General features: G+C 40.8%; 2 protein-coding genes and 2 long non-coding RNA genes across 12 annotated transcripts in view; 2 read left to right on the top strand and 2 right to left on the bottom strand.

Annotated features, from left to right (window-relative positions):
- The window catches only part of LOC116531529, a 15,758-nt gene extending 8,846 nt beyond the window's left edge, over positions 1-6,912 (bottom strand). Inside the window, exon 1 of the long non-coding RNA XR_004260471.1 lies at positions 6,848-6,912. This is a non-coding gene — a long non-coding RNA (uncharacterized LOC116531529). The remainder of the gene's footprint in view (positions 1-6,847) is intronic.
- A 257-nt stretch (positions 6,913-7,169) lies between these two features.
- SMIM32 (small integral membrane protein 32) lies at positions 7,170-8,808 on the top strand. The gene is made up of 2 exons (XM_032250354.1): positions 7,170-8,150; positions 8,343-8,808. Exon 1 carries the CDS (start codon positions 7,772-7,774, stop codon positions 8,081-8,083), a length of 312 nt encoding a protein of 103 aa, XP_032106245.1. The 5' UTR covers positions 7,170-7,771; the 3' UTR covers positions 8,084-8,150; positions 8,343-8,808.
- An 8,383-nt stretch (positions 8,809-17,191) lies between these two features.
- SMAD5 (SMAD family member 5) lies at positions 17,192-58,413 on the bottom strand. 9 transcript variants are annotated; one of them, XM_032250346.1, is made up of 8 exons: positions 58,301-58,413; positions 52,526-52,592; positions 39,743-40,314; positions 34,993-35,244; positions 32,766-32,885; positions 26,603-26,824; positions 24,652-24,908; positions 21,740-22,525 (listed from the first exon to the last, which is right to left on the bottom strand). In XM_032250346.1, exons 3-8 carry the CDS (start codon positions 40,143-40,145, stop codon positions 22,382-22,384), a joined length of 1,398 nt encoding a protein of 465 aa, XP_032106237.1. In that variant the 5' UTR covers positions 40,146-40,314; positions 52,526-52,592; positions 58,301-58,413; the 3' UTR covers positions 21,740-22,381. The 9 variants fall into 9 exon arrangements, with proteins under 9 accessions (XP_032106235.1, XP_032106244.1, XP_032106238.1 ...); XM_032250348.1 differs by lacking the exon at positions 58,301-58,413 and adding an exon at positions 52,683-52,893; XM_032250344.1 differs by lacking the exon at positions 52,526-52,592 and having other exon boundaries at positions 17,192-22,525.
- Positions 58,414-62,542: 4,129 nt separating this feature from the next.
- Positions 62,543-64,981, top strand: LOC116531526. Its single transcript, XR_004260470.1, has 2 exons — positions 62,543-62,783; positions 64,647-64,981. It is a non-coding gene; the product is annotated as an uncharacterized LOC116531526 (long non-coding RNA).
- Positions 64,982-72,089: the final 7,108 nt, after the last annotated feature.

Raw genomic sequence — 72,089 nt, 5'->3', positions numbered from 1 at the left:
AGTAGGAAGCAGGTGCCTGTCCTTGCAGGGCCAGGAATAATCCCGAGAGGGAAGTCAGGCTCCTAGCTGCCCGCCGAAGCCCCCAGCTCAGGAGAGTGCAAGCCTGTACCTCCTGCTGCCGGCTCTCCCAGCCCCAGCCCCCCACAGCTGGCCCAGACCACTGACTCCTGAGGATGCAGAGAAAAGGCAGGTCCCCAGTCCTAGAGCTTCTTGCTGACTCAGACCAAATCTTTCTAGCTGGTCCTGCCTCCAGCTATGGGTGGGGTTACAAGTCAACGGGACCATTCCCTGGCCTCCCAGCCTCCCAGCCAGCCTGTCCCTGAACCCTAAAAAGGTGGAGACTGATGTCCCTTCCCAGTCCTTCCTTTGTGGCCAAAAGCCAATCTGGATAGTTTTGTTTCTATTTTGAAGCTTTGTCAGATTTTTTACATTTTCATTTCATTTTGATTCCATATCTCATTCTAAATAAATATTCACTTTAAAATCTAATTATTTGCTCTTATTCTCAGAGAGGGCCCCTAAGATGTTCAAGCTGCAGATTCCAAAAAACCTAGAACTGCCCCTAAGGATGGACCACAGGGTGAGTGAAAGACAAGAGGCAGCTATAATCTCAGTCTCTGGCAATGGGTCTCTGGGCCTGGGCAGTAACCAGCCCTGTGGAAATATTGATGGCAAGAAGAAGGAGAAGGTTGAGCAGAGATGACGGCTCAGGACACACGTGGGCCTGACACCGCTGACCACAGACATGAAGCTCTAGCCACACAGGTGTCTGCTTGATACCCTGGGCTCCAACTTCAGTCCAGACTCAGAGGCCCAACCCTAGAAGAACATCACTCTTGCCCTAAGAAGACTCTGAATGTGAGGCACACAGTCAAGACCAACAGTCATCAGGTGGGGATTGCCTGGGTCCATCCCCTAAAGAGAAGGTAGAAAGGAAGGGTTAGTTGGGGTCAAAGGCTGGGAGAGAAGGCTTCCTAGAGGTCTGAGTCTTGCTGGAACTTCAACACTGGTACCTGCCTCTTCCTCTAGGACCTGACAGCCTTTTGCAAAGGGTCACCAGCCCCAGCCTCAGCAGAGGAAAGATGACTCCATGCTTGGCTACCAAGGGCAACAGTGCCACCAGCTTTATACATCCTGCCTGGCAGGGGGGCTCCTAACAGTTGGGGTTTGCTTAAGAACTCCTTACGGCCGGGCGCGGTGGCTCAAGCCTGTAATCCCAGCACTGTGGGAGGCCGAGGCGGGTGGATCACGAGGTCAAGAGATCGAGACCATCCTGGTCAACATGGTGAAACCCCGTCTCTACTAATAATACAAAAAATTAGCTGGGCATGGTGGCGCGTGCCTGTAGTCCCAGCTACTCAGGAAGCTGAGGCAGGAGAATTGCCTGAACCCGGGAGGCGGAGGTTGCGATGAGCCGAGATCGCGCCATTGCACTCCAGCCTGGGTAACAAGAGCGAAACTCCGTCTCAAAAAAAAAAAAAAGAACTCCTTACGGCCAGGCCGAGACACTTTGAGCTTAAGGCTCTTCTTACCAAGTCCTTCCTTCCTCTCCTTCTCAGGGGTCAGAACAATACTGTGACCTGAGGCTCTCCCTGCTGCCCCTTATTCTTGCCCCCTTTTTATCCATCGCAGCTGTTTCCCCTAATACATCTCCTGCATGTGCTTCTTGGAGGACCTGAGATGACACTGAGCCAGACTGAATTTTTCTTCTTAGAGTAATCAGAATAATTAAACAAGATTAAAATACAGAAATTTGTCATTCTATGATTCATGATGTTTAATGCTGTACCCATCCACTACTTAAAGTAACACAGCATCCCACTTGAAGTATTCATGCCAAATTTTAGAAAATGCAACCCTAGACAAAAAAAAACTTTTCCTGAAGGAGCTCTTTTGCCCTGGCCTCACTACCAAGTTCCAGACCTTCCCATGAAGCAGTTCTGCATCAGTGCCACAGATGAGTCAGGGCCTCTAAAGTAACTCCACACACCTGCTCCCAGCCTTGCTACCTGTCTCATTTCTGGGTCTAAGGCACTCCTTCTGGCCCCCAGTCTCTCCATAAGTGTAACCACAAAAGCCCAGTCCCCTATCCTGGAAGTCCAGGGACAGGGACCTGAGGATGCCAGCTAGACTACCAGGTGCCCCGAGCCTGGCAACTGATCCCAAACAACAGTCCTGTTCCCAGTCTTTGGCCATATACTGGCTCTATCCCAGCTTTAGGCTCCTTTTCAGTTCTTGGCCAGAGTGTTGGCACATCCCTTAATATGCAATGACCCCACCCATGACCCCACCCAACACCCCTAGTTGAACTCAGACAGCAGGAGGAATGCACTTTCACCACTATGCAAACCTCTGCCCTTGCCAGAGAAGGTGAGGTGATTGGGCCCAGGGGTTGACAATCAGTCTATCAGTCTCAGGATTCTGCAAGCCTTGGGTCACTGTAACCGACCTGGTTTGAGGTTATACTGCTAAGGGGACGCAGAGAGGCAGATGAGGGCACATGTCATTGGGATCCTGGAGAAAGATGTTGAGGTATTAACTAATGAGTGGTGAGACCTGATTCAAAAATAAATGGCACACCATTCACCAAGCTAGTGAATCTCAAAACTGACTCTCTCCATCCATCATCTGATCTGGCGAAAAACCGGCAGGCTGGCAGGACCAAAGGACAGAACCAGAGGCACTCTTTCTGGGATAGGAGACAAAGCCAGCTCAGGAGCTCTCTCCTTGCAGAATCCTTTCTCCCTCACGCCCCATACGCTCTCCAGTTACCCCACTCCACTAACCAAACTGCAGCCACTTTGAAAGCTCTGGCAAGACCATTCTCCAAGACTCCTATAGACTATTCTCATTAGGAAAGCTGCTTCCTTCCTTTTAGGCTTGTGCTACTTGCCATTTAGTTCTTTGATTTTTGAGACGGAGCCTGACTCTGTTGCCCAGGCTGGAGTGCAGAGGCACAATCTCAGCTCACTGCAACCTCCAGGTTGAGGCGATTCTCCTGCCTCAGCCTCCTTAGTAGCTGGGATTACGGGCATGCACCACCATGCCTGGAAAATTTTTGTATTTTTAGTAGAGACAGGGTTTCATCAACTTGGTCAGGCTGGTCTCGAACTCTCCTGACTTTGTGATCTGCCTGCCTTGGCCTCCCAAAGTGCTAGGATTACAGGCATGAACCATTGGGCCTGGCACCACTTAGTTCTTAAAATGGTCATTCTAGGCTTGGTGCAGTGGCTCACACCTGTAATCCTAACACTTACAGAGGCCGAGGCAGGCGGATTACCTAAAGTCAGGAGTTAGAGCCCAGCCTGACCAACATGGTAAAACCCCATCTTCACTAAAAATATATATATATATATATAAAAAAAAATAGCCAGGTGTGGTGGGGGGTGCCTGTAATCCCATCTACTCAGGAGATTGAGGCAGGAGAATCACTTGAACCCAGGCGGCAGAGGTTGCAGTGAGCCAAGACCATGCCACTGCACTCCAGCCTGGACGACAGAGCAGGACTCTATCTCCAAAAAAAAAAAGTCATTCTAAAATGTAACCTTAAAGTCACCAAAAACTATGGTTGCCAAAGCCATCTAAAACAAACAAACAGAAAGCCATTTCCAGGGATGATGATTTGAAAAACAAACAAAACAGTTCTGCAAGCAAGGGCATCATCAGCATTCTCAGAGGAAGTGGCCATTCCGTTTTCTAGCAGACTACACCCACACAGGGAAAACCCATGCCAGCAGCAACAAACTCCAACCTTCAGACAGCAACTTTTCACCTTTGATCTTCACCCCCAGCTTCTGCGTGACGCTGAGTAGTTTAATAATGATTCCCTTGGCGTGCGGAAGAAACAGAAATAGCTCCACCAGGCACCGCAGGCCTGCACAGCACAGTTTATGATATCCTGGGGCTCTAATGCTTCCAGGCTCCCAAGTTTCCATTAAACAGCTGCCAAATGGCTCTCGCTGGCAGGAAAGGCACCCTTGCCTTGCCTCCCTCGGTTTCTCCGCAGACAGGTCGGCAGGGAAGGAACATGTGTCACTCAACAACTACATAATGGGAAAGAGGTTGCCCTGAGGTCCCAGCCCTGTGACCTCTGCCTGTCAAAGCCAACCTCTAAGCGCCTTTTCATAATCTTTTCCAAAGACTTAAATGTATGGGTACACAAAGCTCCCTTAATGGAAGGTCGCTCTGGCTTGTATAAAGAGCTGTGTAAACTTCATCTCTGCATTTACTCAGTACCAGCCTTGTTTAATTTCCTGCCCAGGGATGTGCAGGGAACGTGACTGCCCTCTCAGGGCCCGGAACATCTTTCAGAAAAGAAACCATACCCTTCCCACTTCAGGGTCCCCCAAAAAGGCAAAATATCTCCTCCAACTGTACTAAAAGGGAAGGCAGTTTGACCACATGCTCTTCGTTGAGTTTCTCTTTAGAAAACGTGGCGTCAGACTGAGTGGAAAGGCACAGACCACAGTTGGAGGGTCCCCTGCACCATGACCAGCTGTGTGATCTTGGCAAGTGACACTGGGTTCTGGCTTTCTCCTTGAGAAAATGAGGGTGACAGCAGTGCCTATCACAGGCTGCTGTGGGGAGAAAGATGAATGCTAAGCTCCCACCCCCAAGAGCTCAGCTTGTGGTAAGAGAGTCGGGAACGGTATCTACTAGAATCATTCTGCCATGGCAGCTGGCTCATTACAGTGGCTAAAGGCATGGACTCTGGAGCCCCTCTCCCCACATCTGAGCCCCAGCTTCTTCATTCACAGGCGGGAGACCTTGCATGTGTCATTTCTATAAAATGCAGCATGGGAACAGCAGCAGCTGTGGGGAAGGAATGAGCAGTGTTGGGGACACCAGGTTCAAAGATTTCCCTGCCCTACACCACCACCACCATCCCTGTCTTGTCACCATGAGCAGTGGAGATGCAGGGACCTTCCATCCACACCAAACCCTTTGCAGACACCCTGCTCCACACCATTTCCTGGATAATCACAGCATGTTTCCAGAGGAGGACCAGAAAAACACTTATTTACCATCACCCCACATTTTACAGCTCAAAGGGCTGAGGCTTGCCCCAGATTCCACTTAGAGCCTCCCAACTGAGCTGCCTGGCATTAGGAAGCCCCCCTCCTGGGTTCATACCTGGGGTCATCATGGAGCTGAGAGAAAGTTGGGAAGGCAGGCCATGCCACTTCCCATATAGACCCCAGAAGGAAATTCAAGGCCAAACCCCAAACTGAGCTACCCAAGTCCTGCATTCTTGCCTTCCCAGGACCCAAGAAGTTACTGACAGCAGGAACATCTCCTCCATCCAAACCCCCTCCATCCAACACACCACCTGAGTCTCCCCATGCCTGACAGTGCTGGTGAGAAAGCCTGTTCTGGTTTTACATAATGTTCTCTATCCTGCTGGCTGAGAAAAATGCTGTCTGAAATAGGTTAAGTCTTCAGAGAAAGGGACTCCCTCATCTCCTGAGCGGCCCACTGCCACTGCTGCTGCTACATCACTGATACATGGTGGCTGTCCTGTGCTAACACAGATAAGCCCTGGCCCCTCTCAGAGCCAACTTTGCTATCTGGAAAATGAGGCACTGTGGCAGCAGCCAAGTGGAGGGGCCTAAAATCCTGTGCCCTGGAAGCAGACTAGGCAGCTCCCCAGGACCAAGGGGGATCCCATCTGGGATGGTGATTGGGTAGATGGGCAGTGTTGAATCCTGCCAGGCCCTGTTGAAACCCCCACAGGCCCATCTGTGGGACTAAGTGAAAAACACCGAAGAGGGCATTTGTATACCTCTTTGACAAACACTTTAGAGTCAGGACTTGGAACCGCAGTTTCAACTTAGACAAAGAGCTCACGGAGGTGATTCTGCCAGGCTGAGCAGGGATTTGTGAGGATGAGCTATGGCCCAGGTCTGCCTTGCACACCCTGGTTGTTCTTGTTATGCTGGTGGCCAGGCATGAGGTGCAGTGGGAAGAGAGAATAACGAACTCATCTACTCATCTTTCTACTGGCTCACTCAGCCAGTGTCACCAAGCTCTCCCCAGTACCGCACCCCTTGATGGGGGAAGAGGAAAAGAGGAAAAAGACACAGATGTGAACTTCGCTGACCCTTTGAGAGTCTCTGACAAGTGACCAGACAACAGGGCTGGGTCTAGGGTGAGCGGGGAGGCATCTGGGGCGGTCTCAACCCTACACTTGCAGACTCTGAGAGCAAGTGTCTCATTCGGTATTGTGCCCTAGGCTTTTCACCCACCTCCCCCTAATTCTGGCCCTGAAAGAAAATGACAGACCAGGGGTAAGAGGTAGGTGCTTGTTGAGAAGAGCAGGGGCTGTGGTGGTCCAGGGCAGTGGTTCCCACTGTATTGTGGGGGGCCTGGAAGACTTCTCAGAGGAAGTGAGCAGTTTGGACTCCTGAGAAAAGAGACACCTCCCTACTCAATCCAACTGACTGCCCGCCTCTGTCCTGGCCACCTCGCCTTTCCAGGGCTGCCAAGGGTGGGGGGGGGGTGGGAGGCCACTGCCAGTACCATGCCCTCCTCTTGCCCCTCTGCGCCCAGGCAGGACAGGCAAAGGGGAGCTGAACATTCGTGCACACGGTGCAGGAAGCACACAGACCGGCAGGACGCAGCCGGAGAGGGCACGAGGCCCATGGAAGCAGTCCCGGCTTGAATACTCTTGTCTGGGGGCGCATCTACACACCCTTGGAGGTCGTGTGCCTGGCCTGAGCTACCCAGCAGCCAGTGAGCACTTGAAGCAAACCAGGCCATGCCTGGAGGGAGCCTGTCAAGGAGGGGAACGAACGCAGGGCAAGTGTGCACGCTCGGCTGAGCCTTGTCTCTGAGTTGGTTTCCTTACCTCAACGGTTTGTCCCTGTTTGGCTTGCGGCTCTGTTCAGAGGTCTGTAACTGTGTCTTTGCCCGTCAGTCCTCCTGTGACCCTGTGCTTCTCTCTCTCTCTCTCTCCCTCTCTCTTTTTCTCTCCCCGTGTCTCTTTCCCTCTCCGTGAGTGATGTGAAGCCGGGCAGGGGGCAGTCGCAGCCGCGTCCTCTCTTGCACTCATTGGTTCGAGCCATTTCCCCGGGCAGTCGCCGCCAGTCCCGCCCCTCCCCCGCACCCCCGCCTGGGACCCGACCGCGCTCAGAGCCGCCGGAAAGCTCAGTCTCCTGCTCGAGACAGGAGCACAGCAGCCAGAGCGAGTGGGGACAAGCTAGCTGCACACCGGGCATCTCGACAAGGACCCGAGGCTGCAGGACTGCTCCGAGACGCTGCGGTGGCGGCGGCGCCGGAGGACGCGGAGGACTCGCGGGCCACCCGCCCTCCGTGCGCTCTGTCACCGGGCACTGAGCAGAGACCCCGGGCTGCGGCTGCACTCCCCGAGTAGCTCTCACCCCTGCCACAGCCTCGAGGCGCCCGGCATCTGGAGCTCACTGGAGCTGGGGGTCCGAGCTGAGAGAGCTGCTTGCTGTAAAGCCGCAAGACGACTCAGTGATTGGGACTGGGACATCCGTCCTGCTGGAGACGGCGAGAAGAGGCGCAGGCACAGAACTGTCCAGCTCCGAGCGCTGGGGTCCGCCGGCCGGCGGGGAAGGCAGCTGAGCGCGGAGGCGAGTGAGCGGACACATCCCGGGGTCTCTGCAACCCCTGCTGGCCCCAAGGCACCGACTCTTGGTCAGTTCTGCGCGGCGGGGTGGGAAGGGCGCGCCATGGATGCGCCGGGTCGCGCCAGTCTGCTGGAGGCGAAGTGAGGCGATCCGGCTGGGGTCGGTGGGACCCGCGGGCCATGTACGGCGACCTATTCAACACCACGGGTGGCCCCGAGGCGGCGGTAGGCAGCGCGCTGGCGCCGGGAGCCACGGTCAAGGCAGAAGGCGCTTTGCCGCTGGAGCTGGCCACTGCGCGCGGTATGCGGGACGGCGCCGCCACAAAGCCCGACCTGCCCACCTACCTGCTGCTCTTCTTCCTGCTGCTGCTCTCGGTGGCGCTTGTCGTCCTCTTCATCGGTTGCCAGCTGCGCCATTCGGCCTTCGCCGCGCTGCCCCACGACCGCTCGCTGCGCGACGCCCGCGCGCCCTGGAAGACGCGGCCGGTGTAGTGTGGGACTGAGCCGCCGCTGCCGGGAGGCCGGTCCTGACCACGCCAAGACAGCCGGCTTGAGCCGGGTAGGGAGGGCATGACTCCCGGGGTCGCTGGCCCGTGGGAACACCGCGCCCTGACCCAAAGACCGTTCCTGAACTAGAGTGGCAACCCGGGGGAAAGGGAGACCGAGGGGGCGGGAGGCTGCGTAGGGTCTCAATTCCAGTACCTGTAGGTACCGTCGTTCTTATCCCCTGGCCTAATTCCCTTCCCGGCAGAGGGTCCAGTCGGAAAACCTTCCTGAAAGACTGCGTGCCAGCCCCGGCGCAGGAGGCTTGCCCACTGCCTGCTGACTTCTTTACTTGGCACGCGGAAGAGACAGGAACCATGAGCGTGCAACTAGCCTGGAGGTACCTGTCAGGACTCGCAAGCCCTGTGGCTGTCTCCCCACACCTGCTACCGCCTCTCTTCCTCCTTGACACCGAGAAGGACCCCACTAGGATCCGAGTGGGAGCTCACCTGAACTTTGGGAGGTTGGCAGTCGGGGGCCGCGTCCCCCAGGGGAAATGACAGGACCAGGGGTTTCAGTGGATCCTGCCCAGGTGTAAGGACCCAGTTCCTTATTTGCACACGGGCAGTGGGAGGTCGGTGGAGAGGCGCAGGGTCCCACCTCAGTCGGGGATACACGTCTCACATCTTCATGGGCCGCATTTCTATAATAAAAACTCACCCAATTAGACCAAGTGCTGAGAACGTGCTGGTAATTGTTTGCGCCGCTTTGGAAAAAGGGATAAGGGGAGATCAGTCCCGAGCAGGAGACCCAAACAAGGAGGGTGAATGTCCTGCCCAGGACATTTTGATAATACTTCCTCCTCTTCAGCTTTTCCCCAGGTCAGTTACTTCCTCGGGGAAGTTTTTTAAGGGTGGTCCTCAGGGAAAATTGCTGCCAGAGCTGCTGAATAAATTCCCATTCACAGAGCGCCTGAGGACCCTTTCTGCAGGGCATTTCCTTCCACCTGGCATCTTCCCTTTTGCTCTGAGCTTCCCTCGGCCTGAAACCCCTGAGGAGCCATGTCTGGACCAGAACCATCTGGTGAAGGAATACCCTGAAGGTCAGGTGGTAGAGCAGCTGCCCAGCACTTCCTCCCAAAGGAGTGGGGACCTGCCCTGGAGAACCTGGCAGGAGGGGAATGGATGCATAAACCCAGCAGAGGAAAAACAACTTCAAAAAACTTGAGAGGAACTAAAAAGGCTTGTAGATAACCTTGTGAAAACCTTAACCAAAGTTAATCCTATTCTAAGTAGTCTTTTGGGGGGCTTTAAAATAATTTCAGGAGTCACCTGGCTCAATGGGGCACTAGAACTTAGAGCAGGTTTGACTGAAAAAGAATCTGACAGACTGTCTAATCCAGTCATTCTAACCCATGCCAGGGTCACTCAGGCTTTGGCAATCTGAAGAAAATCAAGGACTCTTGCCACTGGCCAAATGCATATAGGCACGAAATTCTGCAACAATTCTAAGGGTTGTGACACAGAAACTGGCTCCCGAGGCCAGACTGAGGCCCAGGCCAGCACAGCCCAGCACAGCCCACCACTTCTCCTCAGTCAGTGCCCAAGATTCCCTCCTGGTTCCTATCCCAGGAAGCACTGGAGAGGAGGCATAGAAACCAGGAAAGTCTCCCTGGGCTTGATTCTCCATGTCTTCCAGAACTAATACCCGCCAGGTCCTACCGGTGCCAATTCTATGATCACCTCATATGGCATTTTAGCTTAGTCTTAGGAAAGGTAGCCAAACCTCTCCAGCCTACAATAAAGGTAACCTAAGCTAACCTGCATGAACCTTGGTGGCAGAGAGGACTAAATGGAAATAAATGTAAGAAATATGAGGGCCCCTGGCTGGCATACAAAATCACATGCTGCTGAAATGGAGGACCCTTCAGCCTTGGTCTAAATGGAACCAAGTTACTCAGGTTCACCCTGCTGGCGGGTTCACAGTGCTGGTCAGTTCACTAACTGACCCTGGGTGCTTTCTAGATTCTGGTCTATGCAGGCTCAATTACCTAGAAATTTACTCCCAAAGTGTCTATTCATTTGAAGTGCTTGTGAAGGGGGAGGGGACTAATGTAGAGGCAGAGTATTCCTCCACCGCATGTCCTGATAGCCAGATCTGAAGGTAGTATGCAGAGTGATCAAACGTACAAGCTCTGGAGTTCAAATGCCTGGCTTTAAATCGCAGCTCCACCTCTCACTAGCTGTATGGCCTCATGCAAATAACCTGTCTGAGCCTATTTCCTCATCTGCAAAATGGGTGTTGTATCACCTAGCTCTATAAGGTTGAATAACAAACAGTATAACCAAAGTTATTATAACCAATAATAACATGCTAGCATAATGCTCGTACAAAGTGAGTGTGCAAATGACAGCTATTTCTATAACTGAGCTATAGGCTTGAAGCTGCACTGCTGCTGGAAGAAGCAGACCCCACCAGCAGGATGTGCTCTCAGTAGGGCCCATTGTCTTCTGTGACCACAAACAAATGCAAAGACTGGTTCCTTCATGGGAGAACATGAGAAGATGACTGGCTTAGGATTCACCTGTAGTTCCTGGGCCCTCCAGGAGGCTTTTGGGATGCCTTAAAAAGATATTGGCATAAGGCATCAAGGGGTTAAAGCCAAAAAGTACTAAGATAAACGCAACTTGGAAAGCATCTCTCTGATGTCTCTACAGTGTTGCAGTGTTCTCAGCCACCTAAGCCAAAGGCTTGGCCACTTCAAATGAACAGACACTTTGGGAATAAATTTCTGGGAAATTAAGCCTGCGTAGACCTGGAATCTAGAAAGCACACAGGGTCAGTAAGTGAACTGACCAGCACTGTGAACCTGAGTAACTTGGTTCCCTTTTCTAGGATAGTATTGCACTGGCTGGGGGGTAATGGGTTCTTTCTCATGTTGAACCCAGCCCTAGATTCTCTCCCCGGCAGCAGGGATGTGGCTGAATTCACATCTGCCCTCTACGGATGTTTAGAATAAGTGGACTACAATGTGGTGATAGGACATTTAGATGGTGTTAAAATTGAATGCATATGTCTTCCCTAAATTCATATGTTGAAGCCCTAATCCCCAGAGTGGCTGTATTTAGAGTAAGAAAGTAAAGTTATATGAAACCATAAGGGTGGATCCCTGTTCTGGTAAGATTAGTGTCCTTATGGGACTGCATACAGCTCTCAACTCTGGCCAGGTGCAGGCGCTGAGAAAAGGCCATGTGAGGACATAGTGAAAAGATGGTTATCTGCAAGCTAGGAAGAGGGCCCTCACTAGAAACTGACTCAGCCGGAACTTTAATCTTGGAGGACTTGTAGCTTACAGAGCTGTGAGAAAATAAATTTCTGTTTAAGCCACCCAGTCTATGGTATTTTGTTGAAGCAGCCCAAGCTAAGACAGATGACTGCCTGGGAGTAGACATCTGTGCATACACATCCTCCTGCCCTTTGCTCTCCCACCAGTTCCAAGATGCCTTGAAACTACCTTTGGAGAGCAGGGCATGGCAGGCTAAAGATAGGAAGATGGCCCATGTCACAGGTATTTGGGTTCCTCTGCTATAACCAGCCACCATGAGCAGCCAAGAGGGTGGAGAAAAAGACATTATTTATGGTGGGGGTTGGGGGAGAGGCTAGAGATCACAGTGGGGAGATAGTTGCAGATGGTAGGAGCCAAGGAAAGGTAGCACAGTGGTGACCAACAGCTTGAGTCCTGGTGCCAATGACCTGAGCTTGATCATCCACTCTATGCCTTCACATTTCTGAATTTCTGAGAGTCCGTTTTTTCATCTGTAAAATAGAGATAACAATACCTGCTTCACAGGATATTCAACATGGAGTGAAGCATTATTGGTAAAGTGATTAGTTCATATTTGATATGTAATAAATGCCCTGAATGTGAGCTATCATTATTAACCATGGTGGCCATTTCAGAAGTGCTTGCAGTGGTACAAGCAACTGCTGTCAGTGACCTTGTCCTTTGTCAGGCATATGCTATCAGGAAACAGTAAAGAGGTCTGTACTTCCCAACAGGTATGCCCAGAGTTAGAGGACAGCTATTCTGGGTCTCTCCTCACTTTGCACTTTCCCCTTAAACTATCTGATCCACTCTCATGGCTGTAGTTGCTTCTCGGATGACTCTCTCCACAGGATCCCTGAGCCCACTCAACACCTCCGTTTGGGTATCTCATAGGAAACGTCAAACTCAACAGGCCTAAAACTCATCATCTTTCTGTCTAAATTAGATCCTCCAATAAGTAATCCCTCACCCCCTAGGCACCACTCTACTCCCTCTCTCCCCTCCATGTCCACCAACACAACCCTAACTCAAAGCCCTACATCCACTTTTGTCTCTCTTCACTCAATAAACACATCTGCCTCCAGTCCCAGCGTACACACCAAGGGCTTCTCTTCGCTCTCAGGATTAAACACAAAAGCCTAATAAGGCCCAGAATCATCTGGCCCCACCAGCCTCATCTCACGCTCCTCTTGTATTCCAGTGGCCTTTTAGTCCCTAAGGCCCTTCTGCCTAAGCTGTTTGTCTCTCCTTCCTCTGGCTGATGCCTTCTCATTCTTCAGGTCTCCACTTACATGTTTCTTCCTCAAAAAGGACTTTCCTAAATCCTCAGATAAGATTATATTCTCCCATCGCCCCAGACTGCCTCCCCAATCACAGCCACTAAATAACTGCAATAATTAGTAGCCTAATGCTTCTTCCTGCTAGTAACATGTAAGTTGTATGAACAGACAACAGGGACAGCATCTGTCCTGTTCACTGTTTTCCCAATGCCTAGCCTAGTTTTAAACAGAAAATAGGCAATAAATATTTACTGAATGAAATATAATGGGAAAACAGAGCTAGAGGTTAAATTTAAAGGTATATTTACATCTGAGCACATCTCTTTTGCTTTTCCACTTTAACTTTGTATCAGGTGAAATATTGAGTTGAACACTCCTTTATTGATTGGTCCTCCAAGTGGCTAGTTTCCTGGGGGTGGTAATGCACAAAGTTGTTAGCAACTAACATTTCCTGTCTCCACCTATGTAACACTTCAGTTATTATTGTATCTCCTGCAGACTAAAAAACAAGCAATTTAACAGTTCGTTTAGCTATTTCTGCTTGAATTATTCCCTTTCCTGCAGAAAAGCACAGATCATTGCAGTAACATTCATATGCCTTCTGAATTGCCTTGAGTAAGAATTGGTTAAATCATTGCTTCACATACAACTTCCTCACATCTTCCTGGACTTTATTCAAAGATTATTTACTCAGCGAAACCTTCCCTGGCTACTATATCTAAAACTTTGTTCCCCAACCCCGATATCTTCCTTTCTTGACTGTTTTTCTTTTTGGAACTTACTAGTGTTTGGTGTTTTCATTGACCACAATGAAGATTCTCAAGGGGAAGAATTTTTGCTTTAACCACTGTATTCCTCAGCCTGACGTCTAACAAGCCCTCAAATATTAGTCAAATGAATGAACAAGCTCATATGACTCAGGGTCAGAAAAAATTATTCAGGAACACAGGTGTAGAGTCTATAGTTTAAAATTTCCCTAATTTGTGGGTCCTCCTTCTCCACCCTCCAAAACTGATTAACCTAATGAAGTAGAAACTACTCTGTTACAGCTTCACTTATTGTGAGGACAAGAACTGATTCCAGCTCTACTGCCTAGCATAAAGCTTGACCTGTAGTAATCACTAAATGAGCAAGTTAGTATTAATTAGGTCCAAGCTGCTATAACAAAGCCATCCACCGCTCAAGTTTCTTTCTCACAGTACTCTTTCAGGGGTAGCACAACCGTCATCCTCATCCCTCAGCTCCCATGTCCACTTCAAGGTGTCTACTCTAGATCCTGCCATCCTATCTGCATTCCAGCCACTAAGAAGGGGAAAAGAGCAAGGGGTGCATTCCTCTTCCAGATACAATGCAGAAGTAGTGCCTATCACTTCTGCTAATATCCTACTGGCCAAGCTTAGTCACATGACCATACCTACCTGAAAAGAAAGCTAAGAAATGTGGTATCCAGCTGGACACAGGTGTTCTGCAATGAAACGGGCAAATGGGCATTGGTAAGCTTCCAGCAGTTTATTAAACAGACAATAAAAGGAAAGGACCTTCATATGAACATCATCTCTGCAGTCTTACTATTTTCACATGACTAGTTTGTGCCTGTATTCATCTTCACCTTCGCTGAATTCACTAACTTGGTCTAAACAATTCTAAGTTAATGAAAACTACATATCACAGAATTTATGTAAACAGAAGACAATTAGGGAATATTTACTGTTAATTACACTTCTGAACTAATGTTGGCAAAACTATAAAGTGGGCAAAATCTAAAAAGCCCTCCAGACCCTTTTTTTCTTCTTCCTGAATTTCTACATCACTCACATACTCTGCAGCAAAATCGCTTATCTGAAGTACAAATATGGTTCATATATTTGTTCTGTCAAACGTTCTCTTTCTCAAAGGTATTCCTAGTTCCCACTCCCACCTGAGTGCAATGAAAGTTTGCCCTTTATGTATAACAATTAAGGAATGCTATTATGGGGTCTAAACCGGGGAACTAAAATTCCATTACAAAATTCTTAACACCCAGTTTCTGTAAGCTCTGAAATTAAAAGTATACTTTTTTATTTTCTCTTGAAAATAGAAAGTGTATCAAGGAAAGTATGCATCAGGGAAACTATGCCCTTTCTACTATCTTTGGGAAAATATTAAATGTCAACAGGTTAAAGGTCCAACTTGACTATTAATTTTGCAGGTTCCACAGGCAACAATTCCAAGAATTTGATAATTTTGGAGCAAAAATCCAAAAGTTCAGAGAAAGGACATAAGTGCTCTAATTTCTTAGATGAGTTTCCCCCTTTCTTCTCATGCATAAAGAGATCTAATAAAACATTGAGCTAGAATCAATTCAACTAAGAAGTATATTATTACATTATTTAAAAGTTATATTCTAAGGATTAAAAAATTCACATCTTGCTTCAGTGAATGTGCTCTCATTCATTCAACAAATATTGGCATGCTTACAGACAACATACCAAGAGCTGCTCTAGCAGTGGCAACACAGGTCTGTCCTCACAAATCTTACATTCCCATGAGGTAAGACAGTCAAACAGGGTAAAGAAATATTTAGTATGTTGGATAGTGACAAATACTATGCAGAAGAAAAGCTATCTTAGGTACACAGAACTCATGAAACACTTTGGAACCAAACCAATTTCTGAGAACCCTTTTTAAAAAAAGGAGCTAGAGCTTCATCCATAATCAGCAAAGTTACCTGTTAAAGAGAGCCAAAGATCAATGTATAGTGACTACAGAACAGGTTAGAAGGGCATACTCATAAACCTTTGCTATTGATTTGGGGGTTTCAGTATTTACTTTTCTCTACTGTTAAAATTTTCAGCATTTATCTCAAGATGAGAATACTATTTAAAAGGAAATAATGGGAGAGGTTTATTGGATGGTGAAGGAGTAAGTGATTAAAGACAAAGTATAAGGATTTTTTCAAAATCCATCTCTAAACATCAATAAACTGCCTCAGAAAATGTCTCTCCTAGGAATTAGACACACCCACTTGAAACACGGACAATCAAAGTCTCACCAATCAGTCTAAATCTGTCTTCCCACCTCCCATCCAACATACTTTAACATGGAGATGGTTAAGCAAGCTGCCCATAGCTCTTCTTTGAATTTTCCCTATAGCCCCACTCCTGTTTCTTTAAAAATAGAAAAACTGATTTAGACAGAAAGAACAAGTTTTTTGTTTTAGCAAAAAGTTTATTATAGACTTGCAAATTCAACAACACAGAGTAATATTTAAAATGTTAAATGGAAGGGGTGTTTCAAAAATGTTTCCTTCTTTCAAGCATAAATACTACAGAGTTCTAAATAAGTACTTCCTTAAAAGCATTGCTGCAGCCTACTGGTAACCTGCTTAAAAATGTTTATAAAACATCTGCATCAAAACTGCTGTAATTCTAAATAGTATTAGCCACTATCCCACCCCCTCATCATCTGAACTGTTTTGGCTACAGCAACCTGAAAACTAATTATCTTAAACCCAAGAGAAGCCAACATCCTCTTAGTGCTCACTGAAATCTTTTGCCAAGACAAGTGTGCTTTTTAAAAAATACACTTCTAAAACAACCAGTGATGTTGCTACAAAATACCTTACAAAATGCCTTTTAAGTAAAAAGACATAGAGGAAGGAACTGATTCTCAGAAATTGGTAGGAGTGTCCAATCTTTCGGCTTCCCTAGGCCACAATGGAAGAATAATTGTCTTGGGCCACACATAAAACACATCATTAACGATAGCCAATGAGCTATAAAAAATAAAAATAAAAAAACTTGCAAAACAATCTCATAACGTTTTAAGAAAGTTTGCCAATTTGGGTTGGGCCGTATTCAAAGCTGTCTTGGACCACATGCAGCCCACGGGCACGGGTTGGACAAGCTTGAATAGAGGAAGTCTTTTTTTCCTTAAAAAACAAACAAACAAACAAAAGACAAATGCTTTTACATTTATCCTTTAGGATTAAAATATTTAGTTCATTTTCTTTTAGTTTTCTGGCTAGGGCACATGATTTTTTAACCATTCCTTTCTAATTAGAATGAGTTTGCACATCTTGTACATGTAATTCAGAGGTTGGTAAAAGTGTGTACCACAGTGAGAATGATACAAAGTCAGTCTGTGATTTAAAATTTTTTCAAAAAAGGAGAAGGCTGAAGAAAATAAAAAATAATGGTAAAACACAAAGTGGATAATCAAAGGTTGATATACCAAGGTCAAGCAAGCAACATCAGAAATAATTATTCTGAATCAAAGAACTAGTAGAAATATAAAAGGCAGTAACAATTTTAAAATATGAGTTCTTATGTTCTAAGTACTGTTCTAAATACTTTATTTGTATTACACTTAATTAATCTTCCCTCAAATCCTTCCTATGAAGTAGACTTTTGCTTATAGTTCAGGAAAGTGGGGCATAGAGTGGTTAAGCAACTTGTCTAAGCTATGAGACCCACGACAACACAGCAGGCCAACTCCATAGCCAAAACAGGGAAAAACAAAACAAAAGACACATTAAGCAGTTTTTGAGGTTTATTAAAATAAAGAATTAGCAAACAATATGCAAAAACAAAGTTTTTAAGAGTTATGGCTTTGAAAAGCACAATATAGTAAAACCTAATACATAAGTATCAAAATAACCGAATTGAAGTATGTTGCTAGAATTTCAACTTCTACAACATAAACAAAACAAATACAAATAAGCAGCAGACCTACAGTGCAGCCATTGGCTTGGTCTTCATTATTTGCATATGAAATATTTTTTTAAGAAAATGTAGGCAGGTAGATAAACATTCAATTTCCATGATTAAAATCCTCAATTTTAAAATAAGTGAATTTCAAAGTACAACTTAAGCCAACCATGTTAAAAAGAAAATCACTTGCCTAACCATTATCTTCTAGAGTTCCTATAGTTAAAGTACGTTATGAATAAATCAACGCAATATCATCTCCAATGATTCTTAGAAGGGAAAATCTGACCCTAAAAGATTTTTTTTTTAAAACAAAGAACTTGGGATTCTTTGGCCTTACTGGAGTTTTGTTATAGCTAACACCAGCTTGTATTAAGAAGGCACTATTAATGAGGGGTAAAAAAATCTACCTGTACACAAAATTCTGTACTTTAAGAGCATCTTCAAATAAACCTTTAAAGGATAATGGCTTATGATTTTAAGAACTGAGTTATTTGGACAAGAACCACACAAACGTTTTTCATTCTGTCATGAATGATCAAAGAATCCTGCTCTAGGACTGGTTCTTTTCAGAGAAATAACTCATCACTTGTTTTATAGCAATTGCTGCTAACAATTATTATATAGCATGTGCTCTTACTTCAAAACAAAAATAAAAATTGATGTGTGAAATCCCTTTCATTGGTATTGGTAAACCATCCAATTTTAGGGTGTCATTTCAATTATAATACAGTTATATTTTAGGAGATAAGATAATCCAACATACAAAGGCTTGAAAAATATTGTCACTCTGTAATCAGGACAAACTGTAATTCAATGAATTACAAAGAACTGTCCAGGTTTCTGTCCTGCAGGTAGAATTCTTTGTTTATGCAGAAGAAATGCCTTCATTTCTCACATTCGATTCATGCATCTTGCGTGGTAAGAAAAGCTCCCAAGAATCTTACAATGAGAAAAATGCTGCTCCTCTAGGGACCTGAGATTACTCCCCAAAAAGCTGCCCTAATAATATCTGATACCACCTATAAACCACCACTTAGGAAAACTCCCTCCATAAAAATCACCAAACACTTCTAAAACCACCAGGCTATCTACTACCCTAAGATACTTGCTCATCTAGCTGAACAATATAATGATGACACACATTTATATTCATACCCAAGAAATTAAGTGAGGATTTAACTAGTAAGACAAGGAAGGGATCTGACACTCTTGAAAGTTAAAATATAGGTCCAAAATATAAGTCATCACAAAAGGCTGAACTCAGTAATTATCAAAAAATTCTTCCTTCCTCACAAAGTAAAAAGGATATTTATATATTTTAAGTGGCAAAGGTGATAATGATCCAAAGTACTATTAAGTAAATGACTAGAAAAATTATAAAGAAAGAGATCTAAATTGGTACATCAGATGTTCTCTACAGAAGTACAGCACTTTGATAGGTATATCAAACTTTTTACTTTCTCTGCTGTTGGTAGGATTTCATTTTTCGTATAAACTTTCTCTTCCACAAAATACTACCACAGGGGAAGGAACTGTTTCCCACAGGTACCCTCAGGTAATATGGAAGGTTTTTTAACATGAACCCCAGTTCTAATCTTGACAATAGATTTCAAATATGAGTACTTAATGATCACTTGACATCCTAAAGGATGTCTTACTCTCAAATGTTATGAAAGGTATAAAATAGCTACATCCTCTATCTGTGCTATTAGATGGGGCTTGTTGAACTGTCTATCTAGTAATATTACTCTGGATTTCACCTCAGAAACCCAGCCAATTCTATTTTTTTTTTATATAGCAACAATAAAATGTGAAAAATGATTTATATTCTAAAACACATATTTGACATTTTGTATTGATGTCTTCCTTAAATTTCCTCCTAAAAAAAGATTAGTTTCAGTAGATCAATAACATGCCTACTAGTTTACATTTCATGTTAGCCAGGCAATACTGACCAGACCATAAATACTATGTAGAGATGTTAAGCAAATGTACCTCATGCATCTTGCTTTTTGCCAATCAGTATACTTTTGTTGCTTTAATTCATTACTGAGATTTCATTCTATTCTGCTTTTTTTGCATTATCAAACTGGTTGCAATTTTATTATTCCCAGATTCTGTTGTTTCAGCCAGTAAATTATGTTGTACATGTCATGTGATTCTAGTGGTGCTGTTTTAATAAATTTTACTATAAAACATTCTGTAGATTAAATTAAAATGTATAACTGTAACTTGCTAAAATGGTTTCTTTCAGAGGTACTTTCCTTTCACTAGCCAGAATTTTACTTAAGTTTCTAAAAATCTTACTAGCAAATTTTATTTCCTATACATAGATATATGAAAATCCTTAGGGACTGTAAAAATAGCTGGATTAAATAAAGTTTTCATTTCTAGTTCAAGAGTGTGGAGTTGACAACTTTTGGGAAATACAACAGGCTTATGGTTCTCTGTCAAACTCTTGTTAATTGCTTTAGTACTGTCATTCATGAGAACTAATTCCTAAGAGAAAACAAAGAAAAGGCCAATCATATAAGATCTTGTTAACTCAAGACCGTGACATAATGACCCCAAATAAAAACCATTTTTAATTAACTCAGTAGAAAACACCAATAAAACAATTCTATAATTTCCACTAGTTTACTGCAGCCCAATGAAGTTGAATACATACATCTGTCATTCAACTGGAGTAATTGTTTCTACAAATTTGTTACAGAGATCGTGCCATAAGCCTGCTAAGTAAAAGAATGATGAAAATGCCAAAGTTCTACCAGTAAGCAAATATTCTCTTTCATGTGGCCGACAGAACTCTGGAAGAAACAGAATGTATGTCATGTAATACTTACATTTAATGCTCAGGTGACTGTCAGAAAGTACTTCTTTTACCTAGCAAAGAACTGTGAACTGAAACACAAAGGCACTTCATCTGAAAGAACCAAAACCATCCATTGGCTGCACATTGAAAAAGCAATAAATAAGACACAGAAAACAAAAGGAATTGCATAATTCTTTCCTCAAAAAATGCTTTTTTTTTTCTTCACAAGAGCAGAAAGACAAATTGGAAAATCAAACCAAACTAACATTTTAAACAGAAGAATGACATGGCTCCACATATTTTTAAAAGGCACCAGAAAATAAAGCTTTCGCTGATAGGTGAATTAGGTCATTTTTTTCCCAAAATAATTTCTTCATTCTCATGTCATAACTAAGTGTCCATTTGACGGCTCTCGAGAAAAACACTGGTTCAAAGTCCTTTACCCAAAGCCAAAATCATGACTCATTAATGGGATATTTTAGAGTTCTCATTCATGTCTTTCCTTTCTAAAGGTCGTGTTTTGGGAGACTAGCTTCCACACAGGTACTTAAAAAATGGAAAAAGAGCATCATTGATAAGTGAGAGAGAGTCTATAGTCTGTATTTGTTGATGAGTGAATGGTTTTTTTTTTTTTTTGAGATGGAGTTTCACTCTGTCGCCCAGGCTGGAGTATAGTGGCCCAATCTCAGCTCACTGCAACCTCTGCCTCCTTGGTTCAAGCAATTCTTCTGCCTCAGCCTCCCGAGTTGTTGGGATTATAGGCCTGTACCACCATGCCCTGCTAATTTTTGTATTTTTAGTAGAGACAGGGTTTCACCATATTGGCCAGACTGGTCTCGAACTCCTGACCTCGTGATCCAACTGCCTTGGCCTCCCAAAGTGCTGGGATTACAAGTGTGAGCCACCACGCCCGGCCAAGTGAGGGTTTTTAAATTAGCTATCCCTACATCCACTGCTGATTCATTTAGTATTAGATCAGTAGCCTCATTCTTGGGGCCCAACTGAAGAGCCTTCTACAGCTACGGCATAGGTCTTTACATAGTGAGGCTGATGCAAGTAAGAGCAATGGGATTAAGTACATGATTTTCCAGCATTAATAACACCCATAAAACTGTGGGGAATTTAAAAAGCACCTTAAGTTGGAGCTATAGAATAACAGTCTTTACCTAGGTTGAAAATATAACAAAAACTAGAAAAAAGCTTAACTTCCTACAAATGTAATCTATAAATTGCTATGTTTTTTAATACAAAAAATGTACCAAGGACGTTAACGATCAGCATCTAAGTCCAAGTCACTTGAGTGTGTTTTATCAAAGTTTACACTAAAAACTGTCACCCATAAAAGTGCAAAATAAAAGATTAATGCATGTCAAAATCAGGGTTCCTGCAACATTGTCCAAAAGCAGCAAACATAGTTGAACAAGGCTGTGCATGCACTGTCGCTATAAAGTAATGCTTATGACAGATTTTGAGTAAATGCCATATACTTGAGATCAGTTGTTTGCAATAATTTTTTTAAAAAAGGAAATGTTTTACAAAAGATATATAGCATGAAGTCACATTATACTGATGAACACTTATCTGTATTAAATGTAAATTTTATGTCATCTAGAAAACTATCATTTTGCTTTTACTGAACACTACTGGTTACAGCAGTGCATAATGTTCCTTCAAATAAAACTTTTTTTATAGTTTCTTTTAAGCCCCTACCACACACTTTAGCAAAACAATGAATTACTCTTTTTTTTTTAAGTTGGAGGGACAAAGAAACTGGTAAAAATACAGCTTCTGAAAGATCAAGAGTAGAAGGGAAGACTTACTCTTCACTGTATATACCCTCCTACAAGCGATTTTAACTTTTCATTATGTGATGCATTTTCAAATAAATTTAACAAATACAAAATTGTTAGGGCAATAAAGTAAAAGCATGTTCCAGTTTAAGATCAATGCCAAATTTCTGAACTGGGGCATAATACTTAATCTGCATCTTTTACAACACTTTTGAGAGTTAGTCACATGAACATGAATACAAACAAATGTAGATTCATCACAAAATACAAATGTATTGGTCACAATTATGTAGAAAAAAAATAAGCTGTAATATCTGTTTTCCATGTAAGCTCACAGTATCTGTACTCAAAGTTTCTCTAAAATTAAAACAAGTCCACTAATGATATAATTGAAAAGAACACTTCTGCATTATGAAACAGAAGATATGGGGTTCAGAGGGGAGCCCATCTGAGTAAGGACTTTATCCAGCCACTGAAGAGGCCCATGAAGATGAATCTCAATCCAACATGGGGTGCTGGTTACATCCTGCCGGTGATATTCTGCTCCCCAACCCTATGAAAATGAACACATATCATCACAAATCCCTCTTTAAACCAATTTTACCATAACAAAAAGCTAGCTTAACAGTAGAGATATGCAGAATTTATGTAACGAGAATAACTACTACAAAACTGTATTCACCATGAAATAAAGAAATAAAAAGCCACACAACAGCTACATTATTTAAAGATACATGAATTTTAAAATAATATATAATTCCCTTAACAGAAACCCTTGGAGCCAGATATATTTCAGAATTTTTGTTTTTTAAATCTTAGGTGACACAGTACAGTATCTCATAATTAAAATATAAATATTTCTGCAGTGAGATACATTCTCACTTAATGGGATAAATAAAACTCATAAATAGCCTTATGTAAAAATATAAGATGTCAAAATTTTTTTAACCAAATATTTTTTAAGTTCTTTGACTATCAGATAAGGCATTGCAGAAATTGATCAATACATGCGCATAATTTAATGTGGCAATCACATAGGGATTATCCTTTAGGATGGGAAATTACAGGGATGAACTGAGCTAAACCTTTAGCCTAAAACTCCAGATAAAAATTAAAATAATAAAATTTTCACTTTTATTATCCTCGATTTATCAAGTTCTCTGGTTTACTGCTTACAGTAGTACTAGCCCAGGAAAACTGGGTAGGGGAGAGAGGGCAGTCAGGGGAGTGAAGACTGGGGAGTGGAGATTAAAATAAATATGAAAAAGTCACATTTCTATAGAAGAAGGGAGAAATGCCTTCAGGGCAACCAGTACACTGATGCATGCAATAGACCTACTGCAAAGTATCATGAAAACACTGGACAGGGGCTGAATACCAAAAAGAAAAACCCCATGCACAGCATGTAGCAGGTGCTCTTCGTGTGCTAAATTCGTAAGTACCATGTAGATACAGTACAGGTTGCTTAAATACGTAACTAAAATTCTTTTCAAATTTTATGCACAAATCTTTGGAATGTCAATAAAATCAGGCCAATGGAGAGTAGATGATAAACTTGAAATGTTCCTTTGAACTTTGCAAATCCTTCATAGTAAGGTTGGTGCAAAATTGTGGCTTCTGCCATTTAATAATAGCACTTAGCTAGAAATAAAATAATATTCTAAAGAATTCTGCTAAGTCACCCTAATGAAAGCTAGTAATAATAATCAAAACTGTTGAAGCTAAGAGACTCAAATAGCAATTTTAATATTAAATGCTGATATGGTTTGGCTGTGTCCTCACCCAAAAATCATCTTAAACTGTAGCTCCCATAATTCCCACGTGTTGTGGGAAGGACCCAGTGGGAGATAAATGAATCATGGGGGCAGTTTCTCACTACTGTGAGAAACAAAATCTAATTTTTTTTTTTTTGAGACAAAGTCTTGCTCTGTCACCCAGGCTGGAGTACAGTGGCGCGATCTCAGCTCACTGCAACCTCCACCTCTTGGGTTCAAGCAGTTCTCTGCCTCAGCCTCCCAAGTAGGTGCGATTACAAGCATATTTTTAGTACAGACGGGGTTTCACCATCTTAACCAGGCTGGTTTTGAACTCCTGACCTCGTGATCCACCCACCTTGACCTCCCAAAGTTCTGAGATTACAGGCATTAGCCACCGCACCCAACTGATCTGATGGTTTTATGAAGGGTTTCCCCTTTCACTTGGCTCTCATTCTCTCTTGCCTGCCACCACGTAAGACTTGACTTTGCTTCTCCTTTGCCTTCTGCCATAATTGTGAGGCCTCCCCAGCCGCGTGGAACTGTAAGTCCATTAAACCTCTTTTTCTTTGTAAATTACCCAGTCTGGGGTATGTCTATTAGCAGTATGAAAACAGATTAATACAAATGCTTTCTAGAAATTTAATCTTTTAACTAAAATTCCTTATAATCTCAAGCCTGTTCAATATCAAAATCAATTATCAACCAAGCATTTTATAATGTCTGGATTACAAAATGCAATCTTAGATGTATCCTATGTAGTTAAAATTATAAATTCAATAATTTTATTTAAAAACCTCTTAAATCAGATCAAAAGTAATCATCAACTTTCATTTAACAAATAATTTTTTAAAATTATAACCTAAAGACACAATATACATATTTACAGGGACTCAAATTACTTTAGAGGTCACAACCCACTCACCTTCACAAAACTCATCCGAATGGTACACATTTTGGTGAGCTCATATACTGCCTCAAACCCATGGTTGACAGACTGAGCCAGAAGCTGAGCAAACTCCTGATTGTTAAAAATTTTGAGACTGCAGCTGCTGGGAATCTTACAGACAGTGGTGGGATGAAAGCCATGATGAAAGTTGCAGTTCCTACTCTGTACAAATATGCTGCTGTCACTGAGGCATTCCGCATACACCTCCCCACCAACATAGTACAGATGAACACCTTTAAAAGACAGGCATCACAAGAGTCAGCTTAAAGAATCAGTGTAATGAAACCAAAGAGACTGTATGGTATAACCAAAGTACTCATTAATCCACAGCAAACTTCCAATAATCTTTAGACAGAAGTTACCACTAGATGGCCTTCTGCTGCCAAAGATAGTCACGAGGTTAGTATCTGCCTGCATCTACAAGAGTGAAGCCTCAAATTGGCAGCACATTAAGGTACACATTTTTAGGCTGGCTCTTTTTCCTTTTCCAACAATCATTTATCATCTCTATGAGAAAAAGAGAAAGATTTAAAAAAAAAATCCCAAAATCTTCTTTTGATGAGTCTTTTCAAATAAATGCTCAGTGCTATCAACTATCATAAAGTCATTTGACAGACTTTTGCACTCTTTGTGCGCACAAATAGGACAGCAACACTTAAATCCCAAAGTTACATATATAATTTTAGGTTACAAGAAGTGCTTTGAAACAGCAGATTCATCTTACCTAAATTTTTTTTGTATTTAAAAATATATACATTCCTTTGCAAGACGTGAGGGCAAAAAAAGAAAAATTTTAAAAAATACATAAATATGTGGAAACTGTTTTAACATTAAATATTCAAATTATATAACTAAAGCTAGTCACCTAGTATTTCCCAACATATCCCTCCACCACCTGAAAACTAACCCATGAAAGAAAAGGTCCTAGAACTGTATGCTGGCGGAAAAGAAAAAACTTGATTCTAGAATTTCAAAATTCACAAAATAGATTTCTCTTATTTCCATTGCAGTGGAAGAAAAAAAAATCAGAAGTGAGGCACTTCACTGAAAAAAATTAAGGCAAGTTGGCAATAAAGTCAAAATGCAATAAAAACTTTCTCAAAGTTTTCTGGCCACAGGATTTTTCTGAATCGCTTCTATAAGAAATCACATCACAATTATATTTATTTACCTTTTGTTCCTATTTTGGACCAAGACTCCCTCAAGTCAAAGAAGCAAAATGCAGCAAGGGGTAAAAACAAAAACATCTCAAGAAACAGGCAATACACTCTACCCGGGATGGGTTTCCTTCCTGACCACTTGATGGATGAGACTTTCACATTTTATTGCAGTGAGAAAAGGGCCAAGTTTGTTGTGGCAACTATCTTGCAGGATAAATTATTAATAAAATCTTATTGCATAAATTTAAAAGATGGGAGCGGTGGTGGTGAAGCCACTGGAACATCATTCACACTGGATTTCCCATTTCTAATTCCGCTCATCCAACATCATGGTAACTCTTACAAGTTATCTCAAACCAAAATACTCCACAAATACTGTAATCATAAAATTCTAATCCTTCACCAGCATGCATACACAATATTCCATAAATATGTGCCATGTATTTACAATGAAGCACTCTTCTAGCTACTAGGGATATTGTTGTGAACAAGGCAGGTACAGCTTATGTTTCAGTCAGGGTAACACTCCAAGAACAAAGTAGTAGTATGATTTTAGATCCTTAGCACTGGGAAGAAAAACTAAGCAGGACAAGAAAATGAGGAAAGATCATGTCTTTATTTGATTAATACATTCTTCAATATTGGCAACTTAAGGCAGAGGCCATGTGTTAAGCTTCTTTGTATGTTTCTGGCACCTTTCACAATGGTTCATGGCAAGTACAACAAATGATTGAATTCAATTACACATAGGAAAATGACAAGATTACCTTTCCCAATATGTCGTCTAGTGTTTTCAATTGTTGAATTACGATTAACATTTGACAACAAACCCAAGCAGAATCTACTTTTGTTATTTGAAGGATCAGTGAATCCATCTACTAACACACTAGTAGAAGATGCATGAAAAGCTTCTCCAACACGATTGTTTAATTCATAGTAGACTATTGAACACCAATGTTTAGGCTCTTCATAGGCAACAGGCTGAACATCTGTGAACAAATCAGACAGAGAAAAAGTTTAATAAATGAATTTCAGAAACTCAGATTGTCTATGTGTCTATCTTTTAACCCAACCCAAGCATTACATGAAAAAGAAAATTTTCGGATATTTCACAAGTCTCACTGTCCTTCCTAGCTATGAATCTATATCCAAAAACAGATACTAGAAATAGGCACTAGAAAATTTAAAAAATTATAGAAATGGGGCCGGGCGCGGTGGCTCAAGCCTGTAATCCCAGCACTTTGGGAGGCTGAGGCGGGTGGATCACGAGGCCAAGAGATCGAGACCATCCTGGTCAACATGGTGAAACCCCGTCTCTACTTAAAATACAAAAAACATTAGCTGGGCATGGTGGCGCGTGCCTGTAATCCCAGCTACTCAGGAGGTTGAGGCAGGAGAATTGCCTGAACCCAGGAGGCGGAGGTTGCGGTGAGCCGAGATCGCGCCATTGCACTCCAGCCTGGGTAGCAAGAGTGAAACTCCGTCTCAAAAAAAAAAAAAAAAATTATACAAATATCAGGATAGGCAATAGTCTTAGTTTGCTCGGGCTACAAAATACCATAAGGCTGAGTGGCTTAAGCAGCAGAAATTAATTTCTCGCAGGTTTGGAGGCTGGGAAGTCCAAAATCAAGGTGCCAAAAGATTTGGTAACTAGTGAGGACCTCCTTCCTGGCTTGCAGACAGCTGCTTTCTCACTATGTGCTCATATGGCCTCTCCTTAGTGCATGCTCTTAGAAAAAACCTCTCTTTTCCTCTTCTTATAAGGGAACTAATATATTAGTTGGGAGCCAAATCACTCCCAAAGTGATTTAGCCCAAAGTGATTTAGCTTTGGGAGCTGGGCAAGTGATATGGTTTGGCTCTATGACCCAACTCAAATCTCATCTCGAATTGTAATCCCCACATGTCGAGGGACCAGGTGGAGGTTAATTTGATCATGGAGTGGTTTTCCCCATGCTGTTCTCATGCTAGTGAGTGAGTTCTTACAAGATCTGATGGCTTCATAAGTGTTTGGCAGTTCCTTCTGCATACATTCTTATAAGGGAACAATCCCACTCTCATGACTTCAAATAAGCCTAATTATGTCCAGAAAGCCCCATCTTCAAGTACCATCACACTGGGAATTAGGGCTTCAACATATGAATTTTAGAGCGATTAAACCTGGTCCGTTAGCATTCCAACCCAGCAACCCAAATTTCACATCCTTCTTACCTGCAAAATACACACATATATTCTATCCCAACAGCCCCTGAAATCTTAACTCATTTCGCCATCAACTCTAATGTCATAAAGCCTAGTATCACCTAAAAACGAACTACATAAGATATGGATGAGACTTGAGACAAAATTCCTCTCCAGCTGTAAACCTATGAAACCAGGTAAGTTATGTGCTTCAATACCATAATGATGGGACAGGCACAGGATAGACATTCCCATTCCAAAATGGAAAAATATAAAAGGGAGTGATGACAGGTTAAGGAAATTGAAAATCTAGCAAAGCAAATTCCACTAGGCCTTAAGGCAGGAAAATAAACCTCTGCAGTTTGATGATCTACCCTTCTAACCCTCTAAATGAGTGAAGTGGTGCCCAGGCCTTGGCTCAATACATGAATAACTTTGAAAGACACAAATTAGCAACAACACTTTTTTTTTTAATTGACACAGAGTCTCGCTCTGTCACCCACAGTGGAGTGCAATGGCGCAATCTCGGCTTACTGCAACCTCTGCCTTCCTGGTTCAAGCAATTCCTCTGCCTCAGCCTCCCAAGTCGCCGGGACTACAGGCACATGCCACCATGCCCAGCTAATTATTGTATTTTTAGTAGAGATGAGGTTTCACCATGTTGGCCAGGCTGGTCTCGAACTCCTGACCTCAGGTGATCCACCCGCCTTGGCCTACCAAAGTGCAGAGATTATAGGTGTGAGCCACCATGCCCGGCCAACAACATATTTTTAATTGTTTCTCTAACAGAAACTAATTCAGGTTCAAATTTGAGACAAACATTTCTTTTTCAGCAACCTGAAATATTTAACCATAATCAGTATCTGTAAAAGTATTTTAAACAAAAAGTTAAATTAAAAAACTAAGTGAGACTCAGCAAATTAGGAATAGAGGGGAATTTCCTCAACTTGATACAGAAAATCTACAGCTAACATCATACTTAATGGTGGGAAACCGGAAGATTTTCTGTTAAGATCAAAAACAAAGTTAAGTATGGTTCCTCTCCCACTTTTCAACATCATACTGGAAGTCCCTGCTAATGCTATAACGAAATAAAAGGTATACAGATAGCAAAGAAAGAAATTGTCTTTGTTTGCAAATGACATGATTGTCTATGTAAAAATGAGAAAGAACTGACCAAAAAATTCCTAGAACTAGTAAGCATTATAGCAAGATTGCAAGACACAAGATTAATATGCAAAAGTCGATTGCTCTCCTACACACGAACAACAAACAAATGAAATCTAAAATAAAAATTACAATTTACATTAGCATCCCTAAAATTAAATACTAAGGCATAAATCTAAAAAAAAAAAAAAAAAAATACAAACATGCTCTATGAGCAAGACTACAAAACTCTAATGAAAGAAATCAAAGAATGAAATAAATGGAGAAATACTGTACATTCAAGAATAAGACTCAATATTGTGAAGATGGCAGTGTTTCCCAGCTTAATCTATAGAGAAATAATACCAATCAAAACCCCTGCAAGCTATTTAGTGGATATAAACAAAATGATTCTGTACCTTATATGAAGAGGCAAAAGCCTCAAAATAGCCAACACAATATCAAAGAACAACAAAGTCAGAGGACTAATTGTACTTGACTTTAAGACTTACTATAAAGATACAGTAATCAAGATTATGATAAAATAATAGACAAACAGATCAAAGAAGCAGAATAGAGAGTCTAGAAATAGACCCAAATAAATACAGTCAACTGGACTTGGACAAAGGAGCAAAGTCAATACAATGGAGGAAAAAAAAATAATTCTTTTCAAAAAATGATTCAGGAAACAACTGGACAGCTACGTCAAAAAAGTAAATCTAGACTAGACCTTACACTCTTAAAATTAACCCAAGATGGATTACAGACCTAAATGTAAAATGCAAAACTATAAAATTCCTAGAACATAATAGAGGAGAAAATCTAGATGACTTTGGGTATGACAATGCCTTTTTTTAGGTACAATCCACGAAAGAAAGAATCAATAAGCTGGCCTTCATTAAAATTAAAAACTTTTGCTCTGAGAAAGATACTGTCTAGAGAATGAGGAGACAAGCCACAGATTACAAAGAAAAAAATCTGCAAACGATCTGATGAAAGACTAAAATTCAAAATATACAAAGAACTCAAAAAAATCTGATTAAAGTATGGGCAAAAGATGTCAACACAGAGTCCACCACAGACTTACAGATTGGTCATGTAAGCATGTGGAGATGTTCAACATGTTATGTCATTAAGGAACTATAAATTAAAACAAAAATGAGATACTACGACACACCTATTAGAATGGCCAAAATCCAAAATGATTACAACATCAAATGTTGGTAAGGATGTGGAGCATCAGGAACTCTCATCCGTAATTGGGAATGCAAAAATTATACAGCCACTTTAGAAGGTTTCTTACAAACCTAAACATACTCTTACAATACAATCTAGCAATCATGTTTCTTGTTATTTATTCAAATGAGATTAAAATTATATCCACATAAAAAATCTGCACATGAATGTTTATAGCAGCTTTATTCTTAATTGCTCAAACTTGGAAGCAACCAAAAAGTTCTTCGGTAAGTGAACAGATAAACTGTGGTACACCCAAGACAATGAAGTAATATTCGGTGCTGTGATGGTTAATACTGAGCAACAAATTGAGTGGACTAAAGGGTACAAAGTATTGTTTCCTGGGTGTTTCTGTGAGGCTGTTGCAAAGGAGATTAACATTTGAGTCAGTGGACTGGGAGAGGCAGATCCACTCTCAATCTGGGTAGACACCATCTAATCAGCTGCCAGCGTGGCTAGAATAAAGCAGGCTAGCAGAAGATGGAAGAGCAGACTTGCTGAGTCTTCTGACCTTCATCTTTTTCCTGTGCTAGATGCTTCCTGTTCTCAAACATCAGACTCCAAATTCTTCAGCTTCTGGACTCATAGACTTACACCAATGATCTGCCAGGCGCTCTCGGGCCTTTGGCCACAGACTGAAGGCTGCACTGTCAGCTTGCCTACTTTTGAGGTTTTGGGACTCAGGCTGATCCATCCCTGGCTTCCTTGCTCCTCAACTTGCAGATGGCCTATCGTAGAACTTTACCTTGTGATCATGTGAGTCAATTCTCCTTAATAACCCCTGGCATTTATGGTCAATTGAGTTCTGACAAAGATGTTAATTCACCAAAGAAATGATACTCTTTTCAACAAATGGTAAAGCCAATTGGATTTCTATATGCAAAAAACTTAATGTAAACATTTACCATATACCGCACACAAACTTAACTCACAAGGAACCACTGACCTAATGTAAGAGCTAAAACTATAGAACTTCTAGAAGAAAACATAAAATAATATTTTCATGACCTTGGGACAGACAAAAATTTCTGGAATGCAACACTAAAAGCATCATCTAGAAATAAAAAAAACTGACAAAATGGATTTCATCAAAATTTAAAGAAGCTATTATACCTCAAAAGACATCATTAAGAAAATGAAAAGAAATCCACAGACTGAGAGAAAATATTTGCAAATCATATATCTGATAAAAGATTCATATCAAGAATACATAAAAAATTCTTACAACTCAATAAGACAACCCAATGGGCAAAAAATTTAAAATAGACCTATCAAAAAAGATAAATGGCTAATAAGTACATTTTAAAAATGCCTCATTACTCATTAGAGAAATGCAAATTAAAAACCACAATAAGCACTTTACACCCACTAGAATGGCTATAATTAAAAAGCCAGACAATAACAGGTGTTTAGGAGGAAGTGGAGAAAATAGAATCATCATACTTTGCTGGTGAGAATATAAAATGGCACTGCCACTTCAGAGAAGTTTTGTAGTTTTCTTAAGTGTTAAACTTACCACATGATTCAGCAATTCCATTCCTAGATATCCATCCAAGAGAAATAAAACAATGTACACACAAAGACTTATATGTAATTTTTTTTTTTTTTTTGATATGGAGCCTCAATCTGTTGCCCAGGCTGGAGTGCAGTGGACGATGATGATCTCAGCTCACTGAAACCTCTGCCTATCCTGTCTCAGCCTCCCGAGTAGCTGGAATTACAGGCATCTGCCACCACACCCCAATAATTTTTTTTTTTCGTATTTTTAGTAAAGACGGGGATTCACCATATTGGCCAGGCTGGTTTTGAATTCCTGACCTCAAGTGATCCACCCACTTCAGTCTCCCAAAGTGCTAGAATTATAGGCATGAGCCACTGCACCCAATCAAAATACGGAAACATTCAAATGCTCACTGACTGGTGAATAAATATGATATATTCATATAAAGCACTTGTTCAGCAATAAAAAGGAACAAACTATTGATGCATGCTACAACATGGATGAACCTTGAAAACGTGCTAAGTGAAAGAAGACTACATTATTACATGATTCCAGTTACATAAAATGTTCAGAAAAGATAAATCTACAGGCACAGAAAACACATTAGAGGGTATGTGGAGCTGAGGATGGGAGTGAGGACAGACTGCAAATACGCAGAGGAACCTTTTTGAAGAATTATGGAAATGTTCTAAACTTAAGACTGTGAAGTAAAACTGTAAATTTACCAGAATAATTGAATCATACACTTAAAACAGATAAATTTTATAGCACATAAATTATACCTCAATAATGCTATTTTTTTAAAAGTAGCCAATAAGTTAAAAACAACTACTAATACAAAATAAATGAAATGAGTACTTCTCTTACCTCTGCTGGATATACTGGGCATAATCTGAGGAATCATATTATTGCTTGTATCCATAGGCTGGGAATTATCTTGACCCATCTGATCATCAGGTGGCATATAGGCAGGAGGAGGCGTATCAGCTAAGAGGAAAAAAATAATAGTTAAAATCCTCATTCTGCTCAAAATTATTACTCTAAAAGCTTTAGAAAATTCTTAAGATTACCAGCAAGCTTTATTACTGAACATCACACACATGAAAATGCAGGATACTAAGGGGCAAGGGAAAAAGAGAACAGACAGTACACCTAATAGCAATTGAAAACCTATTACAAGCTCAGTTTATTTAGCCTAGATCCCTTGTAATCCAGGATACAAGGATCAGTCCTAAAATTCACTAACCAAATTCCAGGTCAATAATTTTGCCTTTATTTTTATGTGCTCAGAGAAACTGCAGCTATTACAAATCAATCTGAAGGACAGATTATCCTTATTTGGGTATATACATACTACAGAAATACTTTTAAATTATTAAGATCAGCACATACTGTATACTGTCATTTAAAACTGCAAAGTAAAACTATGCCCCTTCAAAATTTGCCATCAACACTAACAGCAACTGTCTAAGGCTTGTGCAACATCCAAACATGGCTGTTGTGCCCTATTAAATGGTTAGGTAATTCACTCCAGAAACTAAACATTAACCATAAAATCTTTTGAGTTTCAACACTTATAGTTGAAAACTTTTGCAAAAGATACAGTTATATTTTTTTGTCTTAGTAACTATAAATAAGAACCGAATTTGTCTTTCATCCCAATGTGTGTACAAAATGTATTTTGAGACAGAACTACATTAATCAGCACTGAATCTAAGACAAAGTATGAAAATCTGTTTTTGAGCAAATTCCTAATAGCAAATTAAACAGCTGGCACTTAATTTATCTTCAAAAGAAAAAGCTATACCAATTGATATTTTGTTGCAGTAGAGAAACCACAAAGAATATGCTGCAGGTCCTCGAATAATGTTGTTTTGTTCAGTGTTGCTTTGTTCAGCCTCATATGACACTGATGAGAAAAAAAAAATCCATTCCCAGCCAGGGCCATTGTCTGTGTGAGTCTGAGCACTCTCCCCATGTTTGGGTTTTCTCTGGTTACTCGAGTTTCCTCTCACATCCCAAAGACATGCACATTAGATGACCTGGCATGTCTAAATGGTCCCAGTGTGAGTGCAGGGGTGTGTGTGAGTCCACTCTGTGATGTAGTGACATCCCATTCAGGATTGGTTTCCACCTCGTGCCCTGAGCTGCTGGAATGGGCTCTGGCCACCCATGACCGTGAATTATAATAACTAAGTAAATAATTGTCTTACTTTTTATTGATCTTTCTTAAATGTATGCAGAGCTCACATTTACTTCAATGTTTAATAGTAGAAGAGTTTTGGGACTTTATTTATAAATTTAGTGATATTTTTGTGACCAGAAATATACCACAAGAACTTAACTCTTGTTTATATCAACTAGCCTATGATAAAACTGGCTTTGTAATATGTTGTTTCAGTTAAAGTCATAGTTTCCAAGAAGTTATCAATGACATTACATGAAGACTTACTGTACTTACATATGACTCTGCCTGACAGCAGTAAGTGTTCAAATATTTCTTGACAGTGACATAATATGTCCATACATGACATGCCATTAACAAAATTTAGAAACTTTACAAAATCTACTTATCTTTCTCCAGTGAAATCAGTTCATCAGTTATCTAAAGATAACCTGGATTCACTTTAAACTTCTAAAGTCTTAAATAATTTGAAAAGCCACACAGTAAAGTTGAAAGAACACAGGCTTTAGAGTTAAGACAAACCGGGGTCTAAACCTCTACTTCTTAGCCCTAACCTAGGTAAGGTACTTAAAGTTTAAAATTTACTATAGAATCTCTTCCATCTATAAAACAGGAATATCTATCTCACATAGTCATTCTGAAGATTAAATTTAATGCCATAGCTTTCATCACAGTATCAGTAATACAAGAAAATATTTAAGTCAAATAAGGCTACTTCCATTTTCTTAAACACATGGTACTTGGCAAATAAAATCTAAACTCTTCTGGAAATCAAACAATTATCTAAAGAACAGAGTCAGAAACAGCTATACCTTACATGTAACAGTTCACCCAGAGGGCCCAAAGTAATATGAGTCTTCGGGATTTTTTTTTTTTTTTTTTTTTGGTATCAATAAAATAAAGTCTTACCTGGGAGCTGAAATGGACTTCCTGGTCCAGAACTTGCTGGGGAGTTGGGATATGTGCTGCTAGCAGGAGAAGGGGGATAAGGGCTGTTCGGAGATAAGGGAAAAGGAGTGTTGTTGGGCTGGTGGAAAGAATCTGGAAACGTGGCATTTTGTGGCATGTGTGGTTCATTGTGGCTCAGGTTCCTAAACTGAACCAGAAGGCTGTGTTGTGGATTAAATTCATTATGACGAGGCACTAGTACTGGAGGTAAGACTGAAAAACAAAAATCAAAAGTCATTTGTCAGGAATGACTAAATAAATGCCCAATCCACACTAAAGTGTTGGTAGAAAGTTTTCATGTAAGACTGTAAACCTATTTTTTAAAATTTACTTTTAGAAAGAGCTGTTTTATAGAGCCCTGAATCTTTATTTACATAATAACTGAATCCAAAACTCTGTAAGCATTTGGCCTGCATAAGGTGCCCTGCAGGACAGAAAATCCAGAGAAAGATAACACTCCTGTGCTATGAGATAAAAGATATTAAAAAACAATCATAAAACAAAGAGTTTAACACAATGGGAGTTAAACAGAAGTGAACACTCCCAGCTAGCAGAGAATCAAACAAAATACTGCAGGAAAAAAACATACCCAAGTGAACCTTAAAAATCCAGGAGGATTTCACATGGGAGTGCTAGGGGTGGGCAGAGGTACAAGAGGAAGACGGCAGAGATGATGAGAAAGTCAGTTGGCCTATGCACTGAACAAGGAGGTAAGACTAGAGAGTAAAGTTGAAACCTGTTATGTGAATGTGCCCTAAAAACTTCCAGGTTTTCAATTTTGAACACTTTGATCTTTCTTAGGTTGAAAGATCTCATGTTTTATGTTTTTCAGTAAGGTTTTCCATACTAAAAATAGTAATATTCTCTAGGTAAAAGCCTTCCAATCAAACTCAGTCTTCTAAGTATGACCATAATGAAAATATACCCAAAAAAGTCTCAACATTTTTAACAGATACATTTTTAAGACATAAACTTTATTCAAATATTCACTTTCTCTAAAGACCCAAGTGACCAATCACATTCAAATATCTGATTACCTTTCCCTAGAGGAAACTAAACAAATCTGATTATTCAAACATTTACTAGAATTTATCTCATTAACAATTGTCCTGTATCTGTCAATGTAATTTCATTTAGAAAAATCTCAACTTGATCCTGTTATCATTCAGCGTCAACAAAATGAGTTTGTTTTTAAGTTACCTAGGTCATACTTCACCTCCCTGAAGTAGGAATGTACACAACGATTCAGTGTTTCTGTTAAGTATTTGTACTATTTTTGTCTATTGTTTCACTTCATTCTACTGCATTAGTATACTAAGTATGTGGTTCACATCTGACTACAGTTGTTTTGTTCTACTGTGTGTTAACAACTACTATTCCCCTTACAGAACAATGGGATAGCTGCCATTGGAGAGTAGGGCATTAGGCAGCAAGAAATTCTACATTTAGCAGGCTAGCAATCTGAAAGACTTAGTGAAATAACTACTCAGGAATTTGGTTTAGTAAGGATTTCTTTGCTTATTTGATTATTATTTATTTTTTAGAGGCATGTTAAAATCACTGGCATCATTGGCTTCTCCTTCACTTGTACATTACTTATGCACATGATATTTTAAAAATTATTTTATATTCATCCCAAATAATGTTAGTATGTGGACAGTTAAAAAAAAAGATATATGCTATTAGAGATTATAACAAAAACTGTAATTTCTAGCCCCCTCCCATACTGTTACTATAGAAAACCAATTTAAACTCTTAGCCATATATTATAACATTTACTTTGTGTACTGCTAAATAATGTTTATATGGCTTTATTAGTCAAGATATTATGTGTAGACTTGCTCTTAGGGCAAATGAGGCAGCTTTCTTATATTATTCTAGCCCACTCCTATCCCCCAAAATAAAGTTAAATAGAAAATTTTGCTTAAATCAATATCCAGTATTCATAGATATAATTAATCGCTGAGACAAGTGTACTATGAGTCTCTTTTTTCTTAAACAGTGTTTTTACTAAAGTTAACCATTGCCTGTTTCTTCATTTAATTTTATGTACATACCACTAATATTTCCAGAATTCTAACAGATCTGTTAACACCTATTATTACTTGTTCTTGGATACCACAAATCAATTAATTTATTCACTCCATGTTTTCCCTTGGATCTTCCATCCTTTTGTTGCAATCTACATGGGTTACTGCTTAAGTCTCCTACAAATCTGAAGTCCTTGGACTTTCCTACTATTGGATCACATTTCCTGGACTGCATCCTCTTTTAGTGTCCTAAGAGAAAGTAAAATGTTAAATTTTCTTGACTTCCTGCATTTATAAAAATCTTATATTTTTGCTTGTCTGCAGGCAGATAACATTTCCCTCTCAATTTTGAGGGCACTGCTTTACTTTCTTCCAGAATCCAGAACTGCATTGAGAAATCCAATATTCTGATTTCCACTCCTTTGTAAATTTCCTGTCTTTTCTGTCTGAAGCTTTTCAGAATCTGTTTTTTTAATCTATGATATACTAAAATTTCATGTGAGGCTTTTTTTTTTATCCTTTGTTCTGATTACTTGGTCACTGAGCCCTTTCAATTTTTAGTTTTGGGAACTGTTTGATAGTATTTCTTGGAAAATTTTCTCTCTGCTATCTTCCTCAATGCTCTATTTCCAGAATAGATTATTCTATTAGAATTGATATTTAATTTAAAACTGATTCCAGGCCAGTTAATGTTTTAACAAGTACGTTTTAATGCACCAACTCATCTAGTCCTAACAACCCTATTAGGTAGGTAGTATTATTCCCATTTTATAATGAAGAAACTAAATCTCAGAAAACTTAAGTATCTTGCCTGAGGTAGTATTTGGTAAAACCAGGAATCAAATCCCGAAAGCCTGGCTCCAGAACCCACTGTCTTAATCACTAGACAATACTGTCTATTAGATCAGGAGTCCCTAACCCCCCAATTCATGGCCTCTTAGGAACCAGGCCACACAGCAGGAGGTAAGTGGTAAGTGAGAATGAGCAAAGTTTCATCCATATTTCCAGCCACTCTCCATTGCTCTCATTACCACCTGAGTTCCACCTCCTGTCAGATCAGTGGCAGCATCAGATTCTCACAGGATCACAAACCCTACTGCCAACAGAGCATGTGAGGGATCTAGGTTGTCCACACCTTATGAAAGTCTAATGCCTGATGATCTGTCACTGTCTCCCATCACCCCTAGATGAGACAATCTAGTTGCAGAAAAACAAGCTCAAGGCCCCCACTAATTCTACATTATGGTGAACTGTATAATTATTTCATTACATATTACAATGTAATAATAAAGTGCACAATAAATATGTGCTTGAATCATCCCCAAACCATCCCCCAATCTGTTCCATGAAAAAACTGTCTTCCATGAAACTAGACCCTGGTGCCAAAAAGGTTAGAGACCACTGTATTCAACAATACCTAGGACTACCTAGGTTGGCCCTCTATTTTCCTTATGTTCATCATTTCTTTCATTGTTAGATATGGTGAGAGGTGACATTATCAAGATATATTTTGAAGGTGCAGCAAACAGCACTTGCTCATAACTAAAATACAGGACTCAAGTAAGAAGAAAAGATGACCTTTGAGGTTTAGGGCATTACCAATTAAATGAATGCTTTTGCCATTTACTTCAATAGGAAAAACCAGAGAAAAAACTGAAGTTTTGCTTAGACATATTATATCTGGTATGTTTAATAAATATTCAGGTGGACATGTCAAGTAGGCAACTGGATAGACAAGTCTAAAACTCAAGGGTGAAGCTGACTCAAGTCCAAAGTGTGAGCATCAGCTTATAGACAATCTTAAGACATGTGACAGCATGAAAGCATATAAAGAAAGAATATAAATGGAGAAAAGGTCCATGGACTGACTCCTGTGACAACAAAGAATATGCCAGCAAAGAGGGACACGAACAGCCAGTGAGGTAGGAAAACCAAGGTTGCATTCTGTCTCAGGAGCCAAACACAAAAACTTCTGAGTAGGATGGAAGGAGATCAGTTGTATCAAATGCAGTTGAGAGGACAGTAAGACTGAAAAATGACTCCTTGATGTATAAAAAGGTAGTCACTAGTGATCCTGACAAGTTAAATGGCAGGAAAGAAAGACTTAACTAGAGAGGTGACAAGAAAAAATGAAACATAAAGATGTGGAGATAATAAAAATGGAGAATCCTATAAAAGGTCCAATAGAAATAGTGCTGTGATTGTGGTTGGGGGTATGTGAATGACGTGGAAAGCAGAATTTTTTTAAGTTTTCTTTTAGGATGGGCAGGATCATGGCATGCGTATGCTATCAAAAATACTCTGATAGAAAGGGAAAATATAGTGATGGAGAGAAGGATGATAACTGTAGGAACAAAGTTCTTAATTAGACAAAAAGGAATAGGATATAGTACACACTTGCAGCTTAGGCTTTAAATAAAACAGAGACAGGTCACCCACAGGAAAAGGCAGAGGAGATATATGGGTGCTTACAGTGAATAATGAATTAGAGTAAGCTACCTGAGAATTGTATCACCTACATATAAAAAGCTAAACTCAAAATCCAGTATTTCTTCTAAGATTAGAATAATTGATGGAAACACAAAGCTATATAACCTTTTATTACTAAATTTAGTTACATACATATCAGGAAGAGTTGTTTTTTTTTTTTCTTTCAAATTCTTCTCAGGAGTAAGACCTACCTGGACTCTCCACTCTCTTATAGTGGTATGGGTTGATACAAACTTCTTTTTGCTTAGATCCAAATGGAAATTCACAAATATCCAACGGCTTTAGCTCATGATGACTCTGCAAATCAGGCCAGCGCCAAACACGACAATATATAACGTGGGGTAAGCCTTTTCTGTGAGAAACTTGCAGGCGTCCATCTAAAGATCTGGGAATAGTGACACATTTACTTGGCTGTCCTGGACTGCTCAAGGCTTTCTCCAGTTCCTCCATGGCACCTTTTTTCTTTTTTAGCTTCTTCACCAAAGCATCAACTGCCTTTTCTGCCCATTTTTCCTCCTCATCACCTTGTTTCCAGCCCAACAATCGCTTTACTGCTGGACTAGTAAAAGAAAACAAGCTGGCCATTGACGTCATTTGATACAAATCTTCAGAGACCTTGCTGTAACTCAAAGTCAGTGGCTACTGAAAGTACAGATCACAGGTGAAACGTCATACACAGGTCCTAAGCGGAAGTTCCAATTAAAAAGGGAGGAGTGACATTTATCTTCAGAAGTGCCATATGCTTCTTTCATTGGTTCAAGTCCTGAAAGAGAAAGGGGGAAAGGATCCTAGTTTAAATCAATTCAATGTATACACATTTAAATTAATATAATTGAAAGGTATGTTATTATTAAACAAGAACAGAAAAGCATTACAAAGTTAACAAAAAGTGATAAATTTTCTCCAAAAGCTCTGTGACCACTCAATTCCTTCTCCATAATATGAACAAGTAGGACACTGGCAATGTCGAAAGGTAACCAAAAGCAAAACCAGGTTGCTCTACCTCCTATGTATTATCCAAAAATAGCCTCTGGACTCCTTTTGATTAGGCCACTAAACTCTAAAACTTGATTCTGAAGTACTTTTCTTCATTGAAATCCATGTTATATACTATGTCAGTCTTGAACATAAGATTATGTCCTGATCTGAACAGAAGTCTTAAGGAAATCCAGCTCTTCTCTAAGGTCATTATTCTCTTTAAATGTTTCCCAGACTGAGAAGGTTTGGATAAAAGCCATGATACTACTGAAGTAATTGTATTCAAGGTTGTGCAAGACGTACAAAATCCTCATAAATCATAACAAATATAACTACCAGTAAAATGGCAAATACCTATTTTTAAAACTAAGTATGTTGAATAAATTTAAAGAAAATAAATTCATTTTAAAAAGGGTCAGTTTCTAATTTTATAATTCCTATTGGCTTAAATGATATTTTAAGCATATTGGTTAATGAACCTGCTCCAGGCAATCTACTGTTCTGTACCATTAAATAAGTTTCTGGTGACAACAACAGGAGGAAGTGACAGGCACTCCACTGATAAGGGCCGGTAAAAATCACCAGGCTCAGTGGTACACACCTGTAATCCCAGTTACTTGGGAGAATCACTTGAGCCCAGGAGTTCGATCAAGTCCAGTCTGAGTAACATAGTGAGACCCCATCTCTAAATAAAAAATAAAAAGAGTGTATAAGATCTCCTGCAGATCACTACACAGCCAACCACAGACAATAAATACCTATTGAAGCAACAAGAACAATGTTTGGAAAAAGGGTGTAACAAAAAAATGCTTCCTTTCTTGTGCCTAAAATCGTCAAATGCTATAGCTCTGTCTTTGAAAAATTCTAGCATCAATACTATTCTGGACTGGGGTGCATCTTCCCAGAAAGGAATATACGTGCTCAGTTAAAGCCCAGACAATAACATAAACAAAGACAATGTAAACATAAAGTAAAACTGAGATACACTCAACAAACAATTATTGATTGCTTGTTACATCCCATGTGTTGTGAATAGCCCCGATGGGACTTAAAAAAAAAAGTTATGCCAAGTAGGGTTTAATCTCAACAGTAAATAAATTGATTCATTCAAAATATACTTACTGAAAGCCTACTAAAGTACCAGATACAGTTTTGGATGCTGATCAACTACTGGCAGCTATCCAGTCTGCTATGCTGGAACCATGGTAGGGAAGAGCGCAGGAAAATGAAGATATACTCCTTATGTATGGATATGCCTTGTGCCTTGTACTCCCCAGCCCTATGTAGGATGATTGTTGCTAGGCAAACAAAACTAGCCACATTAAACTAGAGAAATATAACAAAGAGAATGAAAGCATAATTGTCACAAACAGAATATAAATTGTTATGTACTAAACGAACTCTAAGAAGGGCTGACCTCAGTTGCATCTACATCAAGGATGTATGATAAAATCCATCTAGGTCAAGAAGTAAAACCTGGTTTGTTTGTCTGAGATGAGATGGGAAATGTCAAAGGCAAAGAGACACAGACCAAAAAAATATATAGGCAGATATCAACAGAGCATTTCCTAGGCCAGATAAGAGACAGGCCTGGCTGACTGATACCTTATTCCTGAACATTAGAATACAATGAGGGCTAGAAAGGGTGGTGTACATATGTGTGAGAGAGTATGTGTCTGAGCAACAGAGAGACAGTTAAGGAAGAGGGAGGCAAAAAGAAAGGAGCTTCAGGCCCAGAATTCAGAATACAGTATCATACATGATCAAGCCCTTGGCTTCTCCTTACTCATTTCTTAACCATTATCCTAACTAATTGCATGTAACCACACTTAACTTCTTTCCATTTCTCAAGTACTCTAAGGTTATTTCTACCTCAAGACCTTTGCATCTGATGTTTCCTCCCCTGAAATTCTCTTCTCCGATAACTTAACACAGCTTACTCATCAAATTAATTTAGTTGCTCAAAGGTCACCTCCTGAAAGAGGAATTCCCTGACCACTTGATTGAAAATAGCATGACAGCCCATTCCCATAACATTCTCTATCCCCAACCCTGTTCATTTTTTTATAGCATTTACCCTAGTCTGATACTACATCATCAATTGTGTTTATTTACTTTATGTTTTCCCTAATGAAATGTTAGTATACAGGTAGTCTCATCTGCCGTCAAAACCACTGGATCTCCTGGACCTGGAATAATGTATATACCTTTCTAAGGGTATCTATATTAACCTTAAAACAAAACAAAACAAAAAATGTTATTTATGGATACCTACAATATGAGAAAACAAAAACAGGTCTGGAAATAAACACACCAGACTCAGCCTCCCAAGTTGATGGCATTACAGGCTTGAGCCACTGTGCCCACCAGATTCTGTTCTTTACTAGTATCACTTTTTCAAAGCCTATTAAGTTTTCTGTAAAATAGAGATAATGGTTCCTAAGTCACTAAAATTTTGAATAAATAATGCCTAGCTAACACAAGCTTTACAAATTCAACAATGTTATTCAAAAATGAATCATAATCATTAGTATTCAGAAAGAATAAACAAGAGTTAAGAGACTGGCTAGTTCCAGTACTAATCTAACCTTATCCACTACTGTTCCTCTAAACACACCTTCTGATCCAATCCAAATCCCTGCCCCTCTGCCCATCTGTGTCTTCCAAGAAAAATCTTAGTCATTCTTAACGATGAGCTCAAATCTATTCCTTTTTATGAAGACTTCATTTACCATCCCATGCTGAAGAGGCTTTGGTCATTGAATATTTATCATAAAAACTAATTAATAAGACATTAATAATATCTTAACTTCCCAAATACAGTACAAAATCCTTATAAGAAGTAGTCTTTGGCACCTGGACCATTCCATGTGCCATACCATACACTATGATACTTAATGAATGGTTACTGATTTTTCTATTAACTGTATCTTGATATTAGAGATAACTTCAAATTTTCAATCCATGTTGACTAAGATAATGATAAAATGAGAATTCTACCCACAGAATTAAAAACATTCAGAAGGTAGCTTTGTCAGTAGATATGATGGTAAACTCCACTGGGAAAAGGTCACGACTGGAGATACAAGTTTAGCAAGGTAAAGATGATAAGCAGATTTAAGATTTTGTACAAAGAGCTGAAACAATAAAAACAAGTTTTCAAAAGAGTGAAAAGAACAGTAAGTAAATGCCTAAATATTAGAAAACGTTCACTTTTAGGAAAGCGTTTCCTGATAATGAGTTACTGATAATGCATTATTAAAAAGATAGAATTAGATACAGCGGTACTGCAGAAGATTTAACATATAGGAGAGTTTAAAACGAATGTAAACAAAGAAAAGGCCAGTGACTTTGGTGAATGGGTATGCCATTAGTTAAACTTCAAGAGATTAGCTTAAAAAAAAAAAATAGATGTCAGTTTTAAAAACCTAGAACTTCTACTAGTAAAACTAGCACAGGGAGAGGAGCAACTCTCACATTCAACTCTTTAAATATGGAATGACTAAAAAATTTAGCACTTTTAATAAAATTATTTCTAAAAATGTTTTCTATACTTCCCAAACTGGTAAAGTGTTATGTGCAAACTACCCAAGTACTTGTTATCTAAGTCTCAAGTTACAAAAGGAAGAAAAATTCATCATAAAAATTCACTAGTGAATAGGCAAAAGATCTGAATAGATCCTTCACAAAAGAGAATATTAAAATATCCACTGGATGGGAAAATGGGCTCAGCATCATTAGTTATCAGATGAATGCAAAAACAAAACAAAAACTACCACAGTAAAATCTCACTCTGTACCTACCAGAATGGCTACACTTAAAAAAAAAAAAAAAAAAAAAAAGATTAACTGTTCATGATAAAACAGAACAACTGGAACTCTCATATATTGCTAGTAGGAATATAAATTAGTCCAGTCACTCTGGAAAACTGTTTGACAGTATCCACTAATGCTAAACATAGATCCCTATGACCCAGCAATTCCATTCCTAGGTATATATCCAACGAAACGAGTGCTGTGTCCACCAAAAAACAAGTACATGTCCCTAACAAGTTTATTTATAATAGTCCCAAACTGGAACCCAAATATTCATCAGCAGTAGAGCAGGTAAATACTGGTAATAAATTCATAAAATGGAATACTTCAAACTGCAAAAAGAAATAATATATGTTAAACATGGAGAATTCTCATATATACTGAGGGAAAGATTACACATTATACCATCTATACAACATTCAAAAACAGGCAAAACTAACCTATGCCATCACAGGCCAGAACAGTACTAAGAAGGGTCATGAGACAGCCTTCTAGGGAGCTAGAAATTTTCCATATTTTGATCTGGGTGATGATGACATGAGTACACACACACACACACACACACACACACACACACGTGGAAGTTCATTTAACTATACACTTAAAATTTGTGTGCTTTATTATATGATTATCTCAATCAAAAAAATGTTTTTAAACATACTAGTGACTGATCACTTACAAAATATAGTCCCCATTCACAAGTGTGTCCTTCACCATAACGGCTTATGAACAATGAGTGAGACTACAGATTTTGCCAAAATTCTAAGATTTCCAAAGTTTATAAAAATGATGGCAAACAATGTAGGATCTAGAAGTTAGTCTGTTACTGTCTTCTGGATGCTGCCAAAGTTAGTCTGTCTTCTAGATGCAGCCAAAGGACATGAGCTCCTGGGTCAGAGACTCTGTCCCTCAGAGGACAGCAAGCAGCATAAGCATCAACATGTTTGAGGTTCTGTTTGTCCCCAAGACCTATGGGGGTAGTATGATGTATTTTATAGCTTTGCCTGTTTTTGAATGTTGTATAGAAGGAATAACATGTAATCTTTCCCTCAGTATTATATCTATGAGATTCTCCATGTTTTACATGTATTAGTTTGTACTTTTTTGTAGTCCTGATGCATAGATGAGGAATACTGAGCTTGGAGAATCTATCGCTTTTATAGTAAACAGTAAGCAAGACATTCTTTGTGTGTGTGTGTGTGGTGGCGGGGGGGCAGGGGGCAGTAAGAATAGTTTTGACTATCAAAGAATTAACAGAGGTCCTTGAAAAAATGTATATACACTTTTATCAGTATTTTTGCAAAAAAAAAAAAAAATCTTAAAGCTAATGCCACAAATGTCAAATTGAAGGATGTCATATCATGATACTGAATTATTTTGTGAGAAAAATTGTTTATCCATTCACACCTGATCCATTCTTTGTTCATTATAACAATTGATGCATGTTTACAGTTACTATAAGCTAATGTTTTCCCAAAATTTTGGTTTCACTCTTCAAAATAAAATCAGACCTTTTACTCACCATTCAGTATAAAATGGTGGCCTACATTTTTCAGTGGTTTCATTTTAAATGCAATCCTCTATAGAAGGCATAGAACATGGGCTGCAATGTTACTGACTAAAGAAACAAAAGGGCATAAGTAATCTGAAACTCAAGAAACAAAAGGGCATGAATGAGACTGAAATGACAGCAACAGAAACAGCAAGTCAGAGCCTTGCCTGTACAATGACAATTAGATCAAAAGTGCCACCTGGCCAAAAGCAATTCTCAGAAGCCATTAACTGTTAAGTATGAGGTGAAGAAAAAAAAAAAATGTATACATCTTAGAAGAAATATGGCAGCTTTTTCTTTTTTTCCTCTCTCAAAGTCCTTTCTGACATTCCCTATTACTTGCCACCAGTATCTGTCATTCTACCCCTCTTTTGTTCTCATTCTTTTAACTTTTTTTGTGTTATCTTTCTGCATTCATCACAGCTTCTCCTATATTCCTCAGTGTTGCTTTTCAACTATCTAATGAAAATGAACTTTTCTTCTGCCTCAAAAAGAACCCACTTAGCATAGCACGCATGGTTTGTATCCTTGGAATGTTCAGGTGATCCAGGGCTTGTTTACTTCTAAGTTCTTTAGTCAGTCAAGGGAAGATGCATTTGACAGTTCATACAGATGAAATAATGCCCTAGACAATCTGGCTTCTGAGCAGATTCTATTTGTACCTCTGTTATCCTCATCCTCAGCCACCTAACAACATACCTATCCTAAAGTACATCAGTGGGAATAACACATATTTATGTATCAATATAATAAGATATATTAATATATATCTAAATATACTAAGAGGTAATATATTTAGTTCCTAAGAAAACCAAAAAACTGAATAGGCTTCAAGGAACTTAAATCGTCAAGTTATTTCTTTTGCAATAAACCTCCATAGAAAGCTATTGTAAAACAGTTGTTTATAAATGTTAGTCTTATTTCAATAACATAATCAGGAATTGAAGCCTTCTCTTTTTCCCTCTTACTAGGGCCATAATAAACCGAACTTTTAGAATGCTAAGTGTCAAACAGCCTTTTCTTTAAAAGCCAAGTCTTGTTACAATAACTCAGAATGGGCAAACCAAGAACTTCATAAAAGAAAAACACAGACTAAACTGAACTGTGTCCACAAAACCTTTCAGGGAATTTCTACTTCTAGCTTGAAAACCAGAGAAGCCCCCAAAATCTAAATCTAAAAAATCCCATTAGGAAACCCACAGGACAATTTGTGTTAGTTGAGTCAGTCAGTTTTCATCAAAACTGCAGTATGAATAAATGGAACTAAAACTGGGTGATCTAAACACTTTCAGACTCACCGATAATGAACCTGTTATCTTATCTTGGTCTTTCATAGTATATGTCTGGTTTATGAGGCATTTAGAGTACCACACATGGAACAGAAAGAAAATATGCCAATATAACTGGAAAGTAGAAGAAAAAAGTGAAAAGATTATATACTGGTGAATATGACTGATTAAGAAGGAATTAACTGTGTTGCAAATGGCCAGTAACAGAAAGAACTTAGTTGAGAGGGTTTAGCAACTGTGTGAAAAAACACCTGGTTTGGACAGATTCTACCCTTCCCCCACGAACTCAAACACACTGCACCTAAGTGAATATAAGTATTAAGGATAAGACAAGAATAACTGCTTGTCATACTAGCACAAATTTTTAGAGTGACTACCAAAATATTGAATACGAGATAGAAATATAACAATCATTTGCAGTCCACTTAGCAAAAAAGTACAAGGACAAGGAAAACCGAATCACCAAGCCAAATGAGGAAGGGGGGCTAAGAGGCTGACAATCAGCTAGTCTGACTGGGAAGCAAAAGGGAAAGGCACCACCACAGAAGGAAAACCAAACAGGGAAAGACTATAAACACAAGGCTAAGGAGTCAGACTGCTAGAAGTAATTCTATGCGCCGTGTAGAGTTCTATCTAAGCCGAAAGATGCTCGAAGAGGTATTTCAAGAAGACAAAAACTCCAACAGCACAGGACCAAGTAAGAGACTATTAGGGGGGCAAAGAGGGTAAATGAAAAACATTGTAGTAAGCCAACTGAGAGGAACACACATATACCATAATTTAAAAATAATAAAAATAAATAAAAAGAATAGATATAAGGGATATCACAAATAAACAGGGGCCAAACTAGAAAAGTTAAGGTTGAAAACCTGAATAATGAAAACATCACTTACCAAAGGGCAATTCTAGTTATGGCCAAAATAGGGCAAGAAGGTGACAGTGGGGGGATATAAGGAAGCAAATACTGACATACATCCAAGAAGATGTAAAATTAGCTCAAGGAGAAAAGGAATAAATGTGTAGATTTTGAGGATATGAATTGAAAAGGGAGATGAATTGTGGTATTAGAGGAGATTTTTGATTTATTCAAAATTTATTGGGTGCTTACCAGTGTATGTCAGGAATACTCCATGCTAGGAATTCAGGCTTAAAAGACACTATCTGTAATCTCTGTAAGATCTTAGAGACTAATGAAGAAAAGAAAAGGTGTTATAAAGAGTTTCAGGTGCCATTTAGCCTATCACTTAGTTTTATCCTAGACTTATTTCCATATGATAGCCAACAGAGATAGGGCATTAAAATGGAGTTTTAAAAAATGTACAGCAAGCACAGAGAGTCAATAATTGAATGGACAGGAAAGTATGCTACTTCTTACACTAAAAACTGGAGGGACTTAATAGCTATGAACCCATTATCTGCTTGTATCTTGGCCTTTCATAGTATACTCTGGTTTATGAAGACTTGACTTGATAATACCCCTTTACTGATGTATTTTGTCATTTCTTAGAGAAATGACCTCAAAGCTAGCAAGAAAACCAAGATAATAACGGTATTTAGAAATTCCTGCGAGGTTCCCTGAAATTCTGAAAAACTGCAACCACTGATTGAGCAACAAAGAAGGTCACTAGTAAATCAAAAGAGATGCAGTGGTACCTCAGCCATAAATGAAAACCTTATTAAATTAAGGTATATCATGAATTACTAAAGAATCTATCACATTACAAAACACACACACACACCCCTCACCTCTCTTTCAGCTCACGCATCCCTTCTTCGGGGAAGTCTTCCCAAACCATCCTGGCTAGGTGAGGTCCCTCTCTTATATGCTTACTGCATCACATACTCCTACTTCGTAGCACTTACCATTCCTATGTTTTTACCTTTCCAATCTGTCCCCACAAGAATGTAAATTCCACGAGAATCTGTATGTGTTTTCGCTCATCACTGTAAGCCTAGTGATACAAGTGCTCAATAAATATTTGTTTAATGAAAGAAAGGGGATGTGATATTAGCTCTGGGGGTGGGGTTAGGTGTACTTTACACGTTCTGTTTTATCCAATTCTATATTTTTTTAAATAAACATATTTCTTGTAGGGTCAGAGGAAAAACAGGTTTCAAAACTAAAGTGCAGCTATACCTCAGCCATATTATGAACGCTTACTAAAGAGAGGATTCACATTATCATGAGTCATTCATGCCTCAAAAGAATTCTCTCCAATATACTTGGGGTTATACAAATTTGGAGGTTGAAACTAAGAAAAAAATCAAATCAGAAACTAAAGACAAACACTTCCTGAACTATAGTACTCTAAGCAAGCCAACAGAAATGCAGAAATGATTATAATAAAATACACATACTTCTGAAAGTACATGTGCATTAACTGATTTAGCAGCTGTAACAGCCATGAACCATTAAACACTCACTGAGCACCCGCTATCTATCAGACTTTGTAGGATGTGCAGGGATTTATCAGGACTAGGCAAGGGTGAAGGAATAAATACCATTTATTTAAGGCCTTTTTCTAAGGTAATATATGAGTGAACAGTGGGAAGAGTGAAAATGCAAACGGGACAGAATCACCCTTCACAGAATAACCTAGCACGACAGACACCAAACTATATACCCTTATATGTAAGCACAAAGAGATACACTCAAGTTATTACAGAAGCATAGAGAGACAGAGGAAGGGCACATATATAATCCAGGTATCTAGCACTTTACACAGTGTCCTCTTACTACAAATAAGATGCTGCTCCTCAAAACATGAAATAAAACTCCAGAAGCATTATTCCTGCTCTGAATAAATATTAGTAAGAATTCACTCTTCAAAAGCATTTATCTTCCTATATTGCAATGTCTTTTGAACCTCAGATATTACAAATGCCATTTTCTGCTTGTATCTTAAGCCCTGGTCACTATTTTTAGCTCTATCATTATTTAAGTCTCAGCTTTAGCTCTCATCCCAGATACCTTTCCTGATCACCCCATAATCCTATATAAAGTAGATTTTCCCTAATCTATAATCCAATCGTATGTTCATTTTCTTCACTGTATTAACTGATTCATAATTTGATCATTTACTTTGTCTCTCCCACTAGAATATAATCTTTAAAAACAGTACCAACATATATTACAGTAACTTGTTAAATTCATGCAAGTCATTCATCCAAAACAATATTTATTAAGGTAGCATTTTAGGAACTGGGAGTATAGAAGTGAGTAACAGGGACCAAAACTCTTGTCCTCATTTAGCTTATATACCAGCAGGAAGAGGCCAAGAAGATAAAGTAAATGATATGTTTGTTAGGTGAAAAGTGCTATAGAGAAAAAATTAAAACAGGGGAAGGAGGATGGGAAGTCCTGGAGAAGTGTAATTTTAAATAGGGTGGCTGGGCTGGGTCTCACCAAGAAGGTGTGAACTGAGTTGAAATTTTAAGGAAATAAGACAGTGTGAGCCAACAGGCGTGTATCTAGAGGAAAACCATTACAGGTAAAGGCAACAGGCAATGCAAAGATCCTAAGGTAGGAGAATGTCTGGCATACCCAAGGAGCTAGAAGACCAGTACAGCCTGAGAATACAGTGTACAAAGGGGAAAAGGTAACGAGTGGGGTCAAAGAGGTACCAGAGAGCCAGAATGGCCAAGCTGGATATAATGGCTTTAGCTTTTACAGTACTCTAACTGTGGGCCCAGTGGAGAGCTCTGATCAGAGACATGACATTTCTCAACTTATATTATTAAATAATTATCCTGGGCCAGGCGTGGTGACTCACACCTGCAATCTCAGTAGTTTGGGAGGCCAAGGCAGAAGGATAACTTGAGCTCAGGGGTTCAAGCCCAGTCTGGGCAACACAGTAAAACTCTGTCTCTACACTGAAAAAAAAAAAAAAAAAAAAAAAAAAAAAAAAGCCAGGTGCAGTGGCACACAACTGTGATCCCAGCTACTTGGGAGGCTGAAGGGGGAGGATCACTTGAGACCAGGAGGTCAAGTTGCAATGAGCCAAGATTATGCTACTGCACTGGCTTGGGTGTTAGAGCAAGACTCTGTCTCAGTAGAAAAAAAAAAAAATTTTTTTTTTAAATCCTGGCTGGTATGTTGAGAATAAGCAAGAGAAGGGGTGGACAGCAAGGGTAAAAGCAGGGAGACTGGTTCTGAGATTCGGTAATCTAGGGGAGAAATGATGATGGCTTAGACCAGGGGGATAACAGCGGGGTGGTGAGAAGCAGACATAGGAAAGACAGTAAGTTTCTTGATGAAGGAGATCATGGGGTGTGTGAGAACAGAGGAGTCAACAATGATTCCAAGGTGTCAGCCTGAACAATTGGAAGAACGGGTTTGTTATCAACTGATTTGGAAAATGCAGATAAGAAAGCTAAAAGAAGATTCAGGGTTAAGTTTTATACACATTAACCATCTGAATAAAATGTTGCTAAGCTTCACAAGGCTTCTACTTCAAATTAAGTCATGTTAAATCAATAACCCAAAGGTCCTGTTCTTACCTCAGGTTATGGAAGTACAACGTCCTGACCAACTTTCATAATAAACACACATAGAAACTGACTTCAATACCTTCTTCCAGACACGCATACAGGCCCACATACATTCAGACTCACACACACAGAGCTTATATCCAGATTTCTAAACTAAATTCACAGAAATAACTCCTTCACTTTCTGCTCCAACATCTCTATGACTGCTTCAATCTGAAATAAAAAGGCAAGCAAACCAATCCTCCTAATTTTCCCCAACGCTACTGGTCAAACCAAAATCTCCTGAGCACATCATCCCATGCGAATAAGTGCCCAGATGGGTCACAACCCATCATATGCTAATTCAAACCTGTACAAAAGAATTGAACATGGGGATTTTAAATAAAGAAATTCAGGCCGGGCATGGTGGCTCACGCCTGTAATCCCAGCACTTTGGGAGGCCGAGGCTGGTGGATCACGAGGTCAGAAGTTCGAGATCAGCCTGACCAACATGGTGAAACCTCACCTCTACTAAAAATACAAAAATTAGCGCAGTGGCACGTGCATGTAGTCCCAGCTACTCAGGAGGCTGAGGCAGGAGAATCACTTGAACTCAGAAGGCAGAGGATGGAGCGAGCCAAGATCATGCCACTGCACTCCAGCCTGGGCAACAGAACAAGACTCCATCAGAAAGAAGGGAAGAAACAGGAAGGAAGGAAGGAAGGAAGGAAGGGAGGGAGGGAGGGAGGGAGGGAGGGAGGGAGGGAATGAGGGAGGGAGGAAAGAAGGAAGGAAAGAAGGAAGGAAGGAAGTTTCCTTAGAACCATCCCTCAAAATTCAAATTCACTAGGCTTGGCAGAAGGACCTTACCTCTCACATTTTTAAGAAGAGTCTCAGACTATGCAGGAGGCTTGGGAACCAAGGCGCTCAGGATCCCCTGCAATGGAAGAAAGACACTTGCATACAACCTAACGGTAACTTTTAGGGGCAGTGGGAATGTGGTGGTAAAGCTTTAAAAATCTCTTACCCTGTGGTTCTAATTATCAATAGCAGTCACCAAGTGTCAGCAAGTATACAACCACCACTATCACTGTCAAAGCATCCCTCGATCCAGGTACACAACTGCTATAAAACTTGTAAGCCACATTCACAACTGTATGCAGAGAGGAGAAGGAAACTGAAAGCATGTTTGCTCACATCTCTTCTAGATTCAGCAATCGTATTCTTTATAAGAACATCTACAAGAAAGACAGGATACAATTATGTGGGCACCAAAATTATTTTCATAGAGAAACATTTAAACCACCACTTTCCTCAACTGTGGCTCCCAATTTCCAAAGACATGAGAAGTCCTCACAGCAGATTTCAAAGCCCTTCACTAGCTGAACTCGTGATTCCCGATACTTCTCACTGCATAATCTTCTTGCCTATTCTCTCTGTGCCCACAGAATTTTCTACTTTATTATCTCCCACAGCCAGACTTTTGTTTCCCAGTTTTCAATCATTCTCTAAGCTTCACCTGCTCCTCTAAGTCCCCTAATTAAACAGAGCCTGATCTAAATGTACCACTCACTCCCACAGAGCCTGCAAGATTTTCTACATTGCTACCAGATGTGTTTGAGTTTGCTTGTACAGGCATGTAGGCACAGGAACAGACACAGAGCTGGTCAATCTTTGCAGTGATTTCCTTTAAAATATAAAATCATCAAGTGTAGATACCAAATCATGACTGTAAAACGTGTCTCTGGAGCACAAAAAGCTAACCCGTGTACATAACATATATTCCAGTGCATTAGAAAGATGTTCTCCAGATAGCTCATGGGCACCCAGAGTTCACATTCCCTGCTTAGAAGCAAAGGAAATAAACAAAGCTCTGGGTACCTTTTCAGCTCTAGTCATCATTCACTTAATTTACACTTTAAATTTCAAAGAATGAGAAATGGTAAATGAATAAAGTAGACAAGTGGGCAGTGACTAAGAAGAAAACAGAAGACTGGCTTTCAGATATATTTGCAGTACCCTCTCTTCCTTGAGCACACACAAACCAGAATAACTAGATCTCAAGTTAAACAGCCTACCAGATAGGAGGTTAGGCAGATCCTAACACATCATGAAAACAAAACAAAACTTGCTTTGAAAGTGCCAGCCATATTCTGAAATCATAGTTAAATCTGAAAAATGTAAGCCTCCTCCCAGGACTCCGGTTGCTATGCTCAGAGAAAAGGTGGAAATAAGATACTAGTTTTGTATTATCTTCAGTGTAACAAAACAACATATATGGAAATCGAAAGAAAAAAAACAGCTAAAATCTTAACAGGTCAGATCATTTTCAAACTTCTAGTCTATAAATTACATATACACTATAGAAAGAGATGGTGGGGGGGGGTAGTGTCCCAAAAAATTCAGGAGCAAAACCTACTTACAAAATGTACTTTAATAACTAGCTTCCAAAAGTGAATTACAATTTTAGTATTGCACATAAGGCCAGAACGGTCTTAATAAAGAACTCTTTCTTGCAAAATATTATCTCAACCAAGTTAGGATATAGTAAAAGGAGGAAGAAAAGTCACTGAAAACACCACTCTACTAGAATTGGGCCAAAAACTTCCTCACCTAGCTGCCCAAGGCAAAAAAAAAAAAAAAAAAAAAATCAAAACCGAAAAAAGAGCCTAGACAGGCAAGGGGGCTCACACTTGTAATCCCAGCACTTTGGGAGGCCAAGGCAAGTGGATCACCTGAGGTTGGGAGTTCGAGACCAGCCTGGCCAACATGGTAAAACCCCAACTCTACTAAAAATACAAAAAATTAGCCAGGCAGGATGGCAGGTGCCTATAATCCCAACTATTCGGGAGGCTGACGTACAAGAATTGCTTCAACCCGGGAAGTGGAAGTTGCAATGACTCAAGATCTCGCCACTGAACCCCAGCCTTGGTGAGAGAGAGAGACATTGTCTCAAATAAATAGCCCAGAACTAGCTGATTATTTATGAAAAACCTAAGAACTCTATAATTACCCCATCTTTCCAAGTTGTAAAACAACAAAGGCTGTTAGAAAATGAAGGTGACCTATGAGATTAGTCCTAGTAACAATCTAGTTTTTAACAATTCTTCCAAAACAGTTCTAAATCTTGACCTTCCACTTAGTAAACATACTTCTCAGATTCAGAGTTCTGGTTAGAGGTAAAGAGTGTGTGACAACACCAATGAACTGCAAATTTCAATTACTATTTTTCTATTAACTTCAGAAGTAGAAAAACAAGGTATGTCAGGAGTTCAAGACCAGCCTGGCCAACATGGTGAAATCCCATCTCTACTAAAAATACATCAGCCGGGCATGGTGGAGGACACCTGTAATGCCAGCCACTCGGGAGGCTGAGGCAGGAGAATCGCTTCAACTCAGGAGGCCGTGGTCGCAGTGAGCCAAGAGCGTGCCACTGCACTCCAACCTGGGTGACAGAGCAAGACTCCGTGGCAGAGGGGGAGGATGGGTCAACTTTCAGGGGTCCTTTATCATCTATTTTGATGGGAAAGCATCCTATAATGCACCCCAGCTTCCTCGGGCCCTACATTCTCCGATATTCTTTTCTCTAGAATATCCAGACTGGTGGAGATAAGAATCCTTCCTCAGGCTACTAGTGCCCCTTACAAAAGGTAGTCTTACTCAATGTCTTTGACCTTATGAGTAGGCTGGCAAACCATAGGATATATAAGCTGCCTGTAACATTTGAAGAAATAAACTATTTTGCCTTTTTCTATAATGCTTAGTGTACACACACAGAGGGACAGAGAAAGACAAGGAACATAGATGCTCTGGAAATAAAAGTAAGAGAAGACTGATAAACCAGGAAAATAGACACCTATAACCTCAAGTGTACTCAAGTCATCTCTGAAATTCACCCAGATGTGTGGCCCATTGCCTAGACCAACATATACATCTGGTAATAATAAACACTGATATGTCATAAAAAGTTTTCTTAACTCTACGAAATACCAGTAATATTAAAATTGAATATACATTAAATAGATTTTTTAGATGGTATTTCAATTTGTTACTGTATTAATAAACGTAAAACTGGTATTTTACTGTCTAGTTTTCAAAACACGAAACTCTTTAATTTGACTAAGGTACAAATCTGTTTTCAGTAGAAAGAGAAAACACAGTGCCTCCGTTTAATGCAAAGGACAAAAAAGATCATCACAGCAAATCATAATGTTTGGGTTCATGATGAAAACAGGAAACAGACAGGCTGCCCAGGTATAATTATGGTTGCAGTCTAATGTGCCTTCAGGTTCAGCCAAGAATTAAAACCCAGTGAAGAGGGTAAGCAGAATTTACTTGCCTCTACTTTACTACAGAACGCAACTTTTAATAATACTCCCAGCAGCATGTTACATAACCAACAGTAAACAACAATCTGATTCAAACCTCATTAGTAACAACCTTCTGCCACTGTCTCCCACTGAAATTAATAGCTGACTTTGCCAGAGGGGAAAGAAACGCAACACATATCAATCCACCCATTTCTGTGGCGCCTACCACAGTGAACCAGACACAAAGATAATACTACCAGATCTGTACAGAAACAACGAAAATATTTTATTTTTTTCCAGTTTGCTGCTCTCTTCCTCCTTTTAATTAGACCATATCATGCCGATACCTTTAAAACCTGAGAGGAAAGTCAGTTAAGAGGGTTCATCTAACTTTTAGTGCTTATTTCAACTATGATCTGAAAGGAGTGGAAGCACAAAATGAGGAATGAGGTAGCTGTAACAAAGATACATGGGCAAATGAACAGCAGTAATGTAAAAAAGACTGAGGGAGCAGCAATGTGGAGAGGGAAGGAAAGGAAGATGTACAGGAACAATCATACAATCATCAAATTTAAATTTTATAAACCTAAACATAATATCTACAACCTTTATGAAGGTTAAGTTTTGTTAAATTGTCTCTTCTAAGTTTTGTATTTTTACAATTTTCGCCGTAGAGAAAAAAATATTAATAGTTACCAAAGGAATAAAAGACAAATGGTTTGTCAAACATCCGCAAATAGCCCCTTATGAAATCTGGAACACTAATTTCATAATAATATTTGGATCAATAAATGTAAAATTGTCCCACTGAGTGTAGGTGCTGTTTTCCCACAACGAGAAGATGCATTGGCATCTTGCAGAAATTGTAAGCTATTTGGAATGTTACTAAACCTACTAGGACTAAAATTTTCAAACTTTCATCTTTCAAATTAAAATTAAAAACTTATTCACTCTGGGCAATTCGGATACTCTAAGGAAATTCAAGTACTCTAGTTTTAAATAAGAGTTTTAAAAAACGCAATCCAAGTACCCTTTCCTCTCAACTTTTGTGAGGCCAAGTCACGACCTCCACCTATCCAATCTTTTCTGCTAGATAAGAACACTTTTCGTAGTGCTAGGCAACAGGCATGATGTGACAAACCTAACCAGACTTCAAAACTTTTCCACAGATAAGGTAAACAAGATATACTTAGCACCACACCCATTTAAATACACAAGCGGCCCTGCGCACCCCCCCCAACACCACACCCCCTCCAAACCTCCAGCTGGTCAGGAAACATTGTCTTTACAATCAAGATAACGATCTGGCTTAGGGTGTTCAGCCATTCCTCACCTACAGGCTGGCCTAAGCTCTATTCTCCAAAGCCATCACCACTAGAATCGAAACGTTCTGTTAGGAAGCCGTCAAACGTCCAAACTCCCCGACTATCCTCGCCCGAGTTTTCTGCAACCAAAAATCTGTTTTGGCTACTGAGCATGCTCAGACTTAAGACGGGCGCGCCACATGGGAGTTTTCAAAGCTTAGGCTCCAAACTCCACGTAATAACAGCAGCGGAGGAGAGGGTAAAAGGGGAGGAGAAAGGGAAGAGACTGGAATATTAATTTGGGCCCTGATGTTGAATCATAGGGCCTGGCCAGCGGCTGAATATGGTGAAGGTAAAAAGACGCTACTTTGGCATTCTGTTTGCAGCATAGAGAATTTTACAAGTAGAAGAAATCCTTGCAGTGGTGAAAACTGACATGGCAAGTGGCGGAAACCAGGTCTAACTACCAGCTGATTGCAGTAGCCCGTCACAATTGCCCCGAGTGTAATTCCCACCGATAAGCGCGGATCCTTATCTTTGAAACACAAAGCGACCGCGGCACGGATTCATCCAGCCATTGGACAGCTTTGCAGTGCAGAAGCCCAGGCTGCTCCCCCGAGCACTGCAGTCCTATCAGGGAGATGTATCGAGGGTGGTACATCAGTTTGACGTAGAAAGCAAACCGCTCCCTAGAACAGACGCGGGGTCAGGGGATCCCCTCCAGGACGTCCCGGATGCCTCCCTCCTAAGTCCGGGTGGTAACAACGGGACTGGGATGAGGGCCAGCCCCGGCCCAGCCTCAGGACTCCCCGGGCCGCAGGCGAGGCCTCCGCAGCCGCTGGGCCGCACAGTGTCCGCCAGCCGGGACCCCGGCAGGCCAAGACTCGGCCTACCTCCGGCCCGGCAGGCCCCGGGTAGTTTCCGCTCCGCCCGCGGCCGAACGCCCCCGCCTCGGCCCGCATCCGCCCGGGCAGGGCCTGCAGCCTCTGGTCCCGCTCGCCCGCGCGCGCCGCGGACCCTCACTCACTCACGGGCCGGCTGGGCGCGCTCTCCCGACGCCGTCGCTGCGCTTCTCGCTGCAACTTTATTAGCAGCTCGACTGCGGGACACGCGCACGGCGCCCGCTCGCCCAGGACCCGGATGAGGGAGGGAGGGAGGGAGGGAGCCTGGGAGAACGCCCGCTGGGGTCGGCGCATGCGCGCCTGGGGCCGAGTGACCGCTGCGGGACCGAGGGAGGGGTGTCTTGCCCGGGCAGCTGAAGGAAGCCTCCGGGCCTGGCTCAACGCCGGACGACGCCAACTTCCGATCGGCCGCCGGAGGCGTTTGCGTCGATGACCAAGCCTGGGAGTGGGAGTCAGATAGCTCCCACCACCACCACAGTAGCCGCTAGTAGCTTCCACTAACCAAGTCAGCAGACATTGTAATAAAATTAGGTAATTGTCCTTGATACAGACAACTGGAGATTTTCCGTCATATACAAAGTGTAAACAAAGACATCTTCAGATACGACTTAGCTACTTTTATTGATTTGTAATACAAACCTGAATGAAGAGTCTTCTTTCTGTGCACAGTAGCTTCAAACCATGTTTCTGAGCATCCTACAGTTTCTTACTAGATGCAGCACTGAAACTCCTCCCACGGGGCAATCCTGGAACCCTTGAGGGCCTATGGAAATGGAGCCGGGTGCCCGACCCTGGAGTGGGGCTGTCCATACACCGGGTTGCAACCCCAGTATTTCAAGACAACATACCCTCTCCACCTCCTTGTGGAGAGGGAGATACCCTGAGGACCCAGCCCTGCAGGCAGTGGGGTCACTGAGGTCCAAAGATGCTGACAGACACCACCCCATCTCCTGGACTCTCTTTTCTCAATAACTGGAGATTTTCTCAATGCTTTTCCCTCCAAATTTCCAAAACTGTCAGCATTTCCAAGAGTATAGGCTAATATACACCAGCCCATCTCCTGGACTCTCTTTTCTTAGTAATTGGAGCAATGATTTTTCCTCCAAATTTCCAAAACTGCCAGCATTTCCCAGAGTATATTGGTACCACATAGGGTACCCGATTTGGAGAATACTAGCAAGAAAAAGCTCTTGAATAATTTTGTTTTTATTTTAGAAGGTCAATACTGTCTTTCCAATGTTTTATGATAGGTTTTCTTTTAAAAATAAGTAACAATCAAAATCGGAGTCATTTTGGAAAATGCTCTTTCACATCCTAATTCAATCCATCGGGAAATTCTATTAACTCTTTCTTCAAAATATATCCTAACTCTGACCATTTCTCACACCTCAATTACCACCTCCATGGCCTGAGGCAGGGTCATCTCGCCTGACACACAAATGGTGCAGCCACTGTTTTGCTCCAGGCTCTAGCAGTTTATTTCCATGGAGAAGAAACTAAATAAATGTTCCAGAAGTCTCTGCATTATGGGTGGCCATCTCAAATGGTGACAGAGGCCTCATAAAAGTGTGAAGGGGGAGTGGGAGAAGAGACGAGAGAGTGCCTCGTTCCAGAGAATAAGGGGTCACTGCTATTTCATCGTTCTAGCCAACTGTTACCATAGTGAAATGTGGGAATAAGGGTCCAGTGTTTGCAGATATTCTGATTTTTTGAGAAAAGCTGGAAATTTAGATTTTTATGCCAAAATCTCAATGGTATCTGTTTAGCAACTTCTATTTTTCTCTCTTTCCCTGTCTCCTTCCCCCCTCCCCTCTCCCTTCCTCTCACTCTGTTAGACATTCTGGAGGCCAACTCCACGCAAGCCAAACAAAACAAATCCATGGTCCGGATTTAGCCTACTGGCCACCAGTTTGCAATTTCAGGTCTCCATCTTAAACTTCTTTATTACATCATAAACTTTGTGAAAGTAAAGTCTGTGTACTTTAACTCTTTGTCACACTCACTGATTATTTATTGTTAATTCAGAAGTTTCCAGCCCTTGGAAGGCAAATATTTCTGGAGCCTGCATGGATTTACAACTCCCAGAAGTGCATATAATCCTGCCTTGGAAGATACGTTTTTTTTCCAGAACTGATGTTTGCAGTGTGCTTTGTTGAACATTATGGGACATAGCAATTTGGTTTAAATATTTTGTGTGATAGAGATACGCCTCACTTCAAACAGCCAGTAAAATCCTTCCCAAAACAAAGTATTTGCTGTTTATAGGCACTGTACATATGTCAGAAGAATGTGTGATTACAAGATTCCTTTTCATAGTCACATATGTAATCTCAAAGCCAACGGTTTTGCTTCCTAAGTTATGTGACCACATACTGATCAAATCAACCAGAGACGCCAACCTCTCCAAGTTGCTATTTGAGCTCTGTTTAGGTCTAAAGTTGGAAGAGATGATAACATAGAAGGGAGGACTGGAGATTTTAGTAGCACACCAGCAGCCTTCCGAAGATCTAAGAAATTACCTAGACATCAAAGGCTGTAGAAAATCAGAGGGAACACTAAATATCTATATAGTCAAAAACATTATAAAATAGCAAATGAACAGGCGTGCCAGAACCATAAAAATGAAGTAAGGAAGTTCCTGTTTTTGGCAATCAAATGGGATCTAAGAATAAATGTAGAGCAGGAAGATCTGAACAGATAGACATAGTCAGTGGGGCATCAAAATAGACAAACTGCCTTTAAGGTTTAGCCATTCACCTGATCAGGAAGACCAGATAAAAGCAACTCTAATATTCAATTTTACTTTACTTGTAGAAAAACCTATTTCTGGATAATTTAGGCCTATAATTCTCAACTAGGGGTGACTGCACCCCCAGGAAACAAACATTTGGCAATGTTTGAATATGTTCTTGGTTGTCACAATTAGGAGGGCGTTGTTACTAGCATCTAGAGGGTTAGAGCCAGAGACACTGCTGAACACCCTGCAACACACAGGATGGCCTCCTTCTACCAAAAATGAGTCAACCAAAAACATCAGTTGTGCTGTGGTTGAGAAGCCCTGATTTAGATCCCAAAGAGTTTTTCTTTAATTGGATTGATGTTTATGGAAGATATGGCCCTTGTCTTTGAAGTCGTTTAATAATCGTTTAGATTATCAATTTGATGTAGAGAATTAGCCTGAATGTTTAGCCCATGACCTACTCCCACCTTGAGGTTTTCATGTCTAAGAAGGAGGCAACTTTCAGGAAAGGTGGGACAATATATGGAAGATGAAGAACTGGAATAATTTTTAAAGTATTTCTGTATTTTTTCAGTTTTATTTTTAAATGTACAGTATTTGAAGCAAATTGGTTTTGGTCTGAAAATCCTTAATCAGTATCTTAATTACATAGTTTACCGTAGCTCAGAAGGCTCTGCCTACGTGACTACTGCCTAGCCTACTGTGAGAATTAGAAGAATGTGATGATGGCAGGAGTCAGCCAGCATAGAAGCATGAGTGAATGATATCCCAGAGATCTACAGAGGATCCTGGTATCCGCTTCAAAGGCTTGTTCTCCCTTCCTCAGACCATTATGGCACATGGACATTAGAGGAAGAAATGGTGAAGTTTGCATGACTCCTCTAGCACAGTCCTTGGAAACAATAACGCTTCCTTTCCAAATTCTGAGAATTCTGTGTTATTCTTTAATTGGCAGACTGCCCACTGCCCCCAATTCTTAATATTGGAAACAGTGCAGAAGCCAGGACTCAACTGAGAAGTCCTGAGACAAGTGAAGTTCTAAGGAAATGATGTGCAGAGGCACAGCCCATAATCGAGAAAGAAACGCTTCATCATGTGTGTCAGAAGAAGCTTCATGTCAGTCTTTAACAGAATGAGCCAAGCTTCCATGCTGACCAGAGAATATGCAAAAGTAATTTTATCCAATATGTGAAGTTTTTTTTTTTTTCTAGTAAAATTTTGGTGTTCTGGTGTGAAGTGCTTCCCTTATAATCCACAGACCCTTTATTTTCATAACTCAGAAGCTGAGATCATAATGTATTGAAAAAAGAAAAAAAGGAAAAGAATGACAGCTGCCTCCACTCAAAGCACAGGAGTCTGGCAGCCACAGACTCCTTGAAGCTTCAGGGATGGATATCAGAGAATCCGTGAACCCCACCCTCATCCCCTACCCCACCAGGGAATTAATGTGCACATTTATATATATATATACCTATATACGAATTTTCTGCAGAAAAAAACCCATAGCTTTCAACACATTCTTAAAGGTTTCCTGACCTCCACATGTTTGCAGATGTTTAAAACAGTGGTTACTTTACACGTGGTATAAGTTTAATGTATCCATTTAAGGTATCTTTTCTTCTCTTTTTCAGAGCAACATAATTAGGAAACTCCTCTCTAGGGAAGGCAGCTTGATGGAGAGTGTAGGAACCTGGCTTGCCTGTCTCCAGCCATCTGCCACATTAAAGAAGGCCTCCTATGGCTGGAATCCAAGACACAAAATTAAAAGGGCTGCTTGCACCCAAAGTCATAAAACAAAGAGGCTTTCTGAAGCAGGCCTTGGAGTGAACACTCATTTCTTCCTGACTTAAACAGCATCTGTTTCTCCTGATGGTGAGCACCCCCCAAGTTAAATCGAATAACCTCCGGGGTTCTGCCTTCTCGGTTTTCATCCTCAGAGACATAGTCTCAGATGAGCCAAAACACATGTGCACCCCACCACATGTGCACCCCACCACAAATCCAGAGAAGCAGGTGAAAATCTGAAAGTGTTATGGAATTGAGGCGAGGGAAAGAGACAAAAACTTCATGTTTTCTAGAAAGCTCTTTAAATACATGAAGTCTTAATCATGAAAACTCTGATGCCAGATTTCTTCATCTGAACGCAGAGTATCTCACTACCTGTGTGACTGTGCACAAGTTTCTTAACCAATCTCTGCCTCAGGTTCCTCATCTGTAAAATGGGGATAACAGTAGTATCAACTTAATAGAATTATGAGGATTACATGCATAGAGACTTACAAAATTCTTAGAACAGTGCCTGACACATAAGTAAGTGCTATACAGGTGTTTGTTTTAAAAACATACATATTCTTCCAATATGCCAGCAATTTCTAAGAATGAATTAGCAAATCTATTTGTCACATAAAATTTGTATTCATTTTACAGTACAATAAACCCTCTTCTCTTCTTACTCCATAGGTAACCTCACCCACTCCCAGGCCTCTGGTACCATCTGTTATAGACAATTCCCAAATTTCTGATCCCATCTTGGACTTGGCAAATGAACGCCAGACCCATAAGTTCAATTACCCTCTCTCTACCAGACTGCAGTAGTTGTAGATTTTGTCTGCCCAGATACCTTCCAATCCTCTCCTGCTTCGTTTGTGATACAATTTCCTTCCTATATTAACTGCAGTACCAGATACCTTACCCCAGAGATGCACACATGACCCAGGAGGGTTATCATAGTGCCCTGGCTACCCAGGCCAGTGTGATTGGTTGATAAATGGACATATGACCTGAGCAAAATAACAGTATCATAATCTCTCAGACTGATGTATGGATGCTGAGAGAGAAAAGTCCTTCTTTTTACTATCATTGCTAAGCTAACGGTGACTCTGAGGCTGCCAGGAGTCTTCTCACCATATGGAGGGAGTTTGCTTGGAAATGAAGCCAAAAGACAGAAACAGATCAGAGAAGCAGAAGCTAAGTCAAATCCCTGACAAAATTTCTTGAGTCCCTGGATCCAGCTGTACCTGAAGCTCTGAAGGTCCTCCTTAGACTTTCCAATTACATTCACCAGTATATTCTGCTTCTGCTTAAGCTAGTTACATTTCTATCACCTGTGATTCCTGTCATTGGCAGTCTCACTAAATTTATCAGGTCAAAAGTTGAACTCCTAATTTTTATCCTCTCTCCCCAACCTATTCCTGCTCCAACCTTCCTAATATCAATAAATGGCAGTTTCATCCAGGTAGTTGCTCAAGTCATACCTAGCTGTCATATCGGAAGACTAGATTATAGTTCTTTAACCCTCAGTCTCTCCCTGTTGTGGAATTATATACTTTGCTAGGTGACTTTGCGTATCTTTCACTAGAGAAGGTGAAATATGCTTTCTTGATCCTTTGAAATTGAATTTGGTCAAGCCAGGCACCGGGGCTCATGCCTGTAATCCCAGCACTTTGGGAAGCCGAGGTGGGCAGATCACCTGAGGTAGGGAGTTCGAGACCAGCCTGACCAACACGGAGAAATCCCATCTCTACTAAAAATACAAAATTAGCCAGGTATGGTGACACCTGCCCGTCATCCCAGCTACTCGGGAGGCTGAGGCAGGATAATCGCTTGAACCTGGGAGGCCAAGGTTGCAGTGCGCCGAGATTGCCCCACTGCACTTCAGCCTGGGCAACAACAGCGAAATTCCGCCTCAAAAAAAAAAAGAAATTGAATTTGGTCTTTTGCGCTTTTTCCATCCAGATTAGAAGAACAGACCCCATGTAGACATTAGTCCAAGGAAAATGAAAATGCGCATGGTGCAGAGTGGATCCCAACCCACAGTCAGAGCCTAGCTCAACAGACCTGCAAGCCTGAAGCACAGTTACCCACGCTGATTCACAGACCGAAGAATGAGAAAAAGTAACGTCTGTTGTTGTATACCACTGAGATTCTGGGTTTGTTTGTTATGAAGCAATAGCCAACTAAAAACAGTCTTTACTTACCTTGTCTCTCACCCTCATTTACTTTTTCATTTATTAAATTACTAAGCGATAGACCCAGGTCCTTATTCAATAAGGCAATAAGTATTTATTGAATACCTAGTATGCATCAAGAATGTTTGGGGCATCAGGAATAAGACATTAAACAAAACAGACAAATGTCAAGCTGTAATAAACAGATAATTGTTAAAAGTGAGAAAGCAAATAAAATTTAATATGTGCCATGGTAACAAGTACCTGGGAGAAAAACAAAACCATGAATGGAGGTTGGGGGAGAGAGTGCTGGGATGAAAAATGATGGCTGCTGTTAGATGGTGCCCTTCCACTTTCAATTCAGCGCCAAGTCTTATCAGTTTTACCTTCAAACCATAGCTCAAACCCATCCACTTATTTCCATATCTACAATCTTTTTTTTTTCTACTTCAGGCATTTGAGTTTAACCCATGTCTACAATCTACAGATAGACCCAGGTCCTAGACCAGCTCACCCTTATTTCTCACCTGACTATCTTCTGCCTCCACTCAGCTTCACTCTACTCCCTCTATCATCCAGCAGCTATTCCATGTTGAAAATATAAATAAGATTATGATTACTCTCACGGTAAAGCTCTTCAAGATCTTCCCATTGCCCTTCATATAAAATCCCCACTTCCTCCCATGGCCCTGCCCTGAGTGATACGATCCCTGCCATGGTCCATTTCTCGCAGGTGCCTTGGTCACACTGACCTTCTTTCTGTTCCTCACACATCACAAATTCTTCCCCAGATTAGGATCTTTGTACATGTGGTCCCCTCACTTGTTCTCTCTCTCCACCTTGGAAACTTCTGAATGTTTTGTCTGCCACTCTTGACTTTTCTTGCTCCTTCTCATCAACCTTGGGTCTCAACCTCAATGCCAATTTCTTACAAAGGCCTTCCCTGGCCATGTCTGCTTTCCCCACTGCACCCTACCTAGACTAGTTGCCCCCATCATATGCTGCAAAAGCATCCAGCTCTTTCCCTGCTGGGACTCACTTCCCACATGTCATGACTTGATCAAAGTCTGTATTCCCCACTGTAATTAAGTTTCTCTTCACAAGTGAGTCCTCAACACATAGATCAGGGCCTGGCATGCTATAGGCCTTCAATAAAGGGTCATTGAATTTTCTACTTCGATTTTGGTCTTATGTGTGCTCCTAGTTAAAATCACTTTGCTCCCATTTAATTTTTCTACATTTTCTAATCAAATGTTAGTATGTAAGGGTGTGACTCCATCTCCCAAGCAGAAACTCAGCCATTAAACTTACCATTCATTTGTCCACTTATTCATTCAATATAAAATATTTATATAGTACCTACTCCTTGCCTGGCTCTGTGTCAAGGCCTGAGAATACAAAGGTGAATTGTACTTTCCCTGTCCTAATGAAGTTAACTGTCTCCTAGGGGATGCTTGATTGTCTTCTGTCTTCAAAATCTATGAACAGTAGATGGAAGACTCAAAAACTAAAAATCAAACATCTATCCTTTCAAAGCTGTAAGCCTAAGTATTCTCAGTGGAGGAGACTCTTCTTACCTTTAAGGAACTCCTTGTTTTGTAAAAAGCTCCCACCTATAATAGACCATTTAATTACGAAAATGTAAAACAAGGACTTTTTCTGAAGTAGAGTTTTTAGCACTGAAGGGTTAACTATTCAGTCTGATCATTGGAAAGGCTGTTACAAGAAAAGCTGCATCCCACTCAACTACAGTACCTGAAATGCTTCATTGCTAAGTATAGATTTTTTTAGAATAGCTTTATAGTTTTTACACAAATAATGCATGTTTATTGGGAAAATTCAAATTATAGCAAAAAGGCCAAAAAAGGTAAAAATTACTTAAAATCCCACGAATCAGAAGTGACCATGGTCTATACATTGATGGAACATCTTACAAGACATCTCTTTACACACACACACATACACACACACAAATAGCTGATATTGATTAAGCACTTACTTTATACAAAGTACAGAGCACCATGCCTTTTATATTTGATGAAATGCTGCGATAACCTTACAGCATAGTCATGATTACCAACATTATCATTCTCCTTTTTATAAAGGAAGAAACTAAGGCACACACCATTTAGGAACCAGCTGTTGAGAATGCACATATTCCTACATGCTGTATGGGTTTATAACTCTCAGACGTGTTTTTAACGTGCCTTGGAAGCTGCCTTGTTTTAGAAACTGGTGTTTGCAAAATGCTTTGTTGATCGTTAAAGGAAATAAGAGAACTTGTTTGAAATATTTTGGACGTGAAGCCTGTTTCTCACTTTGTTACGTTCTGTAAAATCTTGTATTCTCTGCCTTCTACAGCACAGTCCCTTCCAACCTCTCCTAGTGTCTCCTATACCACCCCCTTTTTCCTTGTCATTAAACTGGTATTTTTGTGGTCCACACTGCTCCCACTTCTTACCTGGCCATCACGTTGCCATCAACACACCTTTGCTTTTATAGTAACCACTAAAGGCGATGCCCCTTCCTGCAGCCAGTGCTACCTTTCCTTCCCAGGCCACCTTACATTTCTCCTCCTCCTTCATGACCTGGCTCATCCTCAAGGATCTTTTCTTGATGCTTGAAATTCTGGGAGGTGTATAAAAAGGCAAAGATATGCACGATGTCAAAATGGAGAGAGGTGAGGGGTTTCACAGCCACTTCACAAAGAAAATGGAGGTTCAGAGAACTGAAGTCCATTCCTGAGTTTATACACATAGCGATGAAACTAGAATTCAAATCCAGGTGAACCTAACTCTCAAATTCTTGTTCTAACCATGACATAATACTGCCTACTCTCTTGACTCACCCTTTTTGAGACACAGAACCATTCTAAGCTTTTGCCCTCTAACAAAAATGGTACTTAGGAATCCTGTGATCAACGTCAGGGAACAATACGCTGTTAAACCAAGCTGAGAAAACAATAGGTTACTAAGTAATAGAAAGAATAAATAAATGTGTCAATGTGCACAACTGCAATTTCTAACCCGAATTTGTACTGGGTGATGGTAAAGTTATACAGAGAAAGTAAGCCATAAAACTTTGTATTTATTCTAACAGCCAGGTAAGGGCCCTGAGCAAGCTTAAAAGGCCCTGAGTGAATGCAGTTAGTGTTTCGACATGTTTACCTTGAAGTGTAGTGAAACCTATTCATTCTATTTGTGTAATGACTAATGCTTCTGTGGATGTATCATTTGCAATATGGTGGCATTACTAATGTGCCACATTAGAGCTGATTTAAAGTGTTGAATCAAATCAGTTAAGCTCTTCTAAGTCAACTCTGGCTACCCACCTCATGCTGTGTTAGGTTTCCATTGCAGAGAGGGGCCATGCTAAACAGTCCAGGGATGTTGGTCTCATCTGTGTTGCCTCCATAGACCTGCTTTTATGGAGCACTGTTGCATTATGTACTGAAAACTAAAGTTCAAACGTTTTTAGAAAGAGGGTAGAAAGTCAACAAAGTCCTCTGCTTCGAATGTGCCACCGATGGAGCAGAAGGAGCCCCCTGCCAGGTCACTCTGTCAGAAATGAGAATTCATATGACTTCTGAGCTCCAAAGTGGTCTTGGCTATAATGTCTCTGAGATCAGAGCAAAAACCATCTGCAGACTGCTTCTGGCTTCTAGGACCATTGGAAAGAAGTCTTTTCTCATATAAGAGTAAATATTTACCTGCTTATGATTGCTAGATGAGTTTCCATTATATGCTAGGAACCATAAGGTAAGAAATGATTCTACACATTTCTCTATTTATTCATGAAAAGCAAGGATATTCAAAGACAAAGATACCAGTGGAAAAGAATATTCACCTCTCCCAATGAACCTCTTCCCCTATCTTTTCCTTTGGTCAGTTCTATGTTCTGATCTCTAGTATCGTGATTACAACTCCCCTTTCGATTCGTTTAGTTATTCAACAAACATTTGCTGAGTGCTTATTATGTGCCAAGCCCTGAACTAGACACGGGAATGTCCTACAGAGGAGAAAACAAGCAAAGGCTCTGCTCTCAGGGAATAAAATCAAGTCAGGAAGATAGACACAAATCACTTAGTCTCTAGTTTGTCTAAATAAGATGATCCCAAAACACCCTCTTTATTTTTCTGATCAGCGTTGGCTGAGCTAACTTTTTAAACTGTATTTTTTCCCTCTCTTTCTACTCATCTCATCAATACCTGGAGTTCATTCTTTGAATCCTATAACCAGCCTCAGGGAAACAGATGTTCTCGTGCTTAGTTTGTTGTCTTTGTAACATTGACATAGCGACAAACAAATTGGAGTAACAAGGCAGACAGACACCCAAAAGCCTACATCTACATTTACTCTTGAAGGGTTTAGGACCTGGGGTTCTGACGATTACAGCCGATTCACAAGCAAGTCATGTTATCACTGAGCTGTGATACTTCACCTTGAAGACCCCAACAATTCTAGAACTACTAGGATGTGATAAACAATTTAATCAGCAGGCTAATGCCCTGTAGCTAAAGTAGCACAGGAAAACAGACGCTAGACACAGGTTCTGTGCTAAGCCATTTGTGATTGCTATCTTTCTTTTCTTTTCTTTTTTGAGACAGAGTCTCGCTCTGTTACCTAGATTTCAGTGCAATGCACAATCTCAGCCCACCAGAAACTCTGCCTCCTGAGTTCAAGCGATTCTCCTGCCTCAGCCTCCAGAGTAGCTGGGATTACAGGCCCCCACCACCACACCCACCTAATTTTTTGTATTTTTAGTAGAGATGGGGTTTTACCATGTTGGCCAGGTTGGTCTTGAACTCCTGACCTCAGGTGATCCACCTGCCTCGGCCTCCCAAAGTGCTGGGATTACAGGCGTGAGCCACTGCACCTGGCCTATTAAGAGACAGGGTCTTGCTGTGTCACCCAGGCCGAAGTGCAGTGGCGCAATCATAGCTCACTGCAACCTCAGCCTCCCAGGCTTGAGCGATCTTCCCACCTCGACGTCCTAAATTGCTGGGATTACAGGCATGAGCCATTGTGCCTGGCCTGGCTGCTACCTTCAGATACTCTTAGCACCCTTAGGTAGGAAGCCTTAAGAAGAGCCTTAATGAAGTCCTTTTCTCCACAGCACACATGAAGCCAAACATACCAACAGAAACTCATTCCTTATCCTTATAGTTGTTTTCTTCTTATGCCTTAAAATGGAAAGGAAGGGGTGAACACAAGTTAGCAGTGGTAGAAGAGGCATTTTGCAAGGACACATGAGAGTGTGAGGTGACAAGGAATATGGTTTCCTTGACCATAAAGACACCCTTTATGGTACCAGTCTACTGAGGCTGGGTTGAACAGCAGTTGGGAATCCAGCCAGCCCTAGAGTGGCCCTTCTTCTCTTTTTTGAACTTTTACAGGATTCTTTGTAGTTAGCCGTCTCAAAAGAAACTCCTAAGCTTGCCATTGCCCAAAATGAAGTGCCCCTATTGATTAGAAGTTCATACCAAACCTCCTTAGAAAGCATTGGTTTATCTCACACCCAGCCCCTTTGCAATTTGGTAGGGACATCAGTCCTCATGTAGGCTATTATGGACAGAGAGATAAGGCTGCTCCACTCAAACCACGTGACATAGGCCAAAACCACTGATCCAGGAACAAAGTGGCTCAGGTCACTTTCCTGACGAGATGACTGTGGGCATGGTAGACACCATGGGTTTCCTGGATTCCACCACTGCCAGCCCAGCACACAAAGTGAGGCCCAGGGACCTGCTTGGCATGGCTACCTTTTCCCATACAAGACATTCCATTGTTCATGTATTCACCCAAACACTCATACTTTTACAGACAGTCCACTATGCGGCAGGCTTTGTGACAGGTGCCAGCCACAGTGGTGAGCAGCAGGCCTGTCCCTGCTGACACAGATCATATAACCTAGCGGGAGGAATGGGCAATAACTGGATAACAGCACTGTTTAAAAAGGAGCATGGGGCCGGGCGCGGTGGCTCAAGCCTGTAATCCCAGCACTTTGGGAGGCCGAGGCGGGAGAATTGCCTGAACCCAGGAGGCGGAGGTTGCGGTGAGCCGAGATCGCGCCATTGCACTCTAGCCTGGGTAACAAGAGTGAAATTCCGTCTCAAAAAAAAAAAAGAAAAAAAAAAAAAAAAAAAAAAGGAGCATGGGCCATGAGCATGAGTGCACAGAACCAAAGGGCAATGAGGGCTGCTCTGACACGTAGGTGCTTGAGGTGAGACCTAGCAGCTGAACAGGAGCTCGTGAAGTGATGGAAAAGTCTGGGTGGGGATAAGAGTGGAGGAAGCCTTGTAGGTAGAAGGAGTAGTGTACATGGAGACCCCAGCGACATGGGAACATGGTGGTGACAATGAGAACTGAGGAAAAACTAATGTGTTGGACAGAGAAAGCCGGGGGAGATGGTCCTGGAGAGGGGGCAGGACAACCCATGTGGGCCATGGGTGGCATTTTGGAATTATCCTAATGGTGCCTCACATATCAGGGCTGTTTGCTGGATTCTTCTGGGTCTCAGGCAGTTGCCTTCATTGTGAGGAGGAAGGCTGCAGGTATCAGAGAAGAGTGGAGGTGCAGAGGGGAAGGAGACAGGAAGATAGAGTTGCTCAAAGGACAAGCCCTCCCCCAGCATTTCAGCAGCATCAGCCCTATCTCACTAGTGACTCCTACACCAGGCCAGCCTGGGACCCTTCTGCCACCCCAGATTTACCACAGCTGATACTCCCAAGGTCTTGCACAGCTAGCTCCCTGTAGGGACTAAGGTCCCAGCCCACCTGCATTCCTGCTGCTGGGAAGGGCAAGCATGAGAAGGAAGGTCAGAGGCACTGAGAAGGCACGTCCGGGACACACAGGCTCCACAGGAGGACCGAGACCCACACACTACTTCACCTTCCAGCAGGAGTTGGATGTCACTTCCCCTCGGGGGGCCCTTCCGTGACTCCTGGATGACAAGACATTCCAAAGTACCTGTGGGAAGATTCATTACACATGGAATTATTTCTGTAATGTGGGGTAGAGGTTGGGACATGTCAGTCCAATTCTTCACTGTGGTGCCTGGCACAATGCTAGTACATCATCTACTCACAGTAAATGTTAATTGAATTATAAAACAAAATGTATAAAAGACCATTTTATTTTATTGTATTACCTTGAGAGAAAAACCTGGGAAGAACACTCTATATTAACAGTGAAAACCATCCTACTTCTTGTGCCCAGAGTAAGGTAAGTGA

This window comes from Sapajus apella, unplaced genomic scaffold, assembly GCF_009761245.1.
Source record: "Sapajus apella isolate SASKATOON/1434 unplaced genomic scaffold, GSC_monkey_1.0 scaffold71, whole genome shotgun sequence".
Taxonomy (NCBI): domain Eukaryota; kingdom Metazoa; phylum Chordata; class Mammalia; order Primates; family Cebidae; genus Sapajus; species Sapajus apella.
The sequence above is the reverse complement of the archived record's forward strand: the minus strand, read 5'-3'. Positions and strand labels throughout refer to the sequence as shown.

Excerpts from the sequence above, each read along its gene's own strand:
- SMIM32 (XM_032250354.1), top strand. The coding sequence starts at position 7,772 with ATGTACGGCGACCTATTCAACACCACGGGTGGCCCCGAGGCGGCGGTA.
- SMAD5 (XM_032250344.1), bottom strand. The coding sequence starts at position 40,145 with ATGACGTCAATGGCCAGCTTGTTTTCTTTTACTAGTCCAGCAGTAAAG. Across the intron at positions 26,825-32,765 it reads GCCCAGTATATCCAGCAGAG|ATGTTCAGCCTGTTGCCTAT; the intron begins GTAAGAGAAGTA and ends ATTTGTTCACAG. Across the intron at positions 22,526-24,651 it reads TTCGGATGAGTTTTGTGAAG|GGTTGGGGAGCAGAATATCA; the intron begins GTGAGTGGGTTG and ends TCATTTTCATAG.